This window comes from Tiliqua scincoides, chromosome 3 (assembly GCF_035046505.1).
Source record: "Tiliqua scincoides isolate rTilSci1 chromosome 3, rTilSci1.hap2, whole genome shotgun sequence".
In the NCBI taxonomy this organism is placed as follows: Eukaryota; Metazoa; Chordata; class Lepidosauria; order Squamata; family Scincidae; genus Tiliqua; species Tiliqua scincoides.
This window is the reverse complement of record NC_089823.1, coordinates 131,196,418-131,257,288: the sequence shown is the minus strand read 5'-3', so window position 1 is coordinate 131,257,288 and position 60,871 is coordinate 131,196,418. Positions and strand designations below refer to the sequence as shown.

The following is a 60,871-nucleotide window of genomic DNA, read 5'->3' as shown; positions in this document are numbered from 1 at the left end:
TCCTGAGATTCAGCCTTTTCTGCCTTTTCTTCCTTCTCCAAACATTACACAACAGGCTCGGGTTTTCCATTCTCTCATCTTGTTTACAATACTAACCCATGAGTCAACAGTCTGCATAATAGGGACTTTTCCAAAAGGATGAGGAGACTCACACTGGCTGTAACCAGTAGTCCTTCTAGCTAAACCACAATCACATTCCTAGATATGATTCTTTATAACATCGCCTTGTTGACAGGCTACAAAGCCTCAGACTGAGCATGTCGCCAAGGCCGCGCCAAGTTTGCTCTGCGCATGTGCAAAGTGTGCTTTGCTTCATTGCCAACATACAAGGCTAAGGCTTGTGTCTGTGTAGATAACCACTACAATCACTTTCTGCATTTCTACCTTTGGAAAACACCAAAATCCATGAAAAAAAATTATGTAAAGAATGCCCCCTTTCCTCTGTCAGGAAACACCAAAATCCACAAAAAAAACAACACACCATTTTCACCCACCTCTAGTTTTAGAGGAACCTCACAACTGCATTGTGCTGCTTGGAGTGTTTGCCTAATTTTACTTATTCCAAAATGCAGCTAAAACTAACATTAAAGTCTAAATGAGAATATATTAGGATGTGAATGCTACAAAATCTTGCTTTGTTCATTATTGTGTTGGCAGTTGGCAACCTTCAGTCTCGAAAGACTATGGTATCGCGCTCTGAAAGGTGGTTCTGGAACAGCGTCTAGTGTGGCTGAAAAGGCCGATTCGGGAGTGACAATCCCTTCCACACTGGGAACAAGTGCAGTCTGTCCCTGGCCTGTCTCCCTGGCTATGGGCCTTCCTTCTTTGCCTCTTAGCCTCAGACTGTTGGCCAAGTGTCTCTTCAAACTGGGAAAGGCCATGTTGCACAGCCTGCCTCCAAGCGGGCCGCTCAGAGGCCAGGGTTTCCCACTTGTTAAGGTCCACTCCTAAGGCCTTCAGATCCCTCTTGCAGATGTCCTTGTATCGCAGCTGTGGTCTACCTGTAGGGCGCTTTCCTTGCACAAGTTCTCCATAGAGGAGATCCTTTGGGATCCGGCCATCATCCATTCTCACGACATGACCGAGCCAACGCAGGCGTCTTTGTTTCAGTAGTGCATACATGCTAGGGATTCCAGCACGTTCCAGGACTGTGTTGTTTGGAACTTTGTCCACTATTCCAGGACTGTGTTGTTTGGAACTTTGTCCACTATTGTGTTATGCTCCTTTCTTTCAATGTGTTAATGACACCACAGGGTCTTGAACAGGAATCTTCCTTTTTAAAAGACAGCTGTTTCATTCAGAGAGCTGGTTTTCTCTTGCCAGACAGTTCAGAAAGGAAAGTACACAAAGGCAACATCTGACTGTGCAACTGACCTGGGAGAAGCCTGGTATATAGTTCTGATGCTCCAACAAAAGTACAGTGTTGACTGAGAATATTTTATTAGCTTTTTACATTTCTAACCCACCTTATTTAGGCTGAGGTCAGATAATAAACATTTTCAAAGTACAAAAGATAAAACATCTTTAAACAAGAATATAAACAATTATCCCTTCTTACATTCAAAATACATGAATTTCAGTTACTTCTAGAGAAGCCAGGAAACCCATTTCAGAAGCATATGCTAAACTATTTAGCAGCTGGTCTATTTCATGTCTTTTTTGTTTCTCCCCTAGTAGAATTCAACTACTCTGAATAGTGCAACATTTCTTGTTTTGGTGTATTACATTATATTCTATGACAAAAGATGCACCACCCACCTGTGTGATTTCTTAGGAGAGCCAGGGCCAGCTACGTTCCCAGAAGTGCCAATAGGACTGGACAAATATAGCATAGTACGCTCTGATAACGTTCCCTTTTCATGATGGGAAAATGGTACTATTTAGATTGAATGAATTTCTTCCTTGGTGGGAAGATAATTGTAAGGACTCAGTCCTGCAAATTATTCTAGCTGTGACAGATATTACAACAGCTGCTAATATTAGAAGGCTGGGGGTACTCAAATTTGGATTTAGAAAAATGGTATGAGCTGTATGTTTGAAACAAAACCCCACCCTCAACTGCAAGACCCTCAAGGCAGTAGTGGTTGCAGTAGCACTTAGGAGGTGATGGTCACTTCAGGATGGAAACTACTGAGCACCACAGCATGTGAATTGAAAGAGCCTGCAATTTCCACTGACAATAATCCTTTGTCTCTTGCATGCAGTTCTTGATGTTCTGTTTGCACAGGCTACTAATTTAACCAACTCCAGTCAAGACTCTGCAAAAGAAAACAGGAAAACAGTCAACTGTGCTCCCTATAAGGTTACAAAGCAGTGAGCATAGACAAGACAAGCACACACAAACTGAAAAGTAAAAAATCTCAGATTCCTTTTAATTCAATGATTGCATAGCAGTTCTTTCCATAGATGCTGATCTTGGAGGTCACTTTAAATGTCAGTTTGCCTCCCCCAAACCAAGAAGCTCAGGGCCTTTCTTCACACAACAAATGCCTGCATCCAAATGTCTACCCTTAAAATAACTGATTTTGTTTTGGAGATACTGCATTTTCCAACACTCAAAGAGCAATACTGCAGCTGTCTGAAAAAATGCAGTTCTTTCCTCAGGGAGGAGGGATACTGCAATCTTGTAAGAATAAGAATGGTTTGAATATAGAGAATAGATACGCTCACCAAAATACATGCTTCCTAGGAAAGCACTGGAGCCATGATGAACAATATCATGCCAGAATCCTCAGCTGGCTGGCAGAACACCTGATAGTACAAATGTGATCCTCAGACTTACCACCATGCTGCTGTTCTGATCATGTTTTGCCTCTTGCATAATAGTGCTAAAATTGTCGAGGTAGCTAAGATTTTCTTCTATCAAATGTGCAAAGTGAGCCCTGACAAGAAACGGCAGGAGAAACCAGTTTTAAGTTTAAGAATGCATTTCCTACAGCGCAGAAATCAAACCATTTGTTTTCAACTCCCATGTAGTGTTTATAAAACTCAAATATATTATCTAGCATGTTCAGGTACAAAATCCAAACTGTAGGGAAAGTGAGGCTTCTGTGGCCAGGAAGATACTAGTTTCTATTCACAATTCAACATTTTTAATAACCAAAGTACAGAAAGAAAGGCATGCTCTCAAGGAGGAGTCATTCTGTAACAACTTTAAAGTGAACTGGTGCAGGGTGCCCTGCACCCCAGGGTCTATCTGCTGCCCCCTCATGAGCAGCTTCACTTAACTCTTCAGTCCTCTACCTACTTGCTGAGAGCAAGTGGAAAGAATCAGAGCAGCAGCCAGCACCAGAAGGGGAAAGAATGGCTGCTACTGCTGCCTCCTCATCCATCCAGTTGCTTTCCCAAGCAATTGGATAGACAAGGAGCAGAAGGTGGCAGTGCCATGCCAGCAGCAGCAAGGGTGGTAGTGTGGTGGAAGGTTTTCTGAGGAGGGAGTGCACAGTTGCAGGGGCTGTTGTTCTTTGGCTGCTCCTGAGTAAGAAACACCTCATTCCTTAACTTTTATGAAAATGAAATTCAGAGTGAAACAGCAAGCCTATCCCATCTTGTGAAACTTGCATTATGTTAATGTTAAAATACAATGTGAAAATATTTTATATAATACAAGCTGAATAATAAGATGAAAATAAAAAGACCTGTCCCAAACTAATAAACAGGACTTCTGTAAAATTTTGTAACTCTTAAGTACACCTGAAGATTTTTCAAGCAGTACATTTTTGACAAGGAGTAGGGTCAGTTTACTTTCTGGTAGGAGAATGTGGACCAATCCTTTTCAACTTTCCAGCACTGATGCAGTCGCAATGCAGCCCTGAGATCCGGGAATAAATGCTTCCTTACCTTGAGGGAGCCTCTGTGACTGGTGCCCCACAGCAAGATGCAGCACCCTGTTCCACTGGCACGACTGCATCAATGCTGGAAAGATGGATAGGATTGGGTCCTATATTACTAAAGTTTACATATGATTGCAAAACAAACCAGTTGCCACACTCCTTTTGGCTTACTCATTTCTGGAGGATTTCACAGAAGGAATAGGTTGAAGTGTGTTTCCTGGTGGGGTTTGTGAGAGCCATGTAGGCACTGGGGATGTAACTGTGTTTTCTCCACTGGAACCAACAGGAGATTTAGCAGAACTCTGAGTCTACAAAAAAAAAAAAAAAAGAATTCTTGATGTTGTTCAGATCTGATAGGAGTTACAAAAACATTTCATCCATGAATTCTTGGATGAATTCTTTTTGCAAAATATTCACATCTTTAGAAGGAAATGCCATTACACATAATCCTCATTAGCATATTGGTGGTGCAGAGGGAAATAAGGAAAAGCTAATCGCTAAATTGTCATAACTTCAAAATATTTGGGAGTGAGAGATGGGACAACTCTGGACAACATCGCATGTACCATAAGCAGAAGTGCAAGGCCACTCACAAGCATTGTAATGTAAAATAAAGCTGTATTTATTTTCCTGACAAAGCAAAACAGGAAGTTATGAAATTCTACACATAACCGAAGTGGGGGAGCTGCACAAAATATTTCTAACAACCTGTTAGGAGAACAACTATCACATTGTCACTAACCAAACAGAAAACAGACAAAAGCATAAGAGACAGAAACTGCTTTATTAGCCTTGGTGGGCAACTTGTGCTGAGAGACAGTCAGGGAGAGTGCGGCCCTGCGGATTGTCCTGAATCTCTTATGGAGCCTTCTACCATGGTATCCTTCTGGGACACCTGAAGAGAATGGAAGTGGGGGAGACACTGCATACAGGTGGCTCTGGCCATTTCTTAAAGGTAGGTTACAGACAGTAGTGCTGAGGAACTTCTGCTCTACACCTTGGCCTATGAGGTACTGCAAAGTTCCCTTTTTTGCCTATGTGCTTTTTAACATCTACATGAAGTAGTTGAATGAAGTGGACTGAGGGCCCAATCCTATCCAATTTTCCAGAGCCAGTGCTGTTGTGCCTATGGGGTATGCACTCCTTCCTGTGGTGGGGAAGCACTCACGGAGGCCTCCTCAAGGTAAGGGAATGTTTGTTCCCTTACCTCCAGGCTGCATTGCGGCTGCACCGGTGCTGGGAAGCTGGACAGGATTGGGCCCTAAGGCATCACAGCATGAGCATCACACCAGGTTCCACTTTTAGTTTTCAACAACTCCAAGGGAGGCAGTGGCTATCCTGAACCACTGTTTGGCAGCTATGAAAGACTGGCTGGATGTGGATAAGCTGAAATTGAATCCAGACAAAACAAGGCAGAGGTGCTGTTTACAGGGAATTCAGCTGATTTAGAAATGGGTTTACAACCTGTTCTGGATGGGGTGGGGTTGCACTTCCCCTGAAAGAGCAGGAGTGCAAGATGGAGATCACTCCTTGATACTGGGCACATTTTTTGAGGCCCAGGTGAGAGCTGTAACAAGGTGTGCCACTGGCTTACAGCAACTGTAGCCATTCTTGGAGAAGTCAGGCCTTATGACAGTTATCCATTCTCTGGTCACTTCTAGATTGGAATACTGCAACATGGGCTACACAGAGCTGTCCTTTAAAATGGCTTAGATGTTTTGCTGCTTTATATTGTTTATTTTTTTGCTGTAAACTAGTTTTGGGCCTGTATAAAAACTAATAAAATAAAAAGAATCTCTCTGCCTATACACTTAGCAGTGAGATTTGTAACGCAATTAAAAACTTGGTTCAAATTTCTATGCCACCATTTTCAGAACATAAAACTTTAGATATGCATGCTTATAACAGAACTTTTAAAAGTTCCTTTACAGATAAGTGCGGGGGGGGGGAACTCACACAAGCAATTTTCAGCAAATGCCAGATTTCTCTCTGCCTTTTCCCTTGCATCTGCATTACTGAATTGTCAGCCTCCTTGATGTTATTCAGAGTTACTTCAATCTTTGGCAGCAAATCAATAATCTTCTGCTTACAACCCAACAGTTTACTGTGATGCAAAGAAAAAAAAATTAAATTGTAAGAAAGACAACAAGCCTATATACAAATAATGGGATCAAAATACATAAAGTTTTTAGGAAATGATGACAGAAAGATACAGTGTGTACCTGTAGTATTTTGGAAGTACTACCAGCACCTGGGTGAATATTCAGAGGCCCCAAGGACATATTGATTTTAACATATTAATTGCCAAAAAGGAAAAGATTTATTCAAATAAAGGAAATTACAGACTGCTCTGCTCCCGGTCTCTGAAGTTTCATTACGCATTTGCTCCTTTTCTGTCAATAGTACAGAGCATCTTCTGTTCGTGTTTCCATTCAATATTTTTCTTCATACATTCTCTTTGCTCCCCTTTTCCTCAGTAACATTTTTCCACAATCTATTTCACTCAGATCCTGGCTTCCATTATCCATCATTCCCTTGTCACAAGTTTTAAGGCTACTCTGCCCCTTTTTCCTTCAGTCCTTTGATTTTCCATCCTCTTCATTAGTCTTTATCCACAACAGAACTAACACACCTGTCTCACTTCCTGCCTAGAACACAGATTAGACTTTGTGCAAGGTGTTTTCCTGGTCAGATCACACACATCTTTCATAGAAAAGTACTGTTCATTGACCATCTGTTGCTAACAATTTAACCCTCTGCAGTTTAGACTCTTTGTGAACATCACAGCACCACCACCTTCTAGGATGATCATTAGATGATAGGAAGGTGGCAGCCAGTTAGCCCCTTGGGTCACTCTGAGCTTCTGGTGCAGTGTGTCCTTTCCTATGGGGCATCTAAGAAGCCCAGTGTGAAAGGGATCTTGACTGAGTGGTGGATGGGAAGAATAAGAGGCATCTGCCCCTGGAAAAGAGAGACCCTCCCACAGAACTCAGAGTTTCAAACCAGATAGGTTATATTTACTTTTTTCTGTACAAAGATTCCATTACTACTCATTATTGTTAAAAAATTTGCATCAGGATACTGTGGCTTATTTTGCTGGAATGAAACCTTGAACTGATTGAATAAAATTCTGTAACCTTTGAGTGTTTTTATTTCTCAACACTGAAAAGAGTTACTTATTATCCACTGTAACTAAAAGACAAATAAAAAAATTGACAGTTTCATTTAACCAACGAAATAGATAGACACATACCACATCTTGAAAATTCAGCATTGGCCTACGTTGTCCAATGGACAGTGATATGCCTGCCCAGACAAATAAACATATTAAAATGTTCCTCATGGAGTCAGAATGAGGATTCATATATTTGGTAGAAGTAAAAGCTTGCAAAGTACCTAAGGTGCCGGAACAGTTCTTTGAGCACCCAGTCCTGACTCTGAACAGTCTGGACAATGATCTTCACCATATCTGTGCTGTCATTATAGGAATGATCTGGAAGAGATACCCATCACATGATCAGAACAGTGCTCCTTTTAGAGAAGACATTGGAACTCAGAAGTCAATCATACGGAAGACGCATTTAAAAATGAAGAAAATGAAACAAAACATTGACAAAAGAAAAAAAATTAAAATACAGGTTCAACCTTGTTACACACAGATTTTTTATACATGGCTCAACACAAATGGCCCCTGCAAATGAAAAGGATTGTGCTGATCCCTGGAGAAGGGAAAAAATGCACCCCTTTAAAAATCACGGTTTTAAAAACTGCTTTTTACTATTGCAGAGACACAGTTATACAAGTGATTACAGGTATAACCTAAGTTTCCACAGATTTTTCTATCTCAAAGCTGATGAGAAGGGCCCTTTAAATTAAAGGAAAACAGTCCTTTAATAATGCCAGAGAGGGCAGCTGGCTGACAATCCTCAGTCATTCTCTCTGCAGGCTTCTCCCTTCCCCCTGAGCACATGAAAGAAGGCTAAATGGCAGAGATTATCACCTTCTCCATACTTTCCCCCTTGCTGGGGCTCTTGATGGAGGGATTGTTGCCTCCTCCTGAAGTCTAAGCCCTCCCTGTGAAATGCCTCTGTGTGTATTTCAAAAGGTCAGCAAGGCTATTTTTAAATCACCAGAACAAAGAGACTTTGTTTTTTAAATTGATTTGCTTTAGTGCTTTTTTGCCATCCACTGAGTTCTTGGAAGGAAACCCTTGGGAATAATGAGACTCAGTCTGTATTCAGATTATTAAATACTGGTTAATGTTTAGGGCAAGTTTGAAATTTGAGGCTTGAGAAACACATTTCTATCTTTGGTAATGATGCAAGCACTCTTTCAGCTGTGAGGTATCTGACTTGACAGAAGTTGGAAATTCAGGATTATAAAGTAATGCTGCAAGAGCAGGATACAAATTAATACCCTACAGGTTCTCTAAATTCTCAGACTTCCAATTGGAGTCAGCTAGAAACTGCCATGTAAGTGGAAAAGTAATGTTAAAGAAATATACAATACGTTATTGGGGATTCTGGGGTCACCCATCTATGATGCCAACTGGAACAGTTGCCTCAGGAAGAAGTTTGGCAGGGGATGCCCACCTTAACCCTCCCCAAGCAGCTGCCTCCATTGGGAGGAGCAGAGGCTGATGCATCACCTGGCAGCATTTGGCAAAGTGTCTTATGCACCAGGAAGTCTCAAGCTGTCTGGATGATAAAGTTTACTCAGCCCTGCTATTTCTAATCACTTGGTGAACCAGACCTGTCAAAATCTCCCCTAGCCAGTTTAACAGGCCTTGCAGGTCAAGAACTTCTACCCACATCAGCATTTTTCTGCCATACAGTCCTTAACAAAATGTCCCTTTTGAGCACCAATAGTGTTCTGGATCTTAGAAAGATCAAAGACTAGCCTGTACCTGGGGGCCGTGGTTTTAGTTGCTTGTAGAGTTCTATGGCTCTTTGTTCACTGTAAAGGGATGATAAAATTGTTAACACAGTGTGACACCTTCTTTTCCAGTTTTGTTTTTTTTTGCTCTCAAGTGTTTTTAAAAGATAAGTCTCCATTTTAGTGTTGCACTTTTGCAATTTTTCCAGAACAGACTATTATTGCCCTGAACACTCTACCAAGTACAAAACGCAAGAACAGTAAAGCATTTTTGTTGGATCAACTTGTTAGTGTGAAAGCTGCTAAATTAAACTGCAAAAGATATATTTTTCATCCAACAGAACAGCCATTTTCATCCACTATGCTGTGGCACATTGGTGTGCTGCGAGTGGTCCACAGGTGTGCCACAGGAATTTGGGGGAAGGACATTTATTACTACGGTCAATGGTGGATATGATCCCCCCACCAGCAGCAGAATGTACCTTGTCAATTGTCAAAAACCTGGTGATATGACTTGACAATTTTAGTGCCTTGTCAGTGTGCTGTGAGATGAAAAAGGTTGAAAATCACTGCAGTAGAATGTTAAGGTAGCTAATTCTTAGCTAGATAGGACTATTTCCATCCTGCCCAACATTGCATATATGCAACAGGTATCAAATGTGTACACCTGTGGGCTGGGCAGAAATGGGTTAAAGCAGTGGTTCTCAAACTGTGGGTTGGTGGGTTGCGATCCTATTTCTGGTGGGTCTTGAGAAGCTGATGGCAGCCATCTTGGAAGATGGCAAGATGGAAGACCTAGGTGGCGCCATTTTGGAAGTGGGCAAAGCCTGGGCGTCGCTATTTAAGCTTCCTGGCATTGAGACGTAACTAAGAGCGGCTTGCACATGTGCAAAGAAAGCAGCGTGCCGCTTTTCCCCAGAAAGCCTGTTGCTGCCTTCCAGCTGGACCTGCCTCTGTACATGGAGGCTTCCCTCAGGGGGGCCAATCGCGGAGGGCAGCTTGGACTGCAGGCAAAGAAGGTCCGCAAGAGACGTGGATGAGTCAGCCAGGCTTCTCCCCACCAACCCTTGTCAGCTTGGCTGTCTTGACGGGATGGGCTGCCTCAGGGTTGCAAGACAGAGCAGCCCCCCCCCCCCATCAGCTGGACTGGGCTGCAGGTGGAGACCTGAACACAGGGCTTGGGTCAGTAGAGGCAGACCCGCGTGATCTCCCCTCTTGTGAGCCTGCCTTGAAAACAGCATCACCGCCACCCCACTGCCGTTCTCATCCTCTGCATCACGACCTCTCTCCCTCTCTGAAATCGCCTGGAAGCCGCGATCCTTTCCTGCCCTGACTAGCACGTCCTCTCTTTATATCTTTGCTTCGGTGAGGGGGGATCCCTGGTTGCCTGGCTGCCAAGAGAGCAGCCAGGAGGGGGGGGAGGGGGGCAAGCCTGGCATGTGGGGGGGGGAGCACATAGGGAGAGTGCTGCTCCCCCAGCCGCTTCTCTGATGTGCACCCTTCCCCTCGTCATACTTCTCTCTTAGGCTGCAATTCTGTCTACTCTTACCTGGGAGTAAGCCCCGTTGCCAATAATGGGAGTAAATTCTGAGTAGATGTGCTTGGGCTTGGGGGAGATGAGGGGAAGCGTCCCTGCTTATCTTCCTTCTGAGGAGGATACTACTTTTTTATTTCCTTTATTTACAAAAACTCAAGCTACTTCTTGTATTGAGGTGCATGAGTAGGGTGCACTTGTTTCTGGCTAATGCTGTGCACAGTATCAATAGCAACATCAATGTTTGTTAGTTTCAAGCACAATACAAGAAGTAGCTTGAGATTTTGTAAATAAAGACAGAAATAAAAACAATAGTAAATAAATACAGATATTTTGTTCCAGATGTTTTATTTTTTGCTTGATAGCAATGGTAGCGAAGGCAGGGAGAATTGGAAGAAGCTTCTGAGCTGGAATACTGTCTCTTGTCATTTACAGTTTGAGTTTCTAGGCAGGAACTTCCTGCTTGATGACATCACTTCCGGCTCTGCCATCATAGATATGTCACTTCCTGTTTTATGATGTCATTTCTGGCTATGACATCACTTCCAGGTTCCTGACATCACTTCCGGTGGGCCCCAGACAGATTGTCATTCTCAGAAGTGGGTCCTGGGCTAAAAAGGGTGAGAACCACTGGGTTAAAGCAAGCCAAGGCTACATCGGTAACCATACCCAGCCAATCTGTAAGGTGAATTGTATTGTCTCTGCAGGGACTCTGAGAGAAATTTTATCAGGGATGCAAAGTTTCCTTTGGGCCCTTCTCCATTGGATCATAATTTCATATAATCATTGGGTCGTAATTTCTACAAATAACAATAAACTATGCAGGCTTACACAAAATGCGAATGCTAGTCTTCGCACAATATATGCAAACATTTTCTGAGATCCCAGGAAACTTCCAGCTTCCCTTCTTTGGCCTCCAGATCTCCTTTCTGACCCCATGCCCAGATACGATGTACCTCCTGCACCCCCCCCCCATGGACCCTGGTCTCTGTTAAGAACTGGTTATTAATTAGCCACAGAAACAGGATCTCTTAAGACCAGTATTACAGTCTCACTGCAAAGCAAAATAGTAACAAGACAGTGATGTTTGTACTGCAGAAACACAGTATAAACGTCATCATTTAGTTATCTTGTTATACAATTACATCAATTCACACAATGTGAAACTGAGCCCCAGGTCAGTGATCCAAGTTGGACCAACAAAGGACTGGTTCAGCTATGAGACAGTAAATACTTTAGGGCTCCATGTGGTTAATCTTAATTCCTTAGTGATGTTACACACCCCAGGAAGCAGTAACTCTTTAGCACACTGGAAATGGGAGAGACACAAAAATGACAGCTTGGCTGTTCAAAAGTTAATACTCAGGATTCTTACTCTTTCAGTCTTAATTGTCTAAAATTCTAAAAACAGATCTGGTTCTTTTAAAGATACATTTACTCAGTAAGATACGAGGATATCAGGATGAACAAAGTCCACCAGTCAGGAATGTTCCATGCACTCAGTAAACCAAGAAGTCCTTGACAGACCATCAAGTGCTCTGATACGTTCAGATGCTGAGCACGGAAAACCTTTGTTGATTTTGTTGGGATTTATTCTACATAGATTAGGGTATTTGCACCTTCCCCAAAATTATTACAGCATTGTTTTAAACATACATAAACATATGTTTTAAACATGCATACATTGTTTTAAACATACATACTAGCCACCTGAACTCTTGAGAGAAAACAGCTACAAAAAAGAAAAAAAATCTCTATACTAATCAGATGCAAGACACAAATTTTTAGTAATGTGTGTACTGTAAAATGTTTAATGTCTGTATGAGAAAAGCTGCTTTTCTTACAGATTTTCCATGAGATCGCCTTGACGTCGTGCATGGGGACTCCTCTGCAATTCTACAATCTCAGTGTGCAAAGCCATGATCTGTTCATCTAGGTAGCAAATATCTCCAGCCTGAAAAGAACGGAAATAACCTTATATGCTCCAGATGAGAAAAAAGGGCTGGAGTTGCTGTGAATATACCTTCTCACATCTTCAACATTTGCTCTGTGCCTTCAGGGATTACTGCTTGTTCCACAGAGGTGCTACAAAACAACCTTCACAGCATTTAGTGCCAATGTCCCATTGGATGAAATATCGATATGGCCACTGGGCCCTTGTTTCTTACTTCAGAGCTCAGAAATGTTGAGACCACCTCAGTTAAGAAGGCAATTTCTATCTCAACAGCACTTTGATGAAATATGCTGAATGGAGGACAGTGCAAAGCACTCAATTTACCGATACACCGTTCCAAACTAACAGCTACTGAAAACACGTTCTTAATTGTGAGTAGGTGTAGATCTATTGTAGCCATAGGTTCAAATGGCTTGCCCATAGGTTAGGACAAGACCAAGGACAAATTCCTTGATGAAACTGAAGATTTGATAAATGGGTAAAGGTTAAGATCCTTATAGTGGCAGAATGCAAACAAAAGGCTTATTTGATTTTGTGATTCTCAGGTAAACATGAAAGCCAGAATCCCTTGTGGGACAGAATCTGTTTAGGCAGCTTCAGCACCAAAGGATCACGTGCAGGCATCAATTTCATGGTTCCTGCATGAATCTGAGTGCCGGAATCCCTTTTGGGATGGAGCCCGTTTGGAGAACTTCATGCTTTTCACATTTGAATGCTGAAGTCCAACTTGGAATACAGCCTGTTTTGCCAGCTTGGGCTTAGACCTTGGCTTCATGCTTCCTACATCATTAGTTTGAAAGTCAAAATCCTTCACAGAATGGGCCCTGTATAAGCAGCTTCAGTGCCTAAAGGGCACAATCCTAACCAAGTCTACTCAGAAATAAGTCCTATTTTGTTCAATGGGGCTTACTTCCAGGAATGTGAGGTTAGGATTGCAGCCTAAATCTCAGTAATATGCATCCAGCATGTGTCTGGAAAATTATGCCTTTTCTAGGAAGTATGTCCATACTAAGGTTCACAACATGAAGAAAAAAACAACCCTTTTTTAAACCAATGAAAGGAGATAGATTCAGAATCATAATGAGGTTGAAGAAATGTCATTTACTTTCTTATTCTCTTTTTTTAAAAATGGAGAATCATGATAAAAGTAGAGGAACAAAAGAAAAAATCTGAGATAAGATCATTTTTCCTGACCTTGCTTACAATATGATAGGACTGGAAATCTATTTAGACAGAGTGGGAAACTATTTAGTTTTTAAAAACTACTAAGTTATACACACAAAACACATAAGCTGAGGGAGAGAAGGACAAGCGAGGAAAATTCCTATAGCAATACTGCTGAATTGGCAATCAACAAGGAACTCAGGGACTCTGTATTCTTGCTCTCAAGGCACACAGTGTGCATGGTGTTTCCCCTGCTCAAGGGCAGGGGCAGAATGCTCAAAGCAGCTCTGGAATTTTCCAGGGTTGGCCCTGCATGTGCACAGAACTCTACTACATGCAACTGCACAGGGACCAAGAAGTAGAATGGAAAAAAGCTACAGACTGTACTTTGTGAAAGAGAATAAAGCAAAGCTTTGACAAGACTCTGTCACAGTGTAGTGAATAGGACAGAAACTGAGGTGGGGGGGGGCTTCTACCACAGGAAGAGAAGGGAGCTTCAACAAAGATTGTATGGCTCTGCCATCCAAGCAAGTGGGAGAAATAACCACCTAGAACTGCCTCCTCCACTGATTGATAGAGAAAATTTTTATCTTTTCTTAATACTGCTTGTAGAAAGCTGCCTCATTTTTTTTTTTTATAAAGTCAACCTTCAATGTACATAAGAACAGCCCCACTGGATCAGACCATTGGCCCATCTCTTTCATGTAATGGAAAAGCAACCTACAGTACTCCTATTTCTCACTTATTACGGACTGTTTTCATCTCCCATACCTGTTCACAATGCAAGGCTTTTTCCTCCATTTCTTTCCAGGCTTTCAACATTTTTTCTGAGGCTTAAAGAAAAATATATAGATTAAATTTAAAGATATAACATGAAAGGAAAATAAATGCAGCTTATATATGCTAGAGTACTAAGGGTCTGAAATAGGGATGTTGGTGAATTTTGGAATTGGGAGAATTCAGAAACAAACATTCCTGATTTGAAAATCCCACTATGAGCCAAGTTCAAATCACAATTGACGCCTGATCTTGGCCAACTTGGTGAGAACATTATCAAGTATCCAAACTTTAATGGAAAACTAAGAGGCATTGTTGGATGCTTTACTCATGCCACTATCATTTGCTACATTCCAAAATGTGCTACACTGCAACAACTCTTTTAACCAACTGCCTGGTATGAATTAGGTTGCTTCCAAACTGTTTAAGCATTCCAGGATTGTTTTGCTGCAACACTCTTTTGAAGAGCTGTCAAAAGATCATCATGAAGGTCTCCATGTTCTTCTGGTGTTATTTATGTCCTTCTATCTCTTACAGTCTTCTGAGCCTGACCCAGAACATTCCCACTCACTTCCTGTTAGCATCCATCTAGTCTTTTCAAGCATTTAGGCTGCTGGTAGCCTGCCTGCATTTCACTATAACTTGGAATGCTTATAACGACCTGTAAGAGCAAGAACATTCTTACCCTAGTAAGGATCAAAACAAAGTTAATGGGCATGGAAGAAGGGTGTGTGCATGGAGACAAGGATCTCATGTATCCATGTTTTCTGTATTCACAGAACATGGGGGGGGGCTGAAACGGATCATTCGTGGATACAGGGGGGCCCACCTGCATACACCGTTCCACCAAATGAGATTTCCATATCATGACATTTTCTTGACATTCAGTTGGTTCTTCACCCAATTCTGTGATACAAAGCAATATTTAGCACAGTAGGGGAAGCTTGCAGGTAAGCTTGCAAATTCTGGGTTTCCCATCAACACTCTTTATTGCAAACACCATCCTTTCACCTACTCAATAAAAGATTAAATTCCCTTTAGTTACAATATAGTCACAGTAAGTCAATGTTGCCCAAGATACAAATTCCACAAATACTCACAAATTCCATATGTCATCTGGTCACTGTATCTTTCCAGGTCAAGGTGGATGCTCTGCTGAAAGAATTTCAGTTTTGCTTTCAGTTGCTGTGATGCTGACACCATGTTGTTTTTCATTTTGGTTAAATTAGCATTGTACCTAAGAAGACTCAGCCTAGATAAATGAGATGAATAAGCAATGTTAGCATCTGCTTCACCTATTTTACATAGTAAATTCATTTCTCTTGTGTCTGTGTGGATTCTAAATGGTATATGAATTGTTTTTTGTAGAGGTTTTCAAGCTTGGCTCCTTTGTCAGCCTCTCCTCATTTCTCCCTACCCTTCCCTACTCAAAATCGTATGCCTTCAGGCATACTTTGATATGGAAATGCATAACCAGCTTCATGGCAGAAGTGAGCTCTGAGTGAAGTCCTTATTCACAGCTCAGTTTTTTAGCTACTATTCTACACCGGCACTTATTTTCTGGAGAACTAAACACTTTGGTCTTTGTGAACTAGAACTGCTGCTATGAACTGGATTTGTTCAGCAAAGAGTTTTCCAAGTTCACTAAAAATTACAGGGTATTTGTAAGGGGGTATGAAACCACTTGCTACATATAAAGGTGTGTGTTGCTCTGTGACTTTTCAAACAATGACTGACCACGTATATGATGGCAGTTGGCCCTCCACATCTTCCCCTCCATCAGAAATCTCACACACTATGCAAAGTCCTCCTGCGGTGCTGCTTGCCTGGAGTGTCCTGTGGATCTCTTTGCTTGAACTCAATGGCTGCCCCTGAAAATGCTGCTAAGAGCACTCCTGATAACCTTCCCGGCTGCTCGCTACTGCTTCTGGCTGGAAATTGCCCAAGCAGGCATTGTGAGGGTCCAGTTGATGGGTGGTGTTCCGGCTTGTTGCTGACTCATTGCAATGCCTGCTGGGGTGACTTCCAACCAGAAGCAGCAGCAAGGGCTTTTGGAGCACTTTTAGCAGTGCTTTCAGGGACAGTCAGTGAGTGGCACAGTGACCTTATTTGGCGTATTTGATGCTTAACAATACCAATGGTTACCAATGGGATTCAGGGAACATATCCCCATGTTTAGCGAAGCATACCTGTATACACACACACAGGCATGAACAGAGACATCCATAAACAATGGAAAACAGCTGCCAAGAGGAAGACAGGGTACAAGTACTTTTCATTTTTGTCAAGCTCTGAATCTTTCTGCACACACACACACACACACACACACAAAGGTGAATAACAAATCTTCTGAAGAAACAAAGTGATATTTTGGATAACATCTAGCTTTGTATACCCTCTCATATAAGCACCACCCTTTCCTCCGTTATCTTAATTGGCGACTTACATTGCAGCTCTCTGCCCCTGGAATAGCCGGCTGTAATCTTCTTTTAGCCCAATGACGTAATGCACAGCTTCAGCCCAAATCTTTTGAAGTTGCACAATGGGCAACTGAATTTTGCTGTCCTGTACTGTGTAGAAGAGAAAGCAGACAACATTGCCACCACTACTGTATACGTTAAGATTTGTAATCTTTGTAGAAGGCTATCACTGTAGTTATTTGAAAGAATAATATCCTATTTCAGATTAAGTTTTCCATTAAATTTTTTCTCTCTTTTCACAACAGTTGAAAGGCAGTTTTCAAACTGTTGTTCATGGGTCTGGGTTTTTTTTTTAATTGCAATCCAACAGATCACAATTCACAGGATATGAAATACAGCAAGACATGAGATTTGCAGTGCAAACGTATGCATGTTTACTCAGAAGCGAATCCTATAGTATTCAATGATGCTTACTTCCATGAATGGCTGCAGTCCTATACACCAGGGGTGCCCAAACTCCGGCCCTGGGACCACTTGCGGCCCTCAAGGCCTCTCAATGTGGCCCTCAGAGAGCCCCCAGTCTCCAATGAGCCTCTGGACCTCCGGAGATTTGTTGGAACACACACTGGCCCGACGCAACTGCTCTCAGCGTGAGGGCGACTGTTTGACCTCTTATGTGAGCTATGGGATGAGGGCTTCCTCCACTGCTTGTTGTTTCACATCTGTGATGCAGTAGCGGCAGCAAAGGAAAGGCCAGCCTTGCTTTGTGCAAGGCCTTGAGCTATTGAAAGACCTTCATTTATATAAGTTCATCTTTAATATATTCATTTATGTAAACTTATGTAAATTTGTTCAAATTTTAAATGCAAATTAACCCCCCCCCGACACAGTGTCAGAGAGACAATGCGGCCCTCCTGCCACAAACTTTGGACACCCCTGCTATACACGAATGGTCGCAATCCTAGGCTGCAATCCTATACATATCTGGGAGTAAGTTCCATTGAACTCAATTGCACTGCTACTTCTCCTTATAGAACTGTTTAGTTGGGAAGGTTATTTGATGAGTTTCCTTCTGGGTTCGGCCCCCAAAGATGAGTAATGCCTCATGCAAACTGAGCATATGCCCTTAGAACATGCCACTTTAATCCTTGCAATATGCAAGCAACAGACAATCTGGAGTACAAAACATTCTCTGAAGCTAGAAAGTTTGAAGATCACTGCACTAGAAACCCATTTGATTATGTTTCTAATGTTTAACACAGGTGATACAAGGAACAGGTCTCCAGGCCATACTATTCTGGCAACTGTTTAGTTTAAGGTGTGAAACAATTTACTTTTGAGCTCCATCCACAACAGTGGCATCATGAAATATGTTAATTATATTGCATCATACAGATACTGAATGTTTATTCCTGTGGAATATTTTAACACCATTGTCTTGGAAATATGCTCTTCCTTATAACTAATCATCCACTCTGAATTACAATATACTTACCAATATAATTTACACATTCAGATAGACTCCTAGAAGCAAAGGGACCTTCATATATAGTTTTGCTTTTATCAAACAAATAAACCATGTAGCTATCCCAGCCTCTCTGAGAAAGAAAGAAGAGAAAGTTACAAAAATAACTCTTAAACATTATTTAAAAGTCCCATAAGAGCCTTCAATAAATAACTGATTTTCTTCTAAGTGCGTAAACAGAACCAGAAAACTCTATTCAAACTGAAGTTGGGAAAAGGAAAGAGCAGAAGGAAAGGCAGTAGTTGTAAAAGAAAGGTAAGGGCCCTTATCATGGTAAGAGCAAGGTATGAAAATGGGGACAGAGAAGGGAAAGAACCTACAATAACTTCTCTCCACCATGTTCAAAATGTTCCTTCAAGTCAATTGTTAGGCCTTCTCCAACATCTGAGAACTACTCCAAACATTTTCCTGCTGTTGACTTCCCTCAGAAATCTCTCTCAGCACTCAAGCTCCAGAATTAAAGCTGGAGACAAATGCATCTCACCCTCCCTTCTTCAAGTGCCACTCCCCCAGCTTTTTGCCTCTCCTCTCCCTTCCTCACTCTCCCATTTGCTTCAGGAAGAGGCAGACGCTTTTACCACTCATTCACAGACATAAAGAAATGCAAAATGTAACTGGGACCCCAAAACAAAGGTACTACCCTGACTCTAAGGTTCATCCAAGCAAGAGTAACAGAAGTTGGGGCTAAGCACTGCCCCTAACATTTGCAGCACTACCACTGTGCCATCTGCTGGCAGTGAGAAGGGGCAGAATGCTATCCTCAGCCTGGCCTGAATAACCAGGTGAAGGTTAAAGCAAGTGATAAATATACTTCCACATAAGGAAAAGTGAACAAAAAGGGCACAGCACTACACTAAGTTAGAGCTGTCAAGGCAGCTCCATGTACTGCTGATCTATATGGGACTGTGTAAAGGAGACCATAAGAAGATACATTTATTAGCACTAGATTTGGCTCACTATCACTAAGCACCAAACTTGACAGACTTCTTGCACTTGTGAAACTGGAAAAGGACGTAGCTTTTGTGCTAACCTGACAGGATGTAAAACTCAATGAAGACAAAATGCTTCATAAAATACAGCTGCAACATGAATTCTGGAAGTGATAACTTGTCAAGAATTGTTAAATGAAATACTCTTCTCCACATACAGTGCAACCCTCAGTATCCGCAGAGGATCCATTCCCAGAACCCCAGCGAATACCAAAATCCATGATGATTAAATCAGCAGATTTCAGGCCCCCAAACCCTCTAAACCTGACCAGAGCTGCACTCAGGTCATATCTGGAGGACCTTCTGAGGCTCCCCTCAGAAGACGCTCTGATGCCTTTGGAAGGCAAAAAATACCTACTTCTGGTTTAGGTCTAAAACCAAGTCATGATTTTTGGTTTTCTGCAGGTCTCAGAAGCCCTTCTGCGGGCAGAAGAGGCATCCCCGGCTCTCATAAGGCTGGACTCAACCGCAGGTTCAGAACCTGTGGGTGATCAAATCCGTGGGTAACACGGGCCGCCTGTATACTGACTTCCCACATAATTGACTTAAAATATAAACTAGTTTACCACTCCATCAAGAACACACTGAGAGGCTGGCTTCCGAGGGTCCAGACAAATTCCCATATCCAGGAGAAGCTCTTGGTTGCCTGTGCTTATCCCAGTCTCTGACTCAATCTGAGACTGAAGTGAATGAAGACTTTCATCAGGATGCAATGAAAAAGACAGGATCTTGGCAGATGTCATGTTTAAGATGTGAACTATCTGAAAAGAAGGGACAGAAAAAGACAACCCTAAATCAGTAATCAAAGAACAAATCTTCCTTCAAAGAAAAAAAAATCAACTCCATGCAAACATTCCTTTGAAAATGGAAAGAAAAATCCATTTAAATTATTTTAAAATATGCCATTATTTGTAGGCTGAAGGTGGCTTACAATATTCATTTTTAAAAATGTAGGATCAGTGCATCTCTCCAATGCTTTGACATTATGTTTCTCCCTTCCCTGATATGTTTACTTCCATTTCTCAAATATATGCATCAAGAAAAATGGTATTAATTTCCTTTCTTTTAGGATATGACCTTATGCTCCATTTATGCCTTCAGACTAAAGTTTTTTGGGGGAGAGGGCTGGATGAAATTGGGAGAAGTTGGACGCAGTAAGGTTTCAGAGAAGCAAATGAAGCTATAATTCATTTTTCTAGTTCATTAAAATGGTTATGCTTTATAGGTTGCAATCCTAACCACACTTTCCTGAGAGTAAGCCTCATTGAACAAAATAGGACTTACTTCTGAGTAGACCTGGTTAGGATTGTGCCCTAAATTACTATATTAAATCCAAGTATTCTGTATTAGAACTTACCTTCAGGCCCAATAAATGATCCATTAATTCAAAACATTTGAAACGACCCACTACTGGGTTTATACCACCTCCTCTCTGCTGTGGATCCCAATCGAGCATCAGTTGCAGCCAATTCTCCATTGGTTCTACAATCATACTAAGTAAACACAAAATTGTTAGCATAGTAGGCGACAACCAAATGCCCTTCCTAGAAGAGATACTCTAAAGTGGAAAACTGGCGTATTAGAAAGTGAATCTATTTGGGTTCAGTCAACATCTCTACACACCCAAGAAGGAGAACAGCAGCAATAGACATTATGGGGGGCATCTTGGGATGGGGAAGGAGCAGTAATAATCTTCAGAGAAATGCTGGTTGATCAAAATAATTCATCAACTAATGAACATAAAATGCATTTCCAGTGTTGGCAACACAAAACAGACTTGCTCCTCAAGGATGGCAGGGCATATTATTCCTGATATTAATAATAACCAAGGGTCTATAATATAGACCAGTGGGTCTCAAACTTTTCTGGCCTGCAGCTCCCCTGATCCTTGTTGCCATTGGCCACGGCTCCCCATTACATCACCTCACCTCAAGTTACCCCCAAAATGGGGATGAAGGTGTCATAAATTATACACTAGAAACAAAAAAACAAGAGAAGTCTAGCAGAGCTGCCAGCACTCTGAGGCTGCAATCCTAACCACACTTACCTGAGAGAAAGCACCACTGAACCAATTTCTGAGTAGATCTGGTTAGGATTGTACCCTGAGTTTGTTAGCAGCACACCTGGAAAGTGATGAAATTTTGCTGGGGGAGGGGAAGACTTTGTTTTGTGTGTATCTGCTAATTGCAAACTGATGTGAAACTGAGACCCAGAGACTGTTTGGCTGCAATCCTAACCTCACTTTCCTGGGAGTAAATCCCACTGAACACAATAGGACTTACTTCTGAGTAGACCTAGCTAGGATTGTGCCTTTTGTCTTATAACAGCAGCCAACATGGGAAGTACCCCCCCAAAAAGGAGGCAGAAGGAAAAAGGGGGATTTTTCCACACCTTAAGTATTCAGTCCAACTTAAGTGGTCACACTATTAAATGGAAACACTTGGATTTTTGTATTAAATAAAGCTCAATATGCAAGAGCTTGGCTTAATCAGAGGTGTCAGCCCTTTTGAGACACTATTTTTGATATTAAAACACAGCCTGCAACATCCATAAGCAGATGTGTTCATTAGCATTTATGAATACCTGAACAGCAGCGAATGCCTGGTCAAGGCAGCGTTGGGAGGAACTAGCCTCATTTTCTCTCCATCACTCTGGGGTTTTAATGCTGTTTAGAGGGAAGCTTTGACTCTCAATCCAGCCCCAAAACCAAGTTGGATTTAAAACTGATTTTGTCCAAAATCACACTGAACCAGTTTAAATATAAGAACTTAAACTGAACTGGGGACTAGGTAGGGCTGAAAATCATACTTATGGGGGGGGTTGACATTATCACAGGCAGGCTATAGAGAGAAGTCACTTGGTGGAACAGAGCTGGCTTCCCCATCACATCTCCCCTTATCTAATTATTTGTTTCACTTTAATTTTTTTTAATTATAGCCCACTATTTAGGGAAAATGGCTTGCCATGGGCAATTTCAGTGCTTACTGCATTCATAGGAAAGCACTTCCTGCTCGATGATGTCACTTCCAGATTAATGACATCACTTCCAGTGGGTCTTGGAAAGACTATCAATCTAAACCGTGGGTCCCAGCACTAAAAAGTCTGAGAACCATTGCTATAGATTCTAATAATCTATACTTAAAATTAGAATCTCCAAATAATTCAAAATGAAAGAGTTATGTTGCACATACATCTGCACTTAAGAACTCTTAACAATTTTAATAAGAGGACAGAACTGAACGTTACCTGCATAGGCTATTGGGATTTGGCAAATGAGAACTAAATTTAACTTCTCCAGTCATCTCTTCCCATGCAAAGATCAATTTTGGATCCTTCTTCTTGATTTTTTCATGCCTACAGGAAAAAAGTGAGTGGGTGGAGAGAGAGAGAATTGAAAGATAAGTTGATCTCCAACACACTGAATGTAAGACAACCTGTGCCACATACCCTCTCTTTGAAACTACCAAAAGGAAAAACTGGCATCACTGTCCTAGACTACCTGTTCCACCAGAGAACTGTTCTTGAATTACTATTTTTCACATTGCATCCCACTCTTTTTCCCAGGGCTCAGGGCAGCAATATACAAATGAAGTTGTTCCACTTTATCCTCAAGCTTCTGTTGGGTAGAATGGGCTGAGACAAGAGGTCAAAGTCCATCTCAGTGAGTTCCAAACTCTAACTTTGCTGACATACCAATCCTCTATACACCACGCTGGTTCTTGTAGTTGTCTCTACCATCCAATCCAAGTCAACCATTGTAGTGAAACCACCATTTCATAGCTAAATGGCAAAGAACTCACCTTAAATTTCTGAAGAACCTGAACACATTTTATTTTGGCAAAACACAGCCATTTCCTTCAATCACTTATCTTCTAAATCGTCATCCGCACAGATCTCCTCTGACATTTTTTTGTCTTGTTCACATACTTTTAGAACTGTCATGCCCAAAATGCATACAACAGCTTGCAATTATTTTTTAGTTTACAAAAACTTTCTGTCTGGTTTCCTGGAGAGGACTGTGGCTCTTCAAGCAACCAGACAGTGGGTATTTACAAACAGATAACAGATTAAACCTGGGAACCAACTTTATCTACATGGTGTAAAAGTCATTCCAGAAGATAAAAAGTTGGTGTTTTATTGTAGGGTAATACTAATGCTTCTTCTGATCCAATGCCAGTAGTGCAGTATCTCATTCCAATGGAAGGCAAGGTGTACGCGAGTGTGGCTTCACTGCGGGGAAGAAAGCCCTCCTGTTATGGTTTAACTGGGGAATGGAGCCCTTCTGTGAAGCTCAGAAAAGAGATAAAAGATGCCTAAAATTGCAGAGCACTGTAGGACTGGGAAGAGGAGGTAGCCTGGTTGGGGTTCAGGCTTTTTTTCTTTTTTTTTTAAAGAGCTCTGAGCACTGCCACTGAAGTTATACAGTGAAGAGACTCACAGACTCCAAAGTAGTAAAAAACAAAATTACATACACTACAGTATACAGATCAAATGCAGCCATTTGAAAAATTGTATAGTAAGTAGTGTTGCCTTTCACTGGCCACATGATCCAGGCAAGCGGACAGATAAACAAGTCTGCCCTATCTTTTAGTGAGGAGGACACTAAACAGCAAACGTTCCCTCCCAATCCCTCTCCTGAGCTCCAGTTTGGAGAAAATTATTTTTAAATATCAGGAGTCTCTCTCTGCTGTTTCTTAGCTCATCCAGACCCCAGCATTAGCAAGATAGGTTTCTGCTGTACAGAGACTTGACAGTTTCTAACATTTTTCAAACTGCAGTGCAAATGTCGAAAATTTCCGCTTCTCCCTTGAGCCCTGTGCACATCAGAGAACACGGGGAGGGCAAGGAGATAGTGGCAACAGAAGCTAGCTAGCAAACCTTTGTAGACCAATCACCAATGATATCACTGGCAGTATGAATAGGTGCCTGAAAACACTCACACAACCACATTCTTCACAGCTCTCACAGTTGTAACGGGCACACCCCTCTCTCCCAAATCTTCCTAACTATGAAGTTTTTCCATTTGAATGCTGAGAAAATATTCCTAGAAACTCAGCTGGTGCAAACATATTTGAATCCCTGTCAATTTACAATGAATCCCTGTACAATGCAACAAAACACCAGTGTGGAACAGTTCATTAACTACTCAGTTCTATTAGACCAAATCAGGACAAATTTGTGTAAGGAAAATTCAAAGATAAAACTATTTTCCTCTACTCTTGAGTCATTCTGGCCAGTAATCCTAACATACAGTTTCTGAATCTGAGCAGAATCAGAATCTTAAGGTGGGATCTTCATATTAGCAGAGTTGGTAGTTCATTTCTAAGGAGAGAGAAAGACTACTTGAGTTTTAGATTATTTTTTAATGCAACTACTCAGTAGTTCTATGTGCAATACTAGCTTACTAGCTCTTCCATATAGCTTCCACTAGCTCTTCCTTTCCAAAGGAAAGGCGAACAATAACTGAACAACACATTTAGGCTCTGACACAAATTTCTTACCAGGTAAAAGGCTGCTGATTGTGCAAGAAAGGTCTAAATCCAGTAATGCACTCAAAGATCACCGTGCCAAAACTCCAGAAATCTACAGTAGTGGTATACGACTTGTTGTCAAAGAGTTCTGGTGCCTTAAAACAAAAGAGTAGCAATATGCAGTAAGAGCAAAGAACCTCTGGAGAGCATCATATAATTTACTTTATAACATAGGGACTGAATGTGTGGAAATAAAAACTAAGGAAGTTTCTGCCAAAACATTCTGCAACTGTATCTTTGAAATCTTACCAAATACTGTAGAGTTCCAACAAAAGATGTGCATAAAGTTCCTTGGTCCAGGTCCTTGGCATACCCCAGGTCAATGATTTTGTAAATTATCTGGAAATAAAACCAAGAGCAAAGTATTTTTCATTTGTGCCATTTCTCTTTCTGCAGTTCTTAAACACCTGACAGATTTTTCTTTTGAGCTCAAGTTACAAGATGTTGCGATCACTCTCTCAAAAATTTTTGTTACCAGAACAGCATACAAAGCATGCATATATCCACACAAGTTATCTCAAGTAGATTTTATCAAATGATACTTGACATCATCCTCAACATGATGCAGAATATTCTGAGGCAAGTAGCTTCCTTCTCACCTCCTGTTCTCTATCCCCATGACTCCCCAGTTCCACTCCCAATCCTGTGACTCCTTCCCAGAGGAGAAAATGGTTAGAGAAAAATCAGGATGGCCCTGAAGTTCAGGGAGTTTTTTGCAACCGGTGTCTCACTAGTTTGCTTCAAATTCTGCCCAGCACCTGAATAACTGTTAAAAAAAGGAAAACCCGACTCATTGCAGAGATCACTTCTCAGCAAGCCCTCTGATTATTTTTGCATAATGTAGACTCCAATATGAATAATAATCTTTTATTAGACATTTCTCTTACCTTCCCACCTTCATCCTGAAGAACAATATTTTCAGGTTTTAGGTCTCTGTGTATTATTCTGTTCTCATGTAAGTACTGGATACCAGACCCTTAAAAACAAAAAATCAAATTTTTTTTGTTTGTTTGATGTTAAAAGAAAAAGACAGACCTACAAGACAGATCTACTTTTCTATAATGATTGACAGAGTAACACAGTGGAAGGTAAGGAAGGATTGAGTTATTCTTACCTAGAATACAGATCACATTTTTTCCAGTTCTAGTATAATCAGCCCGCTTTGCATTATCTACATTTCCCTACCCAGGTTCTGGACACTCACTCGTACTGAAGATGAAAAGGTGTCTTGCCAACCTAGATTATTTTTTATTTCCTTGCTGAAATCTTCCTTTACATCTTTCTGGAAGCCTTTTGTTGCCTGTTTTCCTGGTAAGATGTAATGTTAGCCATCAAGGCAAAACCACTTAACAAAGCTCCTGTTCAAACCAATCTTCCTACTCTATAGGTTCGTTCCAGAAGACTTTTTATAAAGGCACAACAATGCTTACGTTGCGCCCAACAGATGTATGCAATCCAAGTGCCTTCTACTCTGAAGAGAATGTATTTGTTCCACACTCAAGCCCTAGTGCATCAGTAGTGAAACACTATTTTTCCACCCCGCCAAGTTAGCATAGCTCTCTCACCTGTGAAGTGCAACTTTCACAGGCATCTACTGGATAACACCTATAACATCCAAACTAATGAGCAAGAATGTCACCTACTTGTATGCTTCTGCCATTCTGGAACTTTAAAGTCATTTTTAATGTCACTTTAAAGGTTGGCATATTGTTCTGTACCCAACTTAAGTATGGAGGCACTTCACAGAGGTCTCTTTTTTCTAAGAAGCCCAATGTCAGAATAGCCACAACTAAGGCTGCAATCCTAACCACACTTTCCTGAGAGTAAGCCCCATTGAACAAAACAGGACTTACTTCTGAGTAGACTTGGTTAGGATTTTGCCCTAAACTAATAATAAAATTCTGAACGACAGAACCACACAACCATGATAATGTTTGTCTAAACTAAATCCAAACCAGCAGAATCTAATACCTTGTCTCATTTTAACATTTGTACTTTTAGACTTCATTGTTTGAAGGCATGGGCAGCATTTCTGAATTACCCAATAGGAGCCTATTGTAGAGGTCACAGCAAATTACGAGTAAAGCTCTCCCTGCCCTTCTAATAGCGCCTAGGTTCCAGTTCTACACTTCTTCTCCAAGTTCATTATACATTCTCAATCTGCTAAACCCAAAACATGTTAACATTCAAGCATTCATAATCAATTAAGCAGATTATGAAAAGGACATAAGGAACTCATATAAAATTTATGCATTCAGAAAGTAACAGAAAAGATTGAGAAGCACAGAAGAGACATGAAAGACAGCAGCTGACATACCAATGTCGCTAAGAACAGAAAGTATTTGGCTCTCCTTAAGTCCACAGCAATTTTCAGGTTTGTTTAACAGCTATAAGAAAGAATAAAATGTTAAATTTGAAAATACCGATGTTACTCACATTTCTACGAACTAAACATTTGAGCTTGGAGAACACAAAAGCTATTTTCAGGAGGGCTCTGTTGATAGCCAGTATCTCATTAATTCATTATCATCATCATTAGATATGCTAATATGTTTTTTTATTTTTGAATAACCCTATCAAATCCAATTTCCAGCATCTGCCAAATATGATACATTTTCATCCTTTTAGATGGGATTAAATGGGGCCCCCCATATCCACAGATCCCGTATCTGCAGATTCAGTTATCCATGGATCAGGTCCAGGACCCCCCAGCGCACGCACTCCTGGACACACCCCTCCGGTGGGGTTTCTGAACCCGGCAGAGGTTGAAGATGTCTGTCGCCAGGCTCAGACTGAGCTGTATAGCTCAAAACACTTCTGGTGAAGTAAGAAACAAAAGTAACATTTCATGGAGAAACCGAAGTGACATTTTTAATGCCTTAAGACAGTGGTTCTCACACATTTAGCACTGGGACCACTTTTTAGAATGAGAATCTGTCAGGACCACCAGAAGTGATGTCAAGACCGGAAGTGACATCATCAAGCAGGAAAAATTTTTAACCATTCTAGGCTACAATACTACCCACACTTACTCAGAAGTAAATCCCATTTACTATCAATATTAAAAGAATATATATAATAGCTTGTTAAAAGTACAGGTCTGTAACATTTTCCCAAATGCAGTCACATACCCAGGACAGAACACTAAATTATTGGAATTTAACAATCTCTAAACTAGTTACTTTAAATTAATCTTCTGACATACCATAACAAGACATTACCTGAACATTATTCAAAAAGATAATATACTATTAAAGGCATTGAAATCTCCCTTATAAAGAACTTTTATGGCCAAAAAGGGTAAGAACTTCCCAAGCCAGGATGAAAAGCAACGTGTATATTCTTTCATTTAAAAGGGGACTACTGTTGATCATTCTCCTAAAGGATTTTCTATCAACTACTACTGATCATTCTCTTAAAAGGATTTTCTTATTATATCTTTGGAATCTTACTGAACCCCACTATTACAAGAATTTAGTAGCTAGATATACCAATTCTCCTCATCGCTTCACATTATGACTATCTATATATTTCATAGCAGAAAATAGAGAAAAGAGGCTGGATGTCAGCATGAAATTATGACAGGTCACCAGCCCCAAAGAATTGCTACATTAGAATTAATTTAATTGTATTCCCTGATAACAGAATGGAAAATGATAGTCTAAACCAGGGGTGTCAAACTCATTTCATACAAAGGGCCGAACAGCATTCATGATGCCTGCTGAGAGCCAGAACTAATGTCATTAGGCAAGAAATGATGTCATTAAACAGGTCATAACCAAGAATAAGCACTTTTTCTCACTTAGAAACACATTAGTTGTAAATGACAAAAGAGAAAATACTCAAACCTTGACATATTTCAAGATATGGGAAAGCCCAATTTTCATGTGGGCTACTCTTTCAGCAGTAACTTCTCAGCACTGCTCAGCACCTGAAGGCTGGATAAAAAGCTTCCATGGGCCGCATCTGGCCCCTGGGCCTTATGTCTGACATCCCTGGTCTAACAGGACTCTCAAATATTTGAGAATCTTTTAACATACAATATTCTTCTTCTGCAAGGAAGGTTGTAGTGAGAATAAATGTATTTGCAAATTTTCTTAGTTAAGTTTTACACCTGCCCTAGATCTTGGCAGAGTCGCTCTTAATCTTTTTTACTGACGAGCAGGTCTTTAACTTCCCTCCCATGAAGTTTGGCTATTACAAACTAAGATTACCCAAAGCCTCCTGCCCCAAGTCAAACAAACAGCACAAATCCAAAATAAACAGCCCTGAAAATAAAAAGGAACATATCACTCTGCCCCATGTCCTATGAACAGTACAAGAATCAGATCCACACCCCAAATTGCAGATTCATTAGTCATGCAAAGAAACAGGCATTACCTTTCGGAGATCTCCTCCACAGCAGTATTCCATAGCCAGAAGTGGGACATCATTAACAAGGAAATCCATCTCCTCTGGCAGATCACAGGCTTTTACAACATTGGGATGATTCAACCTAAATAAATTGATAGAGGGAAATGCTGTGTATTCTGAAAAGACTTAGTACTACATGTAATATTCCCCTGGATATTTCAAAACTGCATAATAGAAAATGATTTTACTGAACTGGGAATAAATCAAACAAAACCAAGCTTAACCAGTCCAGAACCATTTCACAATGAAATACTGCAGGGAGCAAGGGCAGGCTTTTAAAAGCTCACAATCCCACCTGTAATGCCAGAGATGGTGGTGGACTCCAGGGTGATACCCCTGAACATTTTTGCAGAGGTACCCAGCAAATGCCATCACATGAGGGTTCTGAGGATGTTTCCTCTGATCAGGAGAATGGAGGATGATTCTTGGCTAGCCTATGGACCAGAGAGCATCAAAGGCATTGCCATCCCATACCCAATCATTGGGGATACCGCCTATCTAGTGGATGAGTTTGCGTGCTTCCTGTGGTCCCCCCATAACACTAACTACGGCAGCTTGTCAGGAGCTCTGGAACTAGCTGACGAAGCCCTACCCCTCCTCCCCCATCCAGGAGCATCAGCACTTACAGTTCTTAGCCAGTGCAGGATATTGGTGGAGAGAGTCTTCTGACAATGAAGTGATAGTGGAGACTTCTACTTAAAAAGACTGGATTGTGACAAGAGGCTGGTCCCAGTAATGGTAATGAGATGCTGCATCCTGCACAATTTCTGCCTCTCCCAAGGTGAGCTCTGCTAGAGCAGCAACCACTTAGGAGGATGATATCATCTGCTAACCCCACAGACTGTGCTTGAAAGACAGAGTGCACAAGGAGGCTGCTGAAAGAGGAACATGCTCCACAACTGCTCAAATACTAAGGCGCTGGAGTGACTGGTGGTGAAAACACACACATGAGAACTGGGAAGACAAACAATGCTTTTTTTCAAAAATCTGTTCTGATCATTTTATTTATTTATAGTATTTTTATCCTGCCTTTCTCCCCACACCAAAGGGGACTAAGGACACAATCCTAACCAACTTTTGAGTACTGACTTAGCTGCAATGCATTCCCAAGGCAAGGCAACAAACATGCCCTTACCTTGAGGAGGCCCCCTTGACTGCCTCCCCACTGCAGGATGCAGTGCATGCCACATTGGCACTGCTATGTCAGCGCTAGAAAGTTGGTTAGGATTGCAACCTAAGGCAGTTTGTTAGCAATGTTTTCATAAAGAGTTCAAAAACAGTCTTCACTAGCATGGTTAATATAGTCCACAACAGCCATTTTACACGCCCACACCCACGAAACACCTCTCAGTAGACATACACATTGAAGGAGGGTTGCGCAGCCCCCTAAACTATCCACAGACATCTTGTTTCTCTTCATCAGGAGGCAAGGCAATCTAAAGGTTATCAGACCACAGTTCAAACATGAAGTACTTTTGAGCCTTTCTCCCCTACTTGCCACAAGCAAGGGGAAGGTGACGGCTGCCTTTGAAAGACAAGCTCAGCAAAAGGAGGAGCTGTGACAAAAAAGAGCTCTCCAGGAAGACTACCCAGGACACCATCTCACTTACCAAACTCACAGATACCGAGACCCACATGGGTTTTATAACCACACATTCAAAAACACATGTGGAAAAATCCAAACTCATGGATCAGGAGGGTGATGAGTAGCACGAGATACTTGGATATTCTGTGGTACAAAACCTACGGTATAAGGAAATTTGCTGCTTCCTAAGATGTACCACAGATTTCTGCACATATGTATTGCCACCCTTTTCCAATGGGACGTTACAGCCAGGAACCTGAGATCTTGTGTGTGCAAAATCTGTGCTGTCCTACAAGGCTATGATTCCTTGCTTAATTTCTACAGTCCTAGTGAATACAGTTGGGTTTGTGGCTGGAACATTAGGAGATTATAGGGCTTCTCCTGCATGCTCCTAAGACTATGTAGTTGCTCTGTGGAATGTGTGGTATGCTTCTAGCAAAACTGCATTGTCTTGGCATGCAAAGATGAATTTTATCTAAATATCATAGTCCCCCTTAGGGGGCATGAATCCCCACCAGCCAATTCCCGTGTCACTCTCTACATAATGAGCTTTGAGAAGGCCATGGGCTTGCTGCTGGTGATTATACAGTTGTAGTTCCCCTTGCTGTTTGCCCTCGTGTCTTCCACTCAAGAGGGGCACTGTTTCCCCAGCAGGATTGTGAACCTTTCTCCTGAAGTTTCTCCACACACAACATCTCCCACATCAGATGCAGAACTGGCTGAGAGATAGCTAACTGTCTGTCCTTACTACCCTATTAAGGCCCCAATCCTAACCAACTTTTCAGCACTGGCATAGCTGTGCCAATGAGACGTGTCAGCATCCTCCAGTTGGGTGGCACTCACAGAGGCCTCCTCAAAGTAAGGGAATGTTTGTTCCTTTACCTCAGAGCTGCATTCCCCTTATGTCAGTGCTGGAAAGTGAGTTAGGATTGCGCCCTAAATCTGTTGCTCGCAGGCTGGGTTGGAGATAGGAAGGTATGATACCCACAAATCTTTTAAGGAGTTCTAGAGTGTGTGTCCATGACTGAGCTTGTGTTGGACGCATCATGGCGCTTCACAACACTGAAGGTGTGCCTGGCAGGTTGCATCTTGCGTGTGTAGTAGAGTAGAATGACACCATGGAGGCATTTCCCTATTGCCACACATGTATGACTCCTTCTATATGTGTCTGATGTGTGGGTGTCAGTAGCAGAGCACACCACATTATGATTGGGTCCATCACCAGTGTTGCCATTGACACCAAAGGAGTGCCTTATGGCGTTCCTACATTACCTCCAATTTAAAGTGCTATTTATTTATACCCTGCCTTTTCCCATCCAAGTGGAGATATTCAAGGCTGCCTACATCATAAACACAAAAGAAAAATTTAAATACAACACAGCAACAAATGTCAATGCTACTAAAATGCAGGAACCACAACAAAACAGAACATACGACAGCAAAAAGGGGATCACCCCAAATTGGAAAACATAGATTTTAAATCACTGGAGCACCTGCAAGGGGGGACAACTTAATTACTGAAAGGTACCATTATTATTATTATTATTATCACTACAGTGAAGGCCCTTCTGAACACTGCTGTCAACTGAACTTCTAACAGCGGTGGCACCTGCAACTGACCTAAGGGGATGGACAATTTCATATGGTAGAGGCAGTCCTTCAGTTACCCTGATCCAAAGCTAAACTGAGTTTTAAAGGTAATCACCAGAACCTCGAGCTAGACTTAGAAATAGACCAGCAGCCAAAGCATCTGATATAGCAGAGGTATGAAAGAATGAAACCACCTGACCCAGGTCATCATACCTGCAGTCACATTCTGCACCATTTGAAGTTTTCAGATGGTCCTTCAATGGCAACCCCACATACAGCATGTTACAGTAATCCAGCCTTGATGTAATCAATGCATGGACAGCCATAGTCAAGTCTAACCAGCTCAAGCACAGGCACAGCATGCGAACGAGCCAGAACTGGGAAATATTTTCCAGACCACTGTTGCCACCTGCGCAAACAACTGCTCTGGGTCTAAGAGCACCTTCAAATGACAGACCTGCTCCTTCAAGGGCATTGCAACTCCACCTAGGTCAGATCCACAATCCACCATTTGCGTTGCAGGCCTCCTGACAAAAAGCATCTCGGTTTATCTGGATTTAATTTTGTGTGCACTCATCTAGCCTTTTGCCAACTCCACGCAGCAAATCATGACTTTCAGCATCTGACAGAATGGAAATATAGATCTGGGTACTATCCACATATAGCAGAGGTTCCCAAACTATAAGCTGTGGCTCCCAGGGGAGCCATGGAAGTCAGACAGGGGAGCAGCTGAATCCTCACAAACCCACCGCCCTATACAATGTTTAGAAGTTTAGCCTTAATGGGGAACCATGGCCAATGCCCCAGCAGGTCAAGGGAGCCACCAGTCAAAAAAGTTTGGGAACCACTGACATATAGCAATATCTAACCCTAAACTATCAAATGACCTCTCCAAGCAATTACATGAAGATGTTAAATGTCATGGGACATAAAATAGATCCCTGAGGCATACCATAGATAAAAGGCCTAGCAAAAAAGTCAGAGTATCCCAGTACCATCTTTTACAATCTATCCTCCAGGAGGGACTGGAGTGCCTGCAAAACAATGTTCCTTAGTTACAACCCAGACAAGTGATCCAGAGGGACATCATGGTCAATGTATAAAAAAACACTGAGCATTCCAGGAGAATCAACAAGGACACACTTCTCTCTAGTTCCTGAAACAGATCATCCACCAAGGCAACCAAAGCTGATGAAACACTCAAAAACTCGCTTCAGAAGTGCCTGTGTCTACTTTTAAAATATATGTAAACTGAGACCCACTATTTCTTATATGTATTTTAAAGCAGGAAAGCACCAGTTAGTACAAACATACACTCTTTGTATCTAACAGAATTTAAGAGTATTGGTATACAAGTACAAAACAAAACAATAGTAGTAGCCTTTAGATCTCTGGTTCCCAACCTGTGATCCATGAGACCCTGAGAAGTGGCCTGCAATGTCTCAGGAAAAAAAGATCACCTTTGATCACTTCCAGTGTCTTGCCAAGCAAGTAATCTCCAGTGGACCACCAAAGAGGATGCAGACCACCCATAGCCACAATTACTTAAGTGTCAGCTGTGGGTGGTCCATTCTCTGTCCTCTGTGACAGTCTGTAGGGGAGTGCTTGGGAGACAGAACCCCAGAGTACCACATACTTCCTCCCACTGCAACAAATCCATTTTCCCCTTGTGCCTGCTTTCTCCACAGACAAAGAAAACTCAGTGCTGCACCATGCCATGATGCTGCTATATTCCAGGATCTTCCATTACCAGGCTATCTCACAACAACAGTATCAGCCTCCATGAAGATGGCAGCTGCTGCAGCATGTCTTTCTGCTGAAAATGCTGCTGTGCCTTGGGATTTCCCAGGATGCAGAGGTTACAATCATGAGAAAGTACTGGGTTGTCCTGCCTGTTTACCTCTAACAACACATTCCGAGTAACAAAACCAGCAATTGCAGATACCCTCTTGCCCACCTGATGGGAAGGATACCCGACTGTGCCTTTGCACAGTTTGGGAGGGCATCTTAGGGAGCAGCAGCAGGCTAGTATCACAGCAGCTGCCAAGTCCTATTACCCCACACAGTCCAAAGACTCAGAAACAGACCCCGAGAAAACTGAGGTGGAGGGGAGGTAAAGAAAGCAAAGAAGATTCTTGTTTCCTCACTTCATTCTCTCCACTAACCATGTATTTGTGCACATGTGTGTATATGTGCATGCGACCTACTGCTGGGAGAGAAGGGAATAATTTGAAGGGTTCACACCTTCCTTAGCCCACCTAGTTTCCAAACCAGTGGATTCCTTTGTCCATCTTGAGTAAGCTGCATGGAAACTGTTTCCAGAGGAACTTGGAAGCAAAGCCTTTCAGGGTGGAACATAAGGCCAAAAGGGATGAAAGTCTCCACCACCCGAGAAAAATCACAGTATGTCCCCATATTTTCTCCTAAACTCCTTCATGATTTATGAATGCTTCTCCATCATGCCCTGACTACATTGTTCTGACTTGCAGACTTACACAGCCCAATTCTACCCACACTTTCCTGGGAGTAAGCCAAGCCGCACTGATTCTAATGGGACTTACTTCTGAATAGACATGCCTAGGACTGAGCTGTCAGTGTATAATAACTGCCACAATACAGACATTTTAAGAACAATCTTGCAAAAAAAAAAAAAAAAAGGCAACTTTCCCAAGAGAGAAACTCACTTCTTCATGATCTGAATCTCTTGGCACCACCGATCTTTGTTTTTCAGACTTAGTTCCAAACGGCAGGACTTGATCGCTATCTCAGTCTTTAAATCCTAAAAAGCAGGAGGAGAGGAAATGCAACAGAGCATTAATATGTGCTGCAGTAGTGGCAGAATAATCTTCAATGGGAGGGGGGGAACCTGTCCATGTTCTTTTGAGGGAGCCCTAATCAGATACAGCCTGAACCCTGCAGGACCTTTTCTAGAGAATTACTAAACAGCCACCCTTCCTTCTGTCTTTGCAAGTGCAGGGAAAATTTGCAAAGTGCAGGGAAAACTCAGGGAAAACCCAACACTAAGGGTCCAGTCTTATCCAACTTTCCAGCACTGATGCAGCCATGCCAAGAGGGTGTACGCTGCATCCGGCAATGGGAGAGCGGTCTTGGAGGCCTCCTCAAGGTAAGGGAATGTTTGTTCCTTTACCTTGGGGTTTCGCTGTGGCTGCATCAGCTGGAAACTTGGATAGGATTGGGCCCTAAGGCTGCAATCTTATCCACACTTACCTGGGAGTAAGCCTCATAGGCTATAATGGAACTTACATCTAAGTAGACATGCATAGGATTGGGCCCTGAAGCTGTCATCCTATCCACTTACCTGGGAGTAAGCCCCATAGACTCTAATGGAACCTACTTCTGAGTAGACATGCATAGGATTGGGCTCAGAGGTGGCCAGCCTATCTGCACTTACCTGGGAGTAAGCCCCATAGACTATAATAGAACTTAGTTCTGAGTAGATATGCATAGGCTTAAGCTCTAAGGCTGCAAGCCTATCCACACTTGCCTGGGAATAAGCCCCATCGACTATAATGGAACTTATTTCTGAGTAGACATGCATAGGATTGGGCCCTGAGGCTGCCATCCTATCCACACGTACCTGGGAGTAAGCCCCATAGACTACAGTGGGACTTACTTCTGAGTAGACATGCATAGGATTGGGCCCTAAGTAGTGAACCTGCTCTTTCCATCCAGGGTCTTGGTCCAAAGGCTTCCAAGACTCGACTCCCTTAAAGAAGTCTGTGTCCATTAACTTTCCGGGGCATCCACTCCTTGTGCAGAACTGGGCTCCGGCGGGCTCTGGGGGTTCCGCACCGGCTCCCCCGCCCGCCACCCGGGCGGCCCTCCGGGTCCCGCTCCAGACCCACCCGGTGCTGGTAGAGGGACACGTTGCCGAAGCCGCCGGTGCCCAGCCGGTGCCGGCACTCCCACGGGTCGCAGGTGGTGGTGCCGGGCTGGCCCCCGCGCAGGGCCACGGCGGCGCCCACCGGCAGCCGCTCCATCCCGCCCCGCCGTCCGGCCCGCCGCTGCCGCCGCCGCTCCGAGCCGTCCCCCTCCTCGCCACACTGCGGGAGGCGAAGTCTCGCGAGACCTGGGAGGCAGGAACCCTCGGATGGTCTGCTTGTCCCTCCTCCTTCGCTTCCCAGAACGGGGGGAGGACCAGAGGAAAGAACCCCGGGAAGGACGTCCCCCCTCCCCCTTTCTCTTTGGTTTCTTCCTCCTGCCTCTTCACCTTCCCCCCCTTCACTTTGGTTTCTTCCTGAGGAGGGAAGGTGAACGTTTTCCGTTCTATTCAGTGTTTCTCAAACTATGGGTCGCGAGCCAGTTTCAGGTGTGTCCCCGTTCATTTCAATATGTACTCCATTTTTCATATATTGATGCTACCCTGGCATGTGACTGCATTTGGGGCAAGGTCCCAGATCTGTACTACTATGTAGATGCTTTTTAAATAATGACAGTCAATGAGGCTTACTCCTGGGTAAATGTGGGTAGGATGGCAGCCTCAGGGCCCACTCCTGCACATGTCTACTCAGAAGTAAGTTCCATTATAGTCTATGGGGCTTACTCCCAGGTGTGGATAGACTTGCAGCCTTAGGGCCCAATCCTCTGCATGTCTACTCAGAAGTAAGTTCCATTATAGTCTATGGGGCTTACTCCCAGGTAAGTGTGGACAGGCTTGCAGCCTTTGAGATGTTTGGGGAAATTTTTCAAACAGATCAGCAACTACTTGGGAAGGTTAGGAAGGTTAGGAGGCTTCTTCTTTATTCCAAATAATTTTTTTAACTTATACTTACTGCAAACTTTTAATTTAGTTAATTGTTTTGATTTGATCATAGGGGGCTGCTAAACTTTTTCCTGCTTGATGATGTCATTTCCAGCCATTACATTACTTCTGGTGGGTTGTCATTCTCAAAAGTGGGTCCTGGTGCTGAAAAGTTTGAGAACCATTGTATTTAGCCATATGTACTATACGCCAGTGGTTTTTAACCTTTTTTGTGCCACAATCCCAATACTGTATATAAATAAATAATGAGACTACTGACCCACCATTAGTCCCACTCATCCCCATCCTGGGACCCTGCCCACCCACCCCTTGCCCCAGTAATGCCCTCCCAGCACTGTTCACTGCAACCAAATATTCCTAGTAGAGAGAACAGAAAAAAGTTGGCATGCAGCCTGGCACTAGTGAAAAGCTAAGAACCTGAACAGGACTGGGACACAATCTCCTAGTATAGAATCATAGAGTTGGAAGGGACCTAATAGGTCATTTAGTCCAACCTCCTGCCTTACGCAGGAAATCCTCTAGAGCATCTCCAACGGGTACTTCTCAAGCTTCTGCTTGAATATCTCTAGTGAGGGAGAGTCCACCACCTCTCTCAGCAATCTGTTCCACTGACAAACGGCCCTGACCATCAAGAATTTTAGGGGTATCTTTAGGGGTGCATCAGATGCTATCCCCTTTAGCTGGTGGTGCTCTAGTCTAGTGGTCTTCATCTCTTTTCATTTTGGTAAGTTGCCATGAGCCCACAACTGAGGTTTCACAACCTGATTGGGGTCCTGACCCCAAGGTTGAAGAATACAGCTGTATGTCAGTTGCCGCCCCGTGTTTTGACATCTGTCCCTGATAAACCCCTGCCCTTATTTTTGGCTTTTGCGGAGCAAGAGGGATAGCTAGTAAATGTTGCCAGTGCAAGTTGCTCACTGGTAGTCAAAGGATCAGGGGCTCATGGGACATTTTGCTGTAGAGATGAGCAAAAGTTTCTTTGAATATAGTTATTTCTGACTAGGTCAACGTTTCTCAAAGCGTGGGTCACTAGGTGGGTCGCAAGCGAATTTCAGGTGGGTCATGCAGCACCTAGTTCAGCCATCATTGAAAATACAGAGCTGAAAATACAGAACTCAGACTTGCTGGACAGGGCAGACTCCCTGTGGCAGAGAGGCAGGGTGTGTTGTCCTAAAGAGGTAGAAAGATGGGATGCTGGAAAGGGGGAAAGACTGTGTGGCTGGAAAAGGATCCAAGTCTGTGTTCTACCATGACTTTTGGGCTGGAATTCTGAGCTATGCAAAGTAACAGTACAAGTACATTGGGTAATGGAACCTTTGGCTGATTGTGGCCTAGGTTTGAAGCCAAAATTGATGTCACTTCTGGCCTTCACATCACTTCAGGTTAATGACATCACTAACAGTGGGTCCTGGCACAATGTGTCCCAGTGGTCCCAGTGCTAAAATATTTGAGAACCACTGGACTAGGTTATCTCTTTGCTGAAAATGACCCTGCTTCACCAGCTTGTTCCTTAAGCAAAGGGGCAGCAAAGGCTAATACTGTTTGAACTTTGAACCATTGCACAATTCCATTCTTTTATCATTGCCCCTTTCCATTGGTCAATGATTGGTGGCATCACCATATCCTACATCAGAAGTTTTTGGATGCATTAATTCAGGCAGCCCACGTTTTGACTGTAATTTAACAGTATAGTAACAATTCAGAGTGCAACTTTAAAAAAATTCTGCTATGGCTAATTGTTCTGTTGTAGTTCCCCAACACTGGATCAATTTAAATATTATGCAAGTAAGTGGTTGAGTAGGCTAATCAAGTACTTATTTTCATAAATAAAGTGGCAGTTGATGATTTCATCTACCTTCTAAAGACTCCCAAGGGTCAGCAACGAAGCCCTGCCAATGACTACACGAGCAGCCCACACTACAAAGTTCTGACAAGACATGCCCAAAAAGCAAAAAAAAAAAAAAAAGGACAGAAAACAGGGACAGTCCTTGGAGTGTATGGTTTGATGTTATGATTCAACATACACTCACACAACCTCTAAAGCTGAAATAGTGTATTTACCTGTGAGTAAGCTTCATTGCACACAGCTCATGCTTAAATAGTTCTGTTGTAACTAAATCTTTTTCTGTGGCAATGACTGTCAGATGTTGAAGTAGCAGTTGCAGTCAGTTTGGACTATTTCCTGGTGTACTGTAATGTTCTTAATTCCCATGGTAACCTATATTTAATGCTTAAATGAACAATTTCTCTTTGTTTTTCTCCAGATGGAACTGAAATATCTTTGTAAAGTAAATTCCTGAAAAATATCTTATGCCCTATTGTCAAGTGTCTAAGTTAGTCCATTCTTACAGGTGCATGAAGGAAACCTATGGATTCCCATCCCAGACATTCTGCTTTCTACCCAGCCCACATCCTAATGCCATGGTCCTGGTCCTCATCTCCAAATCCTTTCTTCTTCCCCTCATTCTCAGCCCCATACTTCATGTCCCATCCACAGTCTTAATCTTCAACCCCACATACCATATATGAGGAAGAACAAGTGGCAAGAAAAAATTTCCATAAAGTTTAGTTATGCAGAGTAATCCTTTGCACATTGACTCAAAAATCACCCATTACTTGTCTTGAAAGCATCACTATTCAATACAAATACTCTCTCCAAGGCAGGCAATTATTACCAATACAAACTAACTGCAGAAGAGGAACACTGTCAGTTACACCTCTAGATCCAATCTTCATGTTAAATGAAGATGTTCTGTTACGCTGATCCTGGTATACCATTCTCCAACCTTCATGGCAGCTAGGTCAAATATGTTCTGCACAAGTATGGAAATCCTATCATTGTGTTTTGGATATTCAAACTACCTCACAAAGGATTAATTATTATTTTTTTTTAAAAACTACTTCAAAGGATAGAACTCATATGAAGATGTACAGTTTCCTGCACCAGAGTAATTACATGTAACCCAGTCACGATGCTGAAAATGAAGGCACAAACTGGGCTGAGCAAAAAAGGTGAACAAAATATATTGCTAATATTTTAATATATTGTCCATATTGCTAGCCGTCCAGAGGGTCCCTTAAATGGAATGGGAGTGTTTAGGGTACAATCCTAACCAACTTTCTAGCACCGAGGTAAGGGCAATGCAGCTCCGAGGAAAGGGAACAAGCATTCCCTTACCTTGAGGAGGCCTCCGTGACTGCCACCCAACCGCAGAATGCAGCACATGCCCCATTGGCACAGCTGTGTCACTGTTGGAAAGTTGGTTAGGATTTGGGCCACAGACATTTTAAATAAGCAATAAGCATCATTCTTTGCACATGCTCAGTAACTAGAGCAAACTGAATATAAAGCAAAATGTGACATGTGGGATACAGCCCTACTTGTTTCACAGTTACACAAACAGTGCCAATGCCACTTGCATTCTGGTATTTATTCTATCTGTATCTAGCTTTTCCACTGCAAAATGCAATGCCCAATGGCATGCATTTGTACAGTATTCCAGCCAGGAGACTACAAATAAAAGCAAAATCTGGAATATGCAAGCAGTGATCAACATTGGGTTTGAACTTCCATAGCAACTTGCTCTTTATCCACATCCTACTGGGATGTGGCTGTGGCTACAATCCTAACCACACTTTCCTAAGAGTAAGCCCCATTGAACAAAATAGGACTTACTTCTGAGTAGACCTGGTTAGGATTGTGTCCTGTATCTCCCAATTGTTTAGTCAAGATAAAGATCTGAGAAAATTATGAAAGAGTCATTAATCCTTCAGCACGCTGAAGTGTTTGACACTCTACAAGACATTATCCATGCTGGGAGAAAAACTATTGTTGCCACATATAGTGGCATGCCCTCAAATACTCTTGCTGTTTGCTAGAAGTACTTCTGTGAAAATGTGGCAAAAATAGAGCTGGCCATGTGATTGGCCCAAGATCCTGGGCCTTACTCCCAGGGAGACCCTTGGCATGGAGGCCAGGTCCAGGCAGTACCCAATACTTGCTCTCGAGGAGACCCACGTTGGGCTGGGCCCAGGCAACAGCTGGACACAGTGTTAAAGCACTTGCTGGGGTCATATTGAACTTTAGGGCTTAAATGAAGCTGCACAGGTAGTTTTGCTAAAAATAAGCTTCAGGCCATAAGCCTAAACATTTTATCATATGGTAGATTGACTGGGGCACAGGCTGTCAGCATGGGCTGGGTATGAACTTATTCTGTTCCACCTACCTTGCTTCTTTGTTATAGTGATTCCTCTGGGTCAAGAATTTAACAAAATACTTTAGGAAGTCACAAAAGCATTCATCACTCAAAGGGGTATGTAGGTATAGATAAAATGTTCATTTAAAAAATCCCTCAAAGGATGTTTCATTTTTTTTCCTCCAAAGAGGCCTACAACAAACACAGTCCCACACCACTGACTAAAACATAATTTTTAATAAAAATTAGATTTAGTTATTAAAGTAATGAATCATGTTAATTCAAATACACTTTTTTTGCATTGATTTTATAAATCATCCACCACCCATTCCCTTCAAGCTTTTTCTCCTTCCCCAATAGTTCTGGTAATAGACCTTAACCATTACCATCCAAGGACAGAGGAGACCCATCCCTACTGTCTTGCTAGTCTATAATGGTTATAGCTGTGGCTCAGATTTACTACCAACAACACAGCAGGACTCATTGATGGCAACAGATGAAGTACATGACTCCAAATAAAGCCAAAAGATAACCATACCCTACACACCTCTGGTGAAGCTTAATAGCCAAAAGTCCCCAACCTGAAAGAAAGCTAGCATTAACAAACCTTTCTCCAGGCATCCAATTTGGAGCATGCCAGGGTATCTTGAAGGCAAGTTTCAAGAAGGCAGAATGTGGAATTTGAGCTGGTCGAAGGCTTAAAGTCCTATTCAGAGATTATATACCTAGATATGCTGTATGTAGGTAAAAGGGAATAGAAGCAAGCCAGCTAGCCACACACCTCAGCACTGACAAGCTCTATAACCATGCCCTCTGGTGAGCCTAGTACAATGTTTGTCTGCAGAGGGCACTACTGAACAAAGGGTCACTTCGTCCCTCTGATTTACAACACCAATTTGTCAGTACTGCAAATCTATAAGGAAAAGCATGTATAAGAAGGATTCAACGCTGCCTTCCACAGACAATTGTTGTATGCAAGGACACCTGTGTGTGGCTACAGAGTATCTCCACATCAGGATAGTGGTGGTGTGTTTGGTTGTCACACTCCCATGACCTTTTTGAATGACTGAATAGGAAAAATAGGCATGTATTTGCCTACAGTATGTAAACTACAGCTGGCATGATAGTTTGTCATTTATTGTGGCCAAAACAGATACACACACAACGGTGCAAATGCTATGCAGCCAAAGTGAGCTTTAGACAGGGACATTCTTAGAAGCTGATTTAACGTGTATTGAGGACAAAAAATGTTTTCTAACAAAACAAACCAATCATTGGAATTGCGCCCGGTGAAGTTGCCCCTACATCTTGTCTTGATTTCATGAGACATCAGCTTTCCAGCAAGTACCAAGTGGTCCCTACTGAGTGTTCTGTTAAAGGCTTCTTGTGGTAGAGTGGTAACTTGGAAGGGGCCAGATGTATAGTTTGAATAAATGCAGCCAGGATCTCTTCAGGTACTGGTTTTAGCGGCCAGTTAGCCAAACATCTCCATGATGACAGGTCTCTGGGTGCATCAGTGATCCGTAAAGTTTGCTTTTCTTTTCTCCACAAAAGCACTCATTCCCTCTTTCCGGTCATCCTGAAACAGCCAAGAAGGATTTGTCACAGACAAAGTGGAAGTATGGGGTGCCTAAGTGTGCTTGGGGGGAGGTCTTGAGAGAGTGTATGTGGGGCAGCAAGAATTACTTCAGAGAAGGAACAATGAATGGGTATGAGAAAGGAAGAAAAACTCTACTGTCTTTCTCTACAATTGGCAGGGTAGCTACTCACCGTTGCAAAGGAGGCATAGAATAGCCTTTTCTCTGTTTTATTCCCCTCAGTTAATGTTGTCTCAAAGGCTGAAAAATAAAAATTTGAGTTAAGTAGATGCCAGAGAGGCTTAACACAAGAAAAAACTGGCAGAATCAGGCCAAAGGTTCATCTAGCCAGCACCTTGTTTCCCACAGTGGCCCACTAGCTATCTCTGGAAAGTCCACAAACAGGAAAAGGCATGAGTTTCTCCTCTGCAACTGGTACTCAGAGGCATTCTGCTGCTGAACCTCCAAATAGCACATAGCCATCATGACCAGTAGCCATTGATAGACCTGTCCTCCATGGATCTGTCCAGTTTCCCTTGAAAGCCATCTAAGCTAGTAGCCACCATCACATCTTGTGGCAAATCCCACACACAAATTATGCACTGTATGAAGCTGCATCTCCTTTTAGCCATCCTAAATCTCCCACCAATCAGGTGCTGCGAGAGAGAAACAGAAGAAGGCCTCAGAAGGCGAGGCATGGTGTGGGAAAAGGGGCGGACAAAGAGGCATGAGAAAGGGAGAAGCTACCAAGGCACTGGGAGAGCTCAGTTATCATGAGGGACACAACAGCGCTGCATCTACCAACAAGTCACTTTGTAGAGAACCTCTCAGCAGCTGAGCTGCGAGGTGACACCTTGGCAGAAACAGCACTGCATGCTGTGGGCAGACTGCATGTTAATTGGGCTCTCATATATCTTGAAAATGATCAAGGTTTGCACGTTTTCTCCTGTCATTTGCAGCGAATGAGTTCCTTGGTGAGAAAAAGTGCTTATTTCTGGCCATCATCTGCTTAATGATATCAGTTCCTGCTTAATGATATCACTTCCGGCCTTTAGCAAGGCACCATGAATGCTATTCAGTTTGTTGTATGCTTTAACACAACTCCTGCTTTAAAAGCGACTAAATTTTTGCAGTAGGCCAAAATTAATCTATTTCAGCCACATCTCCTACAAGGCAGCAACTTTCACAACCTCACTCAGTTGGATGGAGGGTGATGTGTTGGACATGAAACAGGAAAACCTAGATTCAAAGTTTTGTTTGGCCATGAACATTCATTTAACAGCCTTAGACAAGTCACCGTCTTATAGTCTAATCTACTTTACAGGGTTTTCCTAAGGATGGCCCCATGCACACTACCTGGATCTCCTTTTATAGGAAGGGCAGGATGCAAACATGAAAAAAAAAAAACCAAAACCTCTAACACCAGGGCTCCAAATGTTTTGACTTGATTTACTAGACACTGCCAGGAAATATTTGTGGTCACCACCAACCACTCCCCCTCCAGTCAAAAGGTGTCCACAGTGAATTCAGGAAAGGAGTGGGGTGGGGCTGTCTCTCACCTCACTCTGCTTTGCTTCCTCCAAAACAAAGTGAAAATCAGTCCCTCCCCTCCATTTTCCCAATTCTACATGCGCTAGAGAGCTCAGTGATTAAATCTTGTTTTTCTTATCTGCACAGTGAAAAAATCCTCCCCCACTGAATTATCTGCAATATGCAGAGAATTGAGGAAGATAGGATAATGTTTGGGAGCACACAATAGGAGTCATTGTCAGAGGGATAGGAGCTGTAGAAAACCTAATATTTCCTCTAAATGTTCGATTTCCAAACTGCCAATCACCACATGACAAGATAAGACAGTAATTGCTCCACTCTTGCTCAGTCCCTGAGTGGCACCCAAGATGCTTTCATTTATTCTCATACCTGAGAATTGGAACAATGGCTCTATTACAAGCATACACCAGTCTTGCAGCTACATCAATATGAACTCTGTGGCAAAGTGATCAGGAATGAGAAGGAGACTGTAAGCTGAAGGGCACTCCCCACCCCATCCCACCGTCAACGCGACATAGTTACCTGCATTCACAGCCTCCTTGGCCATTGCAACCACCAGCTTAGAGTTCCCAGCAATCTTTTCTCCACAGCTGATGGCTTCATCTAGCAGCTTATCCACAGGACAGACTTTACTGACGAGGCCTAAGAACACATCCCCCACAAGGAACCCAATCAAAACACAAAAGCCTGATGCAGGGGAATTTCATACAAACATGTCCCAGAAAGCGTTCATCATTCTCCCCTAAAATCTACTCTCAAAATGGCAACTGAAGTGAAAGGCATTTTTCTTACCACTATCCTCTCAATTCTAGCCACAAAGCCAGGCCATCCTGGAATACAGAATAGCCAACAGCATCTAGGTCCACAGAACAGAAAGCCAAACAGAAACAAGACACTGAATTACCCAACAGATGAAGTCCAAAAAATACATTGAAATAGTTTTGTGTCTTAGTAGGCACAAAAACTAATAGCTTGCCCAAGATTGTCTGACTCTGGCATGGGGGAAATGCACAAATACTATTCAATGTGCCAAAAGCAGATTGGTTATGGCGGTATTGGGGCCTTGCCCAGGTAAGGAGATTCCATGCAAGAATTCCTGGCTAGCTCTCTCCATCTCAGCAAGTCCAGGAGAAGAGGTTAGAGCTCACTGCCTAATCTTACCTGCCTGTTTGGCCTCCTGAGCAGAGATTCTCTCCCCAGTGAGGACCATTTCCATAGCCAGTGACTTGCCCACAGCTCTTGTCAACCTCTGTGTTCCACCAGCACCTGTGCAAAATTAATATGAGGACAGCTATCAAGACTTCCCTGCACATGTTAAATATCCATGCCCACAAGGATCCAGCACTAATTAAAGCCAATTTTATTTTTTCCTTATAAAAAATAATTTATGGAAAGCCAATAGATTTTCTATAAACTGGCTCAGATTATGACTTTCTTGGACACATGAATTCACTTTTCTACAAGCGCCCACAAGATGCTGACAGTCTGTCAAACCGTCACGCTGACCAGTGTCACACAGATCTCTCCAATGGAATGAATGAAATAGGAATGAATTAAAATTTTTCTGTTAATAAAAAGCAGTTTTAAAAACTGGTTTAGAGCTCATGAATACTTAACAGAAGTTAGTCTGATGAAACATTTTCACTTTTGGTGAATTAGCAATTAATGCTGAAGGCAAGAGAAGATGCTATTCAAGAGTGAGGCTCGCTTTTAGTATAGCAAGAAATAACTGCTTCAGTTGCATCCGGCATGCTACCTCTGCTTTCAGGACAAAGGCTTTATAAATATGCCTCCTCCTTTGGCTAGCTGGTACCATTACAAACATTAGCTAGCCAAGCCAAGGCACCAAAGACACAGGTCTTGGTGAGTTTGTGGTAACTTGCGACACTGAATATTCCCCTTAAAGAGCATAAGAAAGCATCTGCCCCACACCTCCAGAGAGTCATTACCTGGAATAGTTCCTAGTAGGATCTCCGGTTGCCCAAATTGTGCTTTCTCCCCAGCATAAATGATGTCACACATCATGGCAAGCTCACAGCCACCTCCAAGCTATTGCACAATTTGAAAACACAACAACATACAACTGTAATTAGAATATGACAACAGTAGTTTACTCTGACCCCATTCCTCAAGAGCGAGCACAATGGCCCTTTTTCATCTACATTGTGATGATGTCTCAGGATCTGCAAGAAAGGCAGAACAAATGGGTCATTGTCTTTGCAGAGATTTGGGGTTGGGCAGTTTGGATCAGGATCTAAGAATATTTGAATGATATAGGTCTCTCCCATCACTACTCAATTTGGAATGTGCCCAACTCATTCATTTAAGTTCAGTCCTAGTCAAACTAAGGTTGCAATTCTATCCACACTTACCTGGGAGTAAGCCCTGTTGACTATAACAGGACTTACTTCTGAGTAGACAGGCATAGGATTGGACCCTAAAGCCCATAGTGATGTCACTGAGAGCATCCTGTCCCAAACCCTCCCATCTGTTGCTCTCCTCCCCTTTTCCCAGACTTACTTGGGGAGGAAGGCTTTTGGAACCACACAAAAGCAACTTTGACACTAATACACAGGAGGATTCTGAACAAAAAAATATTCTTAACAGCAGATTTATGTTGAGTGGGCAGAAGAAAGGTCAAACTCACAGCATATCCATTAACAGCTGCTATGACAGGCTTTCTCATGGTAGAGACTTTGTTCCAGTGAGCAAGGAAATTGCCCCCATAGCATTCTTGGAAAGTCTTGTTCTGCATTTCTTTGATATCTGCTCCAGCTACAAGAGAAAACAGCTTGTCAGCAAGACATACAGAGGAGCAAACAGCATCCATGCTTGGTGACTTTTATATCTTACATGCAGAAGAACATGCATCCTGACTGCAGAGTCTGCATATTATTTTCTCTTCATGGGAAACTATGAACCACAAACAACCATGCTCATTCATCCCCTAAGGCGGCCATTTTCAACCACTGTGCTGTGGCACACTGGTGTGCCATGAGTAGTCCACAGGTGTGCCACAAGAATTTGGGAGAAGGTCATTTATTAGTAGGGCCAATGGGGGATGTGAGCCCCCCACTGGCAGCATGGTGCGCCTTGTCAATTGCCAAAAACCTGATGGTGTGCCTTGACAATTTTCGTGCCTTGTCAGTGTGCCATGAAATGAAAAAGGTTCAAAATTGCTGCTCTAAGGTGATAGCCCAAAAGTCCTACCTGCAAAAGCTTTCTCACTGCCAGTGATGACAATGGCACCAATATGAGGGTCGAGCTCAAATGCATCCATGGCCTGGTTAATTTCATTCACTAGCCCATCACACAGTGCATTCAGGACCTTGGGACGATTCAGCTGGATCACACCCACATTCTGTTTGGCTCCCTTCTTTTCCACCACTATGTACTGGAACTGGGCACCTGTCAAGGAGAAATCATCAATCATTTCTCTTCACACCCTCCATCTTTCTCTTAGCGAGAAGCAGGTCCCTGCATAACTCCACAGTGTGTTCATTTGACTAAAGCTACGTGAGGCTGAAAGACTGGCAGCACAGAATATATCTTGCACAAGCAGTAAGTGCAATCCTGATGTGTTACTTCTGGAGTAGGAGAAGAGAAAGAAGAAAACCTTTACAACCTAAAGTTACTCTGGAAATACTCCAGAATATTTAAGAATTCTCTCTTCCAGGCTTGCTGGAATTTCTACCAGACTCTTTTTGTACTTTTGATAACCAACAGCTAAAGCAAAATTTGGCTAGATAGATTTGATGATTCCAGCTCTTCCTCCCCACCTCCTTTTGTTGCCTCCAGGTACTTCCTCTTCACCAATATGGAAACTGTCCTCTAGAACAGGGATGCCCAAGCCCTGGCCCAGGGGCCATCTGCAGCCCTCAGGGACTCCCAATCTACCCTGCAGAGAGCCCCCAGTCTCCAATGAGCCTCTGGCCCTCTGAGGATTTACTGGAGCCTGTGCTGGACTGACGCAACTGCTCTCAGTGTGAGGGCAACTGTACAACCTTTTGTGTGAGCTATGGTCTGAGGGCTGCCTCCACTGCTTGCTGTTTCGTGTCTGTGAAGCAGCAGTGGCAGCAATGGAAAGGCCGGCCTTGCTTTATAGGCCTTGAGCTATTGCAAGACCTTCATTCATTTATATGTTCCATCTAAGATATTCATTTATGTAAATTTATTCAAATTTTAAATGTAAATTGATTTTTCCCCTGCCCCCAATGCAGTGTCAAGAGAGATAATGTGGCCCTCCTGCCAAAAAGTTTGGATACCCCGCTCTAGAAATACAGGTTTCCCAGGGTCAGACAAAATCATCTAGCTGCCTTCAAAAAGAATTTCTTTGTTTTTCCCCAAAAAGGTCAGTTCCTCTGCCCCCCCCACTGCTTTTTTCAGCTCCTATTTGCAGATGGCATGTGAGGCATGAGATGGCAATGGAGCAACTCTTTCAGCCAAAGGAGCTGTTTTGCCTCTACTGTACTACAGGCACAGTAAGCAGGGATCACTGGTGGGCCCTCAGGTGCTGCCCAGGAGTGCTAACCTCTGGTGCCAGCTATGAATCAGAAGAAGTACCTAGTCTCCTGCATTCTGTTTCTAGAGACCTAATAGAGCAGTAGCCCAGCAGTTGACTGGGTATACCTGTTAGGGCACAATCCTAACCAGGTCTACTCAGAAGTAAGTCCTATTTTGTTCAATGGGGCTTACTCTCAGGAAAGTGTGGTTAGGATTGCAGCCTTCGAAAATGAAGCATAAAATTTAGAATTATCTTACAGAATCAGATCTGCCTAGAGATAAGACTCATATTTTTGCTCTGCTCTCTCTATACATATGAAAGGACATCAAGCAGGTTACTTATTTGAAGTCTAAGGCTGCAATCCTATGCGCTCGTACTTTGAAGTCACCCCACTGAATGAAGTAGGAGTTACTTGGAAGTAAACATGCATAGGCTTGAAATGTACACATTGAGAATGGCAGAAGAAAGGGCTGACTGGTTAACCCCTGCTAACTGGTTAAGAGGCACTTTTTCAAGTGGGTGCTCCTCTTTTATTTAGCGGGGGGAGAGTAACTGGCCCACCTCACCCCAGCAGTGTCTTTTCTAGTGGCTGTCTGCTGGTGTTGCATCTTTTTAGATTGTGAGCCCTTTTGGGACAGGGAGCCATTAGATATTTGATTTTCTCTGTAAACCGCTTTGTGAACTTTTTGTTGAAAAGCAGTATATAAATACTGTTGTTGTTAGTTTCTGGAGGTGGTAAAATATGGTTGCTTCGTAAGGTTGAAAGTAGACGGTCATGCTATTTGCTTAGTAGAGCAAAAGATATTCCAAATCTGATAACTGAAATTACTGCAGAACTCAATATTGGAAAACAAAGTACTGTACAAGATCTCACACACAGGTTCAGTGGATGATTCAGCTGCATACAGAATAGTAGTTTTGTATGTTTATTCGTGTCTCTAATGATGGTGTCCCTGGATCCAGTAGAAATCCCATAATAATACATCCAATACATGACTGTGTCATTATAGTGCCTAGCCACAGAACATAGATATTAGATATTTTCCCTTTCAGAAATCTATCTCAGATCCCCTAGGTGAGATTAGATTCCAGAGATTGAATTGTTTTGTGCCCAAACCAACATCAGTTCAAGCCACACATAGGAGGACAAAATAATAAACCGAGAGAGTTTCACTCATCTACAAAGAGGCGATCGAGGTTTTGCCAGGAGGTCTGCTGGAAACCTCCTCTTTCAAAGGAATGGACATAGTCCTTTTTGTATCTCTGTCCAACAACAAGGTGGAAAAATCTGTCCATTTTCCAGGATCTTGCCCTTAGAAAACTTCCTCCCAGAACATTTTTTATAGGTAACAATTGCAAAAATGCTTAATTTTTTGTCACTAGTGTTGTCAGCTTTTCTACTGGCCCTGCTCCTGGGCTGCCAACACCAGCCTTGTGTTCAAAAATTTGGCAGATGGAATTTTTCCTGAAGCAGATATAAAAGGTAAGGAATGTTTCACCTGTTGAACTGTCAACACAAGAGCAGCATCCATTGTCAGCCTGGCAATCCTAGCATGTCATGCTTATAACTTAATAACTTATCAACCAATAATCTATAAATGGCTTTTAGCCAGGTGGCATCAGAGCAACACAGAGGCAAGGAAAACTAAACTTGCAGATGTGCATCACTCTCTCTAGAATATTCCATAGACATAAATGGTAAGGGGGAAGGGAACCTGCACAGGGAATAAAGGCAATGTCAGAAGTCTCTCACCTACCCTTTGCAGAAAAATAGTGTACAGGAGGGTATGAAACAATCTCCTGCCTCTTCCAAATTCTAAAATTAGCTCTGGGTAAAAGTTACATAAGCATTCTTCTGCCACATTGCCAAGAAGTATGCCCAGCAATAGGGGACCATGTGAAGAAACCAGCCCTGAGCCTGCACAAACCAGTATAATTCACTTCCTGCTCAGCCAATACACAGCTAAGTTGATCTGTGAATGGCTATTGTACCATTCTAAGAGCCTTGCTGGGATGGAAATGGGTAGGAGGATACAGTTGTACAGTGGTTCTAGTCATTCCTGAAGAGCAGATCCCTGGTGGTCATCCTGAGAAACTGTTGCACCTCCACACAGTCTTTGGTGTGCAAGGCACTGTGAGATTCTATTTAATCTCCCATGTTATTCAATAATTATGTGAAACCACTGGGGGAGATTGTCCAAGGAATTGGGAAGAGGTGTTATATTTCTCTACTTTCCACCAGATCCTCAAGATGCAGTACCAGGGGTGTCAAACTTGTTTCATAGCAAGGGTTGAACAGCATCAAGATGCCTGCTGAGGGCCGGAAGTGATGTCATTAGGCAGAAAGTGATGTCATTATTCAAGATATGGGAGAACCAATTTTCCTGTGGGCTGCTCTTACAGCAGTAACATCTCAGCTGCTCAGCCAGTGAGAGCCTGAGCGCCGGATAAAAAGCTTCCAAGGGCTGCATCCAGCCCCTGGGCCTTATGTTTGACATCCCTGCAGCAGATGTTCTGAATCGGTGCTTAGAGTCATGTTGAGCTCGATGAAGCAAACAAAATGAAATTTTGCCCAGATAAAATGGAATTGTTGTGGACTGGGAATATATCCAATCCAAGGATAAGTATTCAGTCTGTGCTGGATGGGGCTGCACTCTCTCTAAAGACTCAATCCCCAAGTTGGGGGATGCTCCATATCCAACACTATACCTAATGGCACTGATAATCAGGAGTGCTTTTTACCAGTTTATGCAATTCATCAGTTGTGACATTTCCTGGAAAGGAATTACCTAATCATGGAGATTCATACCTTAGTCCAGGGCTTTTCAAACTGGGGCATCGCGACGCCCCAGCCTGCAGGCCCTGGTCCCTGCCCCTTCAAGGGCAGCCTGGAGGCAGGGAGGAGGCAGTGGTGCAATTCCCAGGATTGCGCTGCTCAGGGAGGCTGCAGGGGCTTGGGTACACATACCCCTGAGCGCGATCCCTGAGCGTACCCCTGAGTGTGATCGCTCCGCATCTACTTTCACTGCTGCGGGGAGCCCAGCCAAAGGTCGCACCGGGCTTCCCGCACCCCCGGGAGGCTGCAGGGGCTTGGGTACATGTACCCAAGCCCCTGCAGCTCCCCTGAGCAGTGCGATCCTGGGGATTGCGCCACTGCCTCCCCCCGCCCCTGCTGCCTCCCCCTTCCCACCCATGCAAGAACTTAGTGGCTCTCAAACTCTCCCAGAGAGTTTGAGAACCACTGCCTTAGTCTAATCTAGATTACATTACTTTGTATGGGGCTGCCTTGGAAACCATCTGCCAATTTAAACTGATTTAACACATGTAGTCACTGCATGCGCTACATCCTTTGGTGGCGTTTTTACATAGGCACAATCGTGGTGGGCTGAACCAGATATTTTGACTTAAGTACAGACTTCTGGAACCTAACCTGTACTTAAGTAGAGGAATTAGTGTATGTGTGAAAGAATCATATATCACTTGGCCATCTTCCTTGGCACCCCTCTACTTCCTCTGTTGTCTCCCTTCCATCTATTGTAGACTATGGGCATTTCATGGCAGGGACCAGTCTTTTCTTTTACTTTAAAGCACCGTGCACATCGATGGCACTTTTCAAATAAAAAAATTCACCCTCCTCCAAACATTGATTCTTTGAGGGGGAAAAAGATATGCAGAACCTTTGATCCTCCTGCTCTTCCATGTTAGGGCCCAGTCCTATCCAACTTTCCAGTGTCAGTAACCGCTTTGCACCCTTGAGGATAGGGAACAAACATTATTCCCTATCCTTCCCTTACCTGGAGGAGGCCTCCATGATTGCCCCCTCACTGCTGCACATGCCCCATTAGCATGGCTGCACTAGTGCTAGAAAATTGGATAAGACTGAGCCCTCAGCCTGCTGCACCAAAAACAAGGATTTTTGTGCCAGTTTAAAGAATAACCAATTTATATTGGCATTAGTCCAGGGACTGAAGTCTCATTAAAGTGGTAAACCTGTGCTTAGATTCCACTTCTGACTACCAACGGGGGTTCATGCAACTAAATGCTTCTCAGTACAAAAAAAAGTAAACATCCAAAAAACCACCTCCAGTAGAAAACTAGCATGTCAGGGGGAGAAAGCTAAACTGAAAGGCTTGTCCCTAGACCAGTTCTTCCCAACTTTTTAGCACCTGTATCCACTTTTTAAAACAACACTCTATCAGGGCCTAGCTAGATTTAGCAGACTAAAAAAAGAAGATCTAGAAAGCAATACCACAATATTTATTTATTTCTAAGTAGTAATAACCAGAAAGACCCACAAACATTCATCTCCCTATATTGACACATTCTTGCAAACTGCAGGAGCAGAGCTCTTTGCAGAGTAACTAGCAGCTACAGCGCCTGCTTTTTGAACAGCCTCAGGGCTTGAGGCAATTAGTTATCCGATCTTTCCACCACCCTTTGGCGACCCACCCAAAATCAAGTCCAGTCCCACAGTTTGGGAACCACTACGTTCAAAGCACATGGAAGGGGGGCCTGGTAAGGCCATGTGAACCCGCGCTTGCAGACTCAAGCGCTCCAGCCAGATCACAGTGTAAGTTTCCCCAGAGTGTGGCCCCTGCAGAGCTTTCTGTGCCCGGGGGTGGCACTTCCAGGGCAAACACTGCACGGGCGGGCCAAGGGCAGAGCAGGCCCCTCCGCTAGCCAGCCCACCCAAAGCCCAGGCTCGCCCGTGCCTGCGTCCCGTCCAGCCCAGTCTCACCTCCTGCGAGGAAGCGACGGGGCGGCAACGAGACCAGGCTTGCTGCTGCTGCAGAGGTCGGGCGGACCAGGCTGCGCAGCACACGGGCGACGGCGACTGCCATGCTGGCTGGTGCAGAGGACTGTGCGGAGGGCCGGGCTCCGCAGCGTCTCCCCGCCCTCCTCCTGGCTCCCCCAAGGACTGAGCAGGCGCTGCACACGGCCAGGCTGCTCCGCCTTTGGGCTGCTGTCGAACGATTGGCGCTGGGAGAGGCCGCAGCGCTGAGCTTTCCCGAGCAAGTCAGTCTTGCTCCTCGAGCAGCTGCGCGCTGGAAGTGGATTCGGAAGAGGGCTGTTGAACTAGATGGACCTTTGTTGCAACATGGGGGGGGGGGGTCTTCTGGGCTGAAAATCCAAACCAGCTTCCGATGGAAAGTGACTAGGGTTTCAATCCTAGCCACACTTACCTGGAAGTGAGCCCCATTCACTATAACGGGACTTACTTCTGAGTAGACATGCATCAGATTAGGCTACCCCCAAATACCCTTTCACTTTCCTTTGGAACCTGGACCGCTTTTGCCATCAAAAATCAATCTCCCTGGTTGCTTTTTATCACCAGAATAATAAGGGGATTCCCTGATTATTGGGAGAACATTTTGATAGTAACCATGCCCCACCGGGAGGGGGTTAACAGCCCAATCCTGTGCATGTCTACTCAGAAGTAAGTCGCATTAGAGTCAATGGGGCTTACTCCCAGGAAAGTGTGGATAGGCTTGGGCTCTAAATCATTTAACTTAAACCATTTTTGCCCAATGTTGCACATACGCAACAGGGATCAAATGTGTCCTGTTGTGGACTGGTCAGAAATGGGTTAAATGCCCTTGCATCTGCCAGATGCAAGGGGGGGCACCAGGATGCAGGTCTCTTGTTGTTCTGTGTGCTCCCTGAAGCACCTGTGAGATACAGGAAGATGGACTACTAGATGGACCCTTGGCCTGATCCAGCAAGGCTCTTCTTATGTTCTTGTGCCCCTCCAAGAACCCCAACCCCAGCGCTGCTGACCCCTCCCCACCTCATACATTTCTTTTTCAGAGCCCAATCCTATGCCTGCCTACTCAGAACTAAGCCCCATTATAGTCAATGGAGCTTACTCCCAAGAAAGTGTGGACAGGATTGCAGCCTTAAAAGCCCCAAGTGGCGAAAGATTGAACAACAACTTTTCAGGGCTGTCATAATAAACCACAGGGGGAAGTACTGTAGTGACTGTGGACTGTATTTACACCTGCATCAGATGGGCAATTAAAAAAAATGTTTTAAAAGGCAAACAAATCACAGCTTTTTTTTACATGAAATAAGACCCGATTTTGAAAGAGCATGAACTCTTTGCTGCTACTTTTTGTTTGGGGTGGGGTGATAGTTTTGCATGTACAGTTTCACTTCAGTTGGGGACAAGTTCCAACAGTGGGTGAGTTTCAGTGCACTTGACCTTCAGTAGCCCACACACTCCCCCCAGAGTGCCTACTGACACTATCAACTTCATGAGTTGTTCATAACTTCAGAGTTAGCAGCCCACACCAAGTTCACCAATTCCAGGAGCATTTTTTTTTTAAAAGGTCAAAATTCTCTCTAGGACATTGTGAGTGGCCATCTGGATAATCCAAAGGTAAATGAATTACCATTAACTCTATAAGGATAAATGTACCCCAGAAATGAATGGGATTTCCCATTGGGGTAACTTTGTTTGCTGGCTGAATTTCATTTGTTCACCCTTGATAATTTTCATTGCTCCACTTCAGCTAGTTTCTGTACAGCCACACAATTTCTTTATACTAGAAGAGTATACTTACTTTATACTAGAAGAGTATTTGACTATCCTGCCTCTCAAGCACATGCCATGTGAATGGTTGGCCCAAAATGAGCTATGTAAAAAAGGAGAGTAGCTCCAATGGTTAGACCTTATTGAATTCTATTTATTTGCCCTGGAATTTTCCAATTTATCCAAGTTCCACTAAAATCAACAAGAGGTATTTTTAAGCAGAAATAGGACTGTACCGTGACTGAATAGAATACAAATCTATACTACAAGACTACAAGTATACAAATGTACACTACAATTACACACACACATTTGGGTTTGTGTATGTGTGTAGTTAGAGGGTGGGGTGGTATACTGACTTCAAAAGTCTGAAGTACTGACTTCAAGAGTCAAATACAATTAAATTTTATTGGCCTTTATTTGGCACAAAATAATAATGGCACAAAATCTATCTGGAAAAACCAGTGTCCCCTCTAAATAAAAATAGATATTTTTTTTTCTTTTTCTCAATGAAGGTAGAAGGGTGATAAGCTTGATAGTTGCTCCCATGAAAGTTTTCCTAAAGATGTTACAGTCTGTATATTCCCTTCTCTTTGCTGCCCTATAGCTTGTCTTTTCTTTTATATGGGTCCAAGACAAGGATGTGTTCTGAAAACTGGTATTAAGGCAGAGCTTGTTTACTCATTGATTATCTCCAGACCAACTGTGCAGTTTTGAGAAAATAGCTGTGTGTATTTCAGACTTTGTGTCTAATTATGAAGAAATTGGACTTTTCCCAAAGAAGGAGATTGCTTGTTATATATTTCCATAGCAACCCAGGGTTCAGGCTCATTATTTTGTACAATATGTACCAATGGTTTGAACTGATGGGCATTACAGTATAACAACATTAAAGATTAGGCAGGCTAAAACCTCCCACTGTGGAATTCCTGTACCAGTGCAAGCCCGTCTGGAACAGCTTGACACCACATACTCTCACTAACAGCAGTGCCTCCATCTTGTTAGGACTGAGCTTCAGTTTATCTAGTTTATCAGTTTATCTAGGCCCTTATCTAGTCTTTACTGGATCCCAGGCACCAATTCAGCTTTTTTATTGCCCCAGCTGAATTAATTAATTAATTAAAAGGCAAAATTAGAATTGGGTATCATCAGCATACTTATCATATTTCACTCAGTGCCATGATGTAGAAATTGAAAAGCATGAGAGACAAAAATTCCCTGTAGAACCTAAATGGCACAAGCAGGACCAGCCCAAACCCTCCATGCCAAATGCTGGCTCCCCCTTACCAGGTGATGTGCACCCTCTCTTTCTCTGGCACTCTGGCCCAGTACTCTGCTCTTCTCCATGATTCTGCTCTGTCCCCTCTTCATTTTCCAATCCAGGGAATAGGAGGAGGAAGAGGACCAGTGGAGTCAAGAGGGGGGACAGAAGTGGATGCCCTCTGCCAATCCACTTCCTGAGGCACTTGAGTTGGCCTCATGGATGGGCCAGTTCTGGGCACCAGCCTGAGCAGTAACATCACCTTCTCAACATCACCTTCTAAAACTGGCTCTCCAAGTGGGAACAGAACTATTGAAACACAGTGCCTCCTATCATCACCCCAGACAGCCTATCCAGAAAGGAACAATGATTGATACTGAGTTGCCAAAAACTCATCTAACCAGGTCCCAATAAGTTGGTTCCCCTTATCCATAATGAAATCATGGACATGAGGGGTTTTACTGTACAGTATTTTGAATTGAGCTAACATTAAACGGCATTACCATCACCAGACACATCAAAGACATGTTGGTAGGGTGACTCAGGTCACTGAACCTTGAGGAGGGACAGGCTTCAAGCACCTGACCTCCCTTTCTCTCATATGGATAATTCAAACTCCAAGTGTTACATTATTAACTGCCCAGAATCACTCTAATAAGGGTGCCCCAACCTCCAACACAGGTTGTCATGGATATTTCCCAGGCACAGGTCTGTGGAAACAGAACTGAAAACCACATGTTCTGACCTGGAAGACATTTCTAACCACAAATTCTACAGAGCTGGCTGAAGTAGCTTTGTGGTTAGGGAAAGGCAGCCTACACATATTCAAAGAGACATCTTTATGTTTATGCACTGACTACCCCCACTGATCTTTGACAGTTAAGCCTGAGATCTTAATATTCTGCACCTCATCATTCTGCTATGTGGCTGTAAACCTTACCTGTAAGCCCATTGACTATAATGGGACTTCTGAGTAGACATGCATAGGATTGGGTTCTTTTAAAACTTGACTAGGTTCCTCGGCTGTTTTAAAGTTATTTCAGAGTTATCTTGCTGAATTCTTTTGCTTCTAGCTGAGCTGCAGGAGGTAGATCTGTGTTCCACTTCTTGTGAGCAGGGATACAAACTGAGCATGTACAGAAATTGATCACAATGACCCTGAAATAACAAGCACAAAGGATGGGGAAACAGCATAGAGGAGAAGGGGTTTGCACCTCCTCCCTCCTGTTGCTCCAATCAGAATGAGAGCCTGCGCTGCTTTAAAATAAAATCAGGTGCCCCAGAATATGGAGCTGATAAACTAAGAGTAAGCTGCTGTTGACTGCAAAAGCCATCCCGCATTATTGTGAGCATCACATGCAAGAGCCCTTGGGAAAAGCCCTTTGCATTCACCTGACAGTTACTGGTCACTGGTGTGTGGCTTTGGAAGCAGAGGAGGTAATCTGCTAAGCACTGGCAGGTTGCTAACACACCATCCTTCACTGCTGTCAGGACTAATTCTTTTGACCATTTGGGGGACTGATTTCTTAGTGCATGTAAAAGTTCTTGTCTGTGTACACATTGAGTGTATACTGACAAAGAAGCTATGTGCACCAATCAGCACTTGTGTGCCTACAAAGTATAACAAAGTGGATTATCTCATGTAGCTCATCAGAAGCCTGCTGGAGATTTCCTGTTGGAGGTAGGCTGATGCTCATAATCAGTTTGTCATGTGTGCCTTCTGGCAAGGAAGGAGTGGGTGGAAGACAAAATCTTGCATGTGCTCTCTCCCTAGGGCCTAGGCCAATCCTCCAGTAACAAATGATCCCTTTTTCCTTCTGAGCCATATTAAATCTTTTGAGTTCAATTTCAAATTGAACTACCAACCCCTAAAATGATTGACATCTATAAGGCAATAACAAATTTCTTCTTGTTCCAGATTCTAGAGAGTGGGGCTGCAATCCTGGACACACTTTCCTGGAGGGTAAGTCCCATAGAACATAATGGAACTTACTTCTGACATAGGATTGCACCCTTAGTCTAGTTTTAGATTATGGACATTTACTAAATCTCAGGTGAGAGGACAGAATCCAGGGGATAGGCTTACTTTCTGCTTGGTTTGAGAGCACTGATAATTCACTTCATCATCTCCCCCCCCCCCCCACACCTCCATCAGGCTCCACACTGGAAGCATTACTGGGCTGGGGCACCTTCCTTATGAGGAAAGGCTATGGCGTTTTGGCCTCTTCAGCCTAGGAAAGAGACGCTGAGGGGGGACATGATTCAGACATACAAAATTATGCAGGGGATGGACAGAGTGGATAGAGAGATGCTCTTTACACTCTCACATAACACCAGAACCAGGGGACATCCACTAAAATTGAGTGTTGGGAGGGTTAGGACAGACAAAAGAAAATATTTCTTTACTCAGCGTGTGGTTGGTCTGTGGAACTCCTTGCCACAGGATGTGGTGACGGCATCTGACCTGGACGCCTTTAAAAGGGGATTGGACAAGTTTCTGGAGGAAAAATCCATTACGGGGTACAAGCCACGATGTGTATGTGCAACCTCCTGATTTTAGCAATGGGCTATGTCAGAATGCCAGATGCAAAGGAGGGCACCAGGATGCAGGTCTCTTGTTATTTGGTGTGCTCCTGGGGCATTTGGTGGGCTGCTGTGAGATACAGGAAGCTGGACTAGATGGGCCTATGCCCTGATCCAGTGGGGCTGTTCTTATGTTCTTAAGCATGTGTGAAGCCATATCCTGCCTCAACCAGACCATTCTTATCCCACCATCATGGAACTATCCCAGGGATGTCAAACTTATTTCATACAGAGGGCCAAAGTTAGTATTCATGGTGCCTGCTGAGGGTTAGAAGTGACATCATGAAGCAGGAAGAGATGTCACTAAGCAGATGATGGCCAGAAACAAATAAGCACTTTGTTCTCACATAGAAACTCATTAGCTGCAAATGACAGAAGAGAAAACGTGCAAATCTTGTTCATATTTTCAAGATATGGGAGAGCCCAATTATAATGGAGGCTGGATAAATTGTTTTCCGGGACTTCATTTGGCCTTATATTTTGACACCCCTGCTCTATCCCTTAGCTCAGTGGTTCTCAAACTTTCCCAGAGAGTTTCAAACTGGGTTTCATACTCTCTCAAACTGGGAGAGTTTGAGAGCCACTAAGTTCTTGTGTGGGCGGGAGGGGGGAGGCAGCAGTGTGTGCTCAGGGGGGTTGGGTAGGTGTACCCAAGCCCCTGCAGCCCCCCTGAGCTGGCATGATCTCCAGGAGCAGCAAATTTCTTCTCCTTGCCTCCAGGCTGCCCCTGCCCCTTAAGGGGGCAGGGGCCAGGGCTCAAAGGCTGGGGCGTCAAGATGCCCCAGTTTGAAAAGCCCTGCCTTAGCTCCTAGCTCCTGTCCCTGGGCTCTCCCTGGACCTGGCAAACCTAACTTCAGGATTGGTTGTGTTTTGCTTCTCAGCCTTATTCAATGCATCAGGTTCTTAGATGCTCAAGGAGGATAGTGGTGGCTTTTCCGTGAAGGGAAGGGAGCTGCAAAGCAATGCCTGACCTACTTGGGATGGGTGTGTGTGTGTGTGTGGGGGGGGGGGGGTTAAAAGTCTCATGACCTCAAATCTCTTGCAGTCATGAGTTTGTGTGAGGCTGCAATCCTAACCACGCTTTCCTGAGAGTAAGCCCCATTGAACAAAATAGAACTTACTTCTGAGTAGGATTGTGCCCTAAGGGGGGGGGGTTAAAAAAATCTCCTGACCCCAGCTCTATCCTCTTGTGTGTGTGTGTGTGTGTGTGTGTGTGTGTGTGTGTGTAAGGTGTCAAAAAAGTCTCACGACCCCAGCTCAAACTTCTTGCTGTGATCTTGCCCCCTACCCTCCTGCTGTTGAAAATGCAAGCCCCCAGCGCCCTCCTGCAGACGAGGACCTCCTGGCAGGTGGCGCTGGGGAAGGGTCGCGCTGCCCAGAGAACACCCGCCGCCTGCCCGTCCCCAAGCGTGCCCTCCTGTTCACCAGCCTCACGATCGTATTGATGATGACCAGCGTTCTGACTCGATCTGGGACGTGACGCGCACAGCCTAATCCCGTCCCCCGAGCAGACCCCGCTGCATCCTGACATTTGGCGAGCGATGATGCAGCGCGGAGCGCGCCACGCGCCTTTCCCTAATCCGGGGCGTCGGGGCTGAGCCGCGAGTGGGCGGCTGGGGGGGGCGATCTTGGCAAGGCACGTGGGAAGGCGGCGCTGGGTGAGCAAGCCCGGCCCATCCGCGTGCGGACGACGT

The 60,871-nt window shown here is 43.3% G+C and overlaps 2 protein-coding genes across 2 annotated transcripts; both read right to left on the bottom strand.

The window, feature by feature from the left end:
• Positions 1–1,418: 1,418 nt before the first annotated feature.
• On the bottom strand, positions 1,419–36,201 carry CHUK (component of inhibitor of nuclear factor kappa B kinase complex). Its single transcript, XM_066622645.1, has 21 exons — positions 36,057–36,201; positions 34,875–34,969; positions 28,983–29,097; positions 26,920–26,989; positions 25,490–25,578; positions 24,852–24,941; positions 24,573–24,697; positions 22,318–22,425; positions 20,429–20,564; positions 19,638–19,832; positions 18,053–18,155; positions 16,584–16,707; positions 15,238–15,389; positions 14,132–14,193; positions 12,087–12,196; positions 8,740–8,789; positions 7,230–7,326; positions 5,790–5,937; positions 4,005–4,141; positions 2,783–2,882; positions 1,419–2,258 (listed from the first exon to the last, which is right to left on the bottom strand). The coding sequence occupies exons 1-21, from the start codon at positions 36,189–36,191 to the stop codon at positions 2,232–2,234; spliced, it is 2,268 nt and encodes a 755-aa protein (XP_066478742.1). The 5' UTR covers positions 36,192–36,201; the 3' UTR covers positions 1,419–2,231.
• A 5,186-nt stretch (positions 36,202–41,387) lies between these two features.
• ECHS1 (enoyl-CoA hydratase, short chain 1) lies at positions 41,388–53,698 on the bottom strand. Its single transcript, XM_066621836.1, has 8 exons — positions 53,540–53,698; positions 47,508–47,705; positions 46,945–47,072; positions 46,247–46,346; positions 45,459–45,563; positions 44,820–44,939; positions 42,940–43,007; positions 41,388–42,748 (listed from the first exon to the last, which is right to left on the bottom strand). The coding sequence occupies exons 1-8, from the start codon at positions 53,640–53,642 to the stop codon at positions 42,683–42,685; spliced, it is 888 nt and encodes a 295-aa protein (XP_066477933.1). The 5' UTR covers positions 53,643–53,698; the 3' UTR covers positions 41,388–42,682.
• Between the last annotated feature and the right edge of the window lie 7,173 nt (positions 53,699–60,871).

Bases quoted from the DNA above. Each gene is read 5' to 3' on its own strand.
- CHUK (XM_066622645.1), bottom strand. From the start codon at position 36,191: ATGGAGCGGCTGCCGGTGGGCGCCGCCGTGGCCCTGCGCGGGGGCCAG. The intron at 24,942-25,489 runs GTAAGAGAAATG...TTTTATTTCCAG, and splicing joins TTCAGGATGAAGGTGGGAAG to ATAATTTACAAAATCATTGA. The intron at 8,790-12,086 runs GTAAGAAAAGCA...ATCCCTTTACAG, and splicing joins GGCGATCTCATGGAAAATCT to TGAACAAAGAGCCATAGAAC.
- ECHS1 (XM_066621836.1), bottom strand. From the start codon at position 53,642: ATGGCAGTCGCCGTCGCCCGTGTGCTGCGCAGCCTGGTCCGCCCGACC. The intron at 44,940-45,458 runs GTAAGATTAGGC...ATGTGTTCTTAG, and splicing joins TCAGGAGGCCAAACAGGCAG to GCCTCGTCAGTAAAGTCTGT. The intron at 42,749-42,939 runs GTGAGTAGCTAC...TGGCTGTTTCAG, and splicing joins TCTATGCCTCCTTTGCAACG to GATGACCGGAAAGAGGGAAT.